This window comes from Dama dama, chromosome X (genome assembly GCF_033118175.1).
Source record: "Dama dama isolate Ldn47 chromosome X, ASM3311817v1, whole genome shotgun sequence".
NCBI lineage: Eukaryota > Metazoa > Chordata > Mammalia > Artiodactyla > Cervidae > Dama > Dama dama.
Window position 1 is genome coordinate 146,444,730 of NC_083714.1, and position 72,089 is coordinate 146,516,818.

Sequence of the window (72,089 nt, forward strand, 5' to 3'; positions counted from 1 at the left end):
AAGGACTTGTAGCACTCCAGGCTTTCCTGAACATCACCAACTCCTGGAGCTTCCTGAAACTCATGTCCAATAGTCAGTGATGCCATCTAACCACCTCATCGCCTGTCATCTTTCCCCTTGTACCTTTGATCTTTCCCAGCATCAGGGTCTTTCCCAATGAGTCATTTCTTCACGTCAGGTGGTCAGACATTGGAGTTTCAGCTTCAGCTTCAGTCCTTCCATTGAATAGTCAGGACTGATATCCTTTAGGTTTGACTGATTTGATCTCCTTATAGTCCGAGGGACTCTCAAGAGTCTTCTCCAACAACACAGTTGAAAAGCATCAATTCTTCAGCACTCACCTTTCTTTATAGTCCAACTCTCATGTCTATACATGACCAATGGAAAAAACATAGCTTTGACTAGACGGACCTTCATCAGCAAAGTAATGTTTCTGCTTTTAAATATGCTGTCAAGGTTACTCATAGCTTTTCTTCCAAGGAGCAAGAGTCTTTTAATTTCATGGCTGCAGTCACCATCTCTAGTGATTTTGGAGCACCCCCCAAATAAAGTCTGTCACTGTTTCCAGCATTTCCCCATCTATTTGCTATGAAGTGATGGGACCAGATGCCATGATCTTAGTTTTTGGAATGCTGACTTTTAAGCCAACTTTTTCACTCGCCTCTTTCTCTTTTATCAAGAGGCATTTCAGTTCTTCTTTGCTTTCTGCCATAAGGGGAGTGTCATCAGCGTATCTGAGGCTGTTGATGTGTCTCCTTAATATCTTGATTGTAGCTTGTGCTTCATCCAGCCTGGAATTTCGCATGATGTACTCTGCATATAACTTAAATAAGCAGGATGACAATATATAGCGTTGACACACTCCGTTTCCAATTCGGAACCAAACAGTATGAAAAGGCAAAAAAGATGTGACATTGAAAAATGAACTCCCCGGGTCAGTAGGTGCCCAATATGCTACTGGAGAAGAGTGGAGAAATAGCTCCAGAAAGAATAAGGAGACAGAGCCAAAGAAATATATAACTGATGTTGGAAGGAAAATCTGATGCTATGAAGAACAACATTGCATAGGAACTTGGAATCTTAGGTCCATGAATCAGGTAGTTTGGAAGTGGTCAAATAGGTGATGGCAAGTGTGACCATTGACATTATAGGAATCAGTGAACTAAAATGGACTTGATTGGGTGGATTAATTCAGATGACCAATATATCTACTACTATGGGCAAGAATCCTTTAGAAGAAATGGCATAGCCCTCATAATCAACAAAAGAGTCCGAAATGCAGTATTTGGGTGCAATCTCAAAAACGACAGAAAGATCTCTGCACGTTTCCAAGGCAAACCATTCAATATCACAGTAATCCAAGTCTATGCCCCAACCAGCAATGCTGAAGAAGCTGAAGTTGAATGGTTCTAGGAAGACCTACAAGACCTTTTAGAACTAACACCAAAAAAGATGTCTTTTACATCATAGGGGAATAGAATGTTAAAGTAGGAAATCAAGAGATGCCTGGAGAAAAAGGCAACATTGGGCCTGGGAGTACAAAAGGAAGCAGGGCAAAGCCTAACAGAGTATTGCCAAGAGAATGCACTGGTCATAGCATACACCCTTTGCCAACAACACAAGAGAAGACTCTACACATGGACATCACTAGTTGGTCAATACCAAAATCAGATTGATTATATTGTTTGCAGCCAAAGATGGAGAAGCTCTATACAGTCAGCAAAAAGAAGACCAAGAGCTGACTGTGGCTCAGATCGTGAACTCCTTACTGCAAAATTCAGACTTAAATTGAAGAAAGTAGGGGAAACCACCAAGCCATTCAGGTATGATCTATATGAAATCCCTTATGATTATACAGTGGAAGTGACAAATAGATTCAAGGGATTAGATCTGATAGACAAAGTGCCTGAAGAACTATGGATGGAGGTTCATGACATTGTTCAGGAGGCAGTGATCAAGACCATCCCCAAGAAAAAGAAATGCAAAAAGGCAAAATGGTTTTCTGAGGAGGCCTTTCAAATAGCTGAGCATTGAAGAAAAGCTAAAGGCAAAGGAGAAAAGGAAAGCTATAGCCATTTGAGTACAGAGTGCCAAAGAATTAGCACAGAGAGATAAGAAAGCCTTCCTCAGTGATCAATGCAAAGAAATACAGGAAAGCGACAGAATGGAAAAGACTAGAGATCTCTTCAAGAAAATTAGGGATACAAAGGGAACATTTCATGCAAAGATGGGCACAATAAAGGGCAGAAGTGGTTTGGACCTAACAGAAGCAGAAGATATTAAGGAGAAGTGGCAAGAACACAGAAGGTCTATAAAAAAAAATGATCATTATGAACCAGATACCCACGATAGTCTGATCACTCTCCTAGAGCCAGACACTCTGAAATGCAAAGTCAAGTGAGCCTTGGGAAGCATCACTACCAACAAAGCTAGTAGAACTGATGGAATTCCAATTGAGCTATTTCAAATCCTCAAAGATTCTGCTGTGAAAGTGCTGCACTCAATATGCCAGCACATTTGGAAAACTCAGCAGTAGCCACAGGACTGGAAAAGGTCAGTTTTCATTCCAACCCCAAAGGCCATGACAAAGAACGTTCAAATGACCACACAGTTGTGCTCATGTCACACACTAGGAAAGTAATGCTCAAAATTCTGGAAATCAGGCTTGAACAGTTTGTGAACCATGAATTTCCAGATGTTCAGGCTAGATTAAGAAAATGCAGAGGAACCAGAGAGATCAAATTGCCAACATCGGTTGGAACATCAAAAAAGCAAGAGAGTTCCCAGAAAACATCTACTTCTGCTTTAATGACTACCCCAATGCCTTTCTTGTGGATCACAGCAAAATGTGGAAAATTCTTAAAGAGGTGGGAATAGCAGACAACCTTACCTGCCTCATGAGAAATCTGTGTGCAGGTGAAGAAGCACCAGTTAGGACTGGACGTGGAACAAAAGGACATGGAGCTGACTTAGAGCATCCTTTTCTCAGCGTGCACCTCTCAAGATCATTCCTTCCCAATGCCGTGCTCGTCGCAGGGCCAGCACGCCCTCTCCGGGGCTGACACCTTCTGAGCGAGGTTCCCCTGCTCTTCCTAACTCTGTACTTTTCTGTTTGCAACTGTTTTCCTTTTCACCCAATTGCTATCTTCCTGTAGCAGGAAAAGGCCAAATCAATGCCTGGTCCCCCAAAAGGTCAAAGAGAATGTGACAGGCCTCTCACTCTGATACTGTGCCGTGAAGAAGGTGCACATGGATCCAGAGGGGCTCTGCCAAAACGAAGCAGTGAACCCACAGCTGAAATGGTAAGCTGGCCTCCCTTCCTGTCGGCTCTACAGGTTACTACTACCAACAGACAGAGAGCCCCACACGAAAGGCACCCTGGCATGTCTGCCCGCCCTATGCCCACAGCTCTCCTCTCCCTTGTACAGGAAGCAGCATTCCTCTCCTAAATGCACCAAGAGGGGTTGATTCCACCAGGCCTCACTGACTTGCTCAATGGCAAGGCTCTCTTTCTGCTGCCTTCGCTAGCCTGTGGTAGGTCTGCCTACAACTCAGGCATTCCCTAACTCTTCTACACAGTGTGGGCCACCGAAATCAGGTAATGGTTGGGCTGGGGGACATCCAAGACACTCACTTAGAATCCAGGGTCCCTGTGAGAGTCACGTGGTGCAGGTCTCCTTCAGGAACTCCATGAAGAAAGCAGAGGTTGTGCTCCTGTGAGGCTTTCAGGACTCTCCTTCAGGTGCAGACTGACACCTTTAACTCTTTGCCCTCCATGGCCAAGGAGGAAACTGCCAAGAAAGAAGGAAATTAATGTCAAAACTTCTGGAGCAAGCAATGGGGCCTCTTTTGCAGGACTGCTATGCACGAACCCCTGGAGCCTGAAAACCAGCAGGCTCTGAACTGCCAACTGTCTCTCACTGCCCCAGGGTCCCTGCATACAAACGGCCCACCAACCATGCTTCATCGCTGTTCTCTCTCTCACAGACACACACCAGCACAGGGGCACACACATGCACCCCACACCATTGCTTTTCTCACCTTTCTGCATGGCCATTTAGGCTGGAAGTTCTTGGATGGATTCCATACCCATACCATGTCTCTCCTGGGATGCATGGGCTTGCGAACCGAGCGCTTACCTTAGCCCGTCATTTGTCTCACATGGTGCCAATGTGTGCCACCCTGGGAACGGGAGGGTGCTGGCTGACAGGCTGATGCTAGGCAGCACTAGCCCAGGACCTTCACCTATCTCCTTCTCACATGTGTGGCAGAAGTTAAGTCTCCAGTGAAGCAGGCTCTCTTTCCTTGCCTCCTCCTCCCAGTCTCTACCCTTTCCTCAAGGACCTTGGTGTCTTCACAATCCTGGGTCCTGCAGCAGCCATACCTACCGTTCCCATGGCAGCCAATGCCCCACAGACGGAGGGGTCCACAGGCAGTGGTTTTAAAGCCCCACACCACTTGATCTACTCTGGGTGACTCCTCAAACCCTCTACCCCTGCTTAACAACACACACAGACAAAACAACACAGCAGAAATTGTGAGCTTGTTTATGTCTCTTTCTCTAATTGCAGAGTTGTGGACTCACTGTCAGGAGCTGTCCCTGGCCATCCTTCTTTCGTTGCTGTCCTGGGCATGGGCACCACACAGATGCGTGGACCAGTCTCCCCTAGGCTGTGGATGCCTTGGGCCTCCTCTTCTGGTTGTTCCATGTCTCATGTTCTGTCACCCTCATCTCTGCGTCTGCAGTGGGCCAGAACCACGCACCATCCACATACACAGGCGACACGAACACACACCTGTACACACACACGTGTGAGGCACAGGGGCAGAACCGTAACAGAGAACACATGTTTCAGTGCCTGAGAACCAGTGGTTCACACGAAATACAGAGATTTCCATAGTTCTTATGGGAAATTCCCCATTCTGATCTTCAAATGTGAGATACAGAGAAGCCCAACTTTATGAAAGAGTATTAGCACCCAGATTTTTATAGAAGAGATACAGAGTATTCCATATCTCATGGTGGAAAACTGCCTTGGTATATGTGTGAGAAATACAAAGAATTCCATATTTCATGAAGAAACAGTGATGCCCATGTTGGTCATGGCGACCTCATTCAAAAGGACTTATGGTAGGACTGTTACAGTCAGTGCTCCTGAAGCCATGGCAGGCCACTGTCCACACACGGCTCCACCAGAGACTCCTGAACACTCACTGGCCTCTCTCGTGGCCTCACTGCTCCTTGCTCCTGGGTCCTGGTGCACACAAGGTTGTGTCTGTGCCTTCCAAGTGTCTGTTTCCCTTGTCCTGTGGAAGCTCCGTAACCAAACACACTGGACTCCAGAATCAAATACGCTGGGAGTTCTCAGTCCCTCTGCTGGATCCACAGGGTGGGACATCTGTTTTGGGTCCTAGAACTTTCATAACAGTGAGAGGACTTCTTTGGGATAATTGCTCTCTAGTTTATGGGCTGTCTGCTTCCAAAACCTACGGGAATCAGTAAAAGCAGTGCTACGAGGGAAGTTGATAGCAATACAAGCCTACCTCAACAAACAAGAAAAACGTCAAATAGACAGCCTAAATCTACACCTAAAGCAGCTTGAAAATAAGTTAAAAAATCCAAGCCCTAAGTCAGTAGAAGGAAAGAAATCATAAAAATCTGAGCCAAAATAAATGAAAAAGAAATGAATGCAGCAATAGTAAAGATTTACAAAACAAAAAGTTGGTTCTTTGAGAAGATAAACAAAATTGACAAATAATTAGCCAGACTTATCAAGAAAACAAAGGAGAAAAATCACATGAAGAAAATTAGGAATGAAAAAGGGGAGTTTACCACAGACAACACAGACATACAAAGGATCATAAGAGACTATTATGAGCAACTGTATGGTAATAAAATGGACAACCACAGGATACGGACAGATTCTTAGAAAACTTCAACCTTCCACGACTGAACCTGGAAGAAATAGAAATTATGAACAGGACTATTACAAAAACTGAAATCAAAACTGTGATCAAAACCACCTAAAAACACACAGCTCAGGGACAGATGGCTTCACAGGTAAATTCTATCAAACATTTAGAGAAAAGCTAATACCTATCCTTCTGAAACTCTTCCCAAAATATGCAGTGGAAGGAACACTTCCAAACTCCTTCTATGACAGCACAACCACCCTGATACCAAAGCCAGACAAAGATATCACAAAAGAAGAAAATAACAGGCCAATGACACGGATGAACATAGATGCAAAAATCACCAACAAAATTCTAGGAAACAGAATGCAACATCACAATAAAAAGATCACAAGTATGATTAAGTCAGATGAATTCCAGGGATGCAAGTATTCTTCAATAGATGCAAACTGATCAATGTGATACACTATATTAACAAACTGAAAGACAAAATCCAAGGGATAATCTCAATAGATGCAGAAAAAGCTTTTGACAAATTTCTGCACCCATTTATGATAAAAACTCTTCAAAAATAAGTATAGACGTAACCTGACTCAACATAGTAAAGGTCATACATGATAAACCCACAGCAAACATCATTCTAAATAGTGAGAAAATGAAAGCACTCCCTATAAGATCAGGAACAAGAGAAGGGTCCCCACGCTAGCCACTATTATTCAAATACTTTTGGAAGTGCTAGCTACAGCAATCAGAGAAAAGAAAGAAATAAAAGGAATCCAGATTAGAAAGGAAGAGGTGAAACTCACACTATTTGCCGATGACATGATACTGTACATAGAAAACCCTAAAGATAACATCAGAAAATAACTAGAACCAATCAATGAATTTAGTAGTTGCAGGATACAAAATCAATACACACAAATCACATGCATTCCTATATATTAACAATGAAAAAACAGAAGGAGAAATTAAGGAATCAATCCCATTTACCATTGCAACTAAAAGAATAAAATACCTAGAGATAATCCTACCAAAAGAGACAATAACACTGTATACAGAAAAGTATAAGACACTGATGAAAGATATCAAAGATGATATAAACAGACAGAAGGATATTCCATGCTCCTGGGTTGCAAGAATCAATATTGTGAAAATGACTGTACTACCAACTGCAATCTACAGATTCAATGCAATCCCTATCAAATTACCAATGGCATTTTTCATGGAGCTAGAATAAAAAAAATTTCACAGTTCGTATGGAAACACAAAAGACCCTGAATAGGTAAAGTAACCTTGAGAAAGAAGAATGGAACTGGAGGAATCAACTTACCTGATCTCAGAGTATACTACAAAGCTACAGTCATCAAGACAGTATGTCACTGACACAAAAAGAAAAGTATTGGCCAGTGGAACAAGAGAGAAAGCCCAGAGAAAAACCCACACACATATTGGCAACTTATCTCTGACAAAGGAGACAAGAATACGCAATGGGAACAAGACGGCATCTTCAAGAAGTCGTGCTGAAAGAACTAGACAAGTAAGTGCAAAAGAATGAAATTGGAAAACTTCCTAAAACCATACACAAAGGTAAACTCAAAATGGACTAGAGACCTAAATGTAAGACCAGAAACTATAAAACTCGGAAGAAAACACAGGCAGAACACTGAAAGACATAAATCATAGCAACATCCTCTATGACAAACCTCCTAGAATAAAGGAAATAGAAACAAAAATAAATAAGTGAGAGCTAATTAAATTTAAAAGATTTGCATAGCAAAGGATACTATAAACAAGATGAAAAATCACCCATGGAATGGGAGAAAATAACAGCAAAGGCAACAACTGACAAAGTATTAATTTCCAAAACATACAAGCAGCTCATACACGTCACTACCAGAGAAACAAACAGCCCAGTCGAAAAGGGGGCAAAAGTCCTAAACAGATATTTCTCCAAAGAAGACATATGGATGGCTAATAAACACATGAAGAGATGCTTGACATCACTCATTATTAATGAGTGTTAGTCGCTCAGTCGTGTCCGACTCCTTGCAACCCCATGGGCTGTAGCCTGTCAGGTTCTTCTGTCCAAGGAATTTTCCAGGCAAGAATACTGGAGTGGGTTGCCATTTCCTTCACCAGGGGATCTTCCCAACCAAGGGACTGAACCCGGGTCCCCCACACTGCAGGCAGACTCTCCACCCCCTAAGGCATCAGGGAAGCTCATTATTAGAGAAATGCAAAGCAAAACTACAGTGTGGTATCACCTCACACCAGACAGAATGGGCATAATCAAAAAATCCAAACAACAAGTGCTGGAGAGGGTGTGGAGAAAAGGGAAGCCCCGTGCACTGCTGGTTGGAATGTAAACTGATAGAGCCACTATGGAAGACAGTATGGCAATTCCTCAAAAAAACTAGGAATAAAACCACCTTTTGACCCATCAATCCCACTATTAGTCATACATCCTTCAAAATCCAAAGCTAAAAAGACACATGCACCCCAGTGTTCATTGCAGCACTATTGACAAAAACCAAGACATGAAAGTAAACTAGATGTCCATTGACAGAGGAATGGAGAAAGAAGCTTTGGTGTATATATACAATGAAATACTACTCAGCCATAGAAAAACAGGAATGCATCTGAGTCAGTTCTAAGAAGGTGGATGAACCCAGAGCCTATTATACAGAGTGAAGTAAGTCAGAACGAGAAAAACAAATATACATTAACACACATATGTGGAATCTATGGAAGGATGGCACTGATAAATCTGCTTGCAGAGCAACAGTGGAGATGCAGACTTAGAGAACAGACTTAGGCACAAATGTGGGGGAGCAGAGGGAGTGGGTGAGATCAATGGAAAGAGAGTAGCATGGATGCATATACACTAACATATGTAAATAGAGAGCCAATGGGAATCTGCTGGATGACTCAGGGAACTCAAATGGGGGCTCTGTAATAACCTAGAGGGGTGGGAATGAGCGGGAAGTGGGAGGGATTCAAGAGGGAGGGGACATATGGACACCTACACCTATGGTTAATTCAGGTTGATGTATGACAGAAATCAAACCAATACTGTAAATAAGAATCAATCAATGAAAAAATATTTTTTCAAAAGCTAAAAAATCATTATTTGGAAATTACTTAGAATGTCACAGTTGAGAGAAAAAAATAAAACTTAGTAAGTGGTCTATTGCCTTCCAGGTTCTGTTCTCTTCATTTTAAAAAAGTATGAGATAGAGGAGTTAATGTCTTCATGATACTGTCTCTGCTGTTCTGTTTATCATTATACAATGGTTATGCCACTTTCCATAATAATGAGGGTGCTCCACTAATGTTCGTCACAGGAAACACATGTTGAGGCCTTCATTTGGACCAGGAACTCTTCTCTGTGATGTGTGCAGGTTGACATGAAACCCCATGATCTTTCATTCAGTTAGGAGACACTGTGTTCAATCCATACACAGATTCATACACAGTAAAGTTTCCTGCAGATGGACATGTTGACCTGTCTTTTGATCCAGAGGACACTAGACATGGCACTGTATTCCAGATTGGGGGTCAGATACAACACGTCTCTGTTTCTCTCTGGCCTGGGCACCGATCTGATTCAGCTCTTGCCAGGAAGGAGACTTTGGGCAAATTCATTGACTCGTTAACCGCTATGTGTTTCTGCTTCCCCAGCTGCTGAAAAGGATGGTAGCAGTAAAAGTGCTTAACCTCATAGTGTTGCTCTGAGTACTCAAAGATTTTATTATACGTGTACACATGGAGAGCTAACCACGGTTCAGAAGGGTGAGCTTATCTCCTTGCCTCTCTTCACTTTCGTTTCTGCTTGTACTCACATTCACTTGTCCCTGCCCCACCCTTTCCCCCTCCCAGCCAAACTCCACTCTCTCTCACCTGTGCCCCATCCTCAGACTCTACATCCAAAAACATGGCTGTAAATCTCCTGATTTACCTCAGAAAATATCCATACCATCACCCTTGGATTAAAAAAAGTCATGAATATTAGCGGAAGAAATCAGAAACACACTAAACTGGCAGTGTGAAAACTACACAAGAAATAAAGCATTATTAGTGAAAGTTTGAATATGAACATTTTCATATCTTCAGATTCATATTTTCAGAATTCAATACAAGAGATTTATACTTGATAGAAATAATGGCAAAAAATAAAAATAAAAACGATGTTATGAGGTTTCTTGGCCTTTAAATATCCCTCTACAAGGTTTTTAAAACTTTATATACTCATGTTCTATTATTGTCCCATGACCACTTATTTCCTATCATTATACAGATCATGTGAAGGGGTCATTAGACCTGTAACTTCATAGAGAATATGCACTAAATGTTTCCATACGAGCACACAATGAAACCTCAGTGTTGCATTTAGGCTTCACAATATCCCCATAAGAAGAGGCGAATACTCATTATGCTGAAAAAGAAAAATCCTTCCCCCGTCCCCCATGCCTAATACACTCTGTTCTTGAGGCCCTGAAGGGCTGAATTGACAGTGCTAGGTCCATGCGGTGAGTCAAAGGCGCTGCTGACACTGCGTCCATGGAACAGGGAAATGTGGAACAGCAATAATATTAACAACAGTAATGACAGCAGCTAGAATTGACTGGAACGTACCATATGTCAAATATTGTTCTGATGATTTCCCATGTCTTAACATGGTCAGTGTTCTATACTGCCCCATGAAGTAGTTAACTTTACTCCAAGCTAGTGTTTCCATGCGGCTAATGGAGGAATGAGGCACAGAGACGCTAAGTAACTAGCTCAGTGTCACCCAGCAGTAAGGGAGCCACTGTTTTGGACGCGTTGTGGAACATTGTTTGCTTCTATTTATTCAGTCAAGGGTAAGATCCAATGGCTATGGCAAAATATGCAGAATAACAGCTACCACATAACACAAATATTTATCACATTATGGAAAGACACACTAAATAGAAATCTGATTTCTTCAGAAATCTTTCAGATACAGGCTTGGCAAGACTGGAATCAGAATGTTTTGTAGAAACGATGGTCTGAGAGCCTCCTGAGAACAGCAGACAGAATGGCAGTGAGTCTGCTAGACTGGAGGTCTTGGGTTTGTGTGTGAGAGAAGGCAGTAAACCCCTGTCACCTACACAAGCTCCCAATGGAGACAGAGCATGGAAGTAGGCAACATAAGACCATTCCTCTGCTCTGGTAGTGCCCAGACAAGTTGTCCTTGTCAATCAGAACTGAGGGATTCTAAAAAAAAAAGAAAGAAAGAAAAAACTGCAGATTTCACGACCTTCACTCAGAGAATCTCACAGCTACAAGAGTGCCCTAGAATCTGTGAGTTTTCACTCAGCTTGGGAAACTCTCAGGGACTTTATTAAACCCCTTTAGTACCGAGACTGTCAGCAAAATAAGGGAAATAGTGATCAGAAGAGATATTAGATAAAAAATAGAGATTATCGACAAAACCCAAAGTTGGCTCTGTCAAAAATTCAATACAAATTCATAATCTTCTACTCATATACACCAAAAAAGGCAAGAAAGCTAAAGACAACACTTATAAATATTGGGAGTAAAATAGGTTTCAGATCCCACAGAGATTACAAGGATTCTACGACTGATTCTACATAACTACATCAGGCAATTTTGGTGAAAGGAACTAACTAACTACGTTGAGCAAAAAAGAAATTGATAATCTGTTTAAAAACCGAGCTTGTAGTTGAAAAATTTGCAGAAATCTCCAGGCCCATGTGGTACCCCTGGCACAAAAGAGAAAGGGACGGAAAAAGTGGGTAGGGACAGAGAAAAGGTGAATATATTCTAATACAATCAGTCACTCAAGGTATTTGAGCCAAATCCAAGCAATGTGATGAAGCCATTGGCTTTTATTTTCTCATTGTCCTCCAGCTTCCCCATCCTGCCTCCCTCCTTTGCCCCAGTTGCTTTTGCCTTCTTAAGTCCTGCCCTCCATCAAGAGTAGCATGATTATGAGGCATGATTCCCACATTAAAACTGATATCCACTGGCTGACTGACATTCAGCATGGATGCTATCATCCCCTGCAGCTGGTATACTCAAGCTCTCTGTCTCTCATCATACCAGAAGGTTTCACTCCTAATTTCAGGTATAGCTAGGAGAGACTGGGCAGAGCACATGTTGGAGCCTTGAGTCCTTCATCTGTGAAATTTGGATGACCACAAATTGTGGGAGAAACAAAAGATAGCAGCACCAGACCCCTTTCAATGAGTCCTAAGGCCACTGAAACATGCCAAACCCAGAGTATCACAGGACTCCTTGACATTCAGAAGCATGTCAGGTGGATTTCCCTGCCAGGACTGTGGCATTTATTGTTCCTTCTGCTTGGAATGCTCTTCCCTTAGGTACCAATACGGCCTGCTCCCTCACTTCCTCCTGATCTCTGCTTAATTGCCATCTTTCAGGGAGACTTTCCCTCATTATCTTGAGTAAAATAATGATATCATACCTACACACACCCTTTCCGTGATCTAGCAACTCATGTCCATTGAGTCTGTGATGCCATCCAACCATCTCATCCTCTGTTGTCCCCTTCTACCCTGTCTTTGATGTACATTTCTCTAATAATTAGTGATGTTGAACATTTTTTCATGTGTTTTTTGGCCACTTGTATGTCTTCTTTGGAGAAATGTGTGCTTAGATCTGCCCATTTTTGATTGAGTTTTTTTTTTTTTTTTGATACTGGCCTACAGAATCCTTTTGTATAATTTGGAGAATAATGCCTTGACAACTAATGAGGTTTGGGACATTACACAGGAGGCAGTGATCAAGACCATACCCATGAAAAACAAATGCAAAAAGGCAAAATGGTTCTCTGGGGAGGCCTTACAAATAGTTGAGAAAAGAAAAGAAGCTAAAGTCAAAGGAGAAAAGGAAAGGTATACCCATTTGAATGCAGAATTCCAAAGAATAGCAGGGAGAGATAAGAAGCCCTTCCTCAGCGATCAATGCAAAGAAATAGAGGGAAAAAATAGAATGGGAAATACTAGAGATCTCTTCAAGAAAATTCGAGATACCACGGGAACATTTCATGCAAAGATGGACACAATAAAAGACAGAAAGAGGATGGACTAACAGAAGCAGAAGACATTAAGAAGAGGCGGCAAGAATACACAGAAGAGCTACACAAGAAAGAACCTCATGACCCAGATAAACAAAATGGTGTGATCAAAATCAAAGGATCAAACCCAGAATATATATTCGTACCCAACATAGGAGAAGCTCAATATTCGTAATGCAAATGCTAAAAAAGAGGAAAGGAGAAATTAACAGTAACACAATAAGAATAGAAGACTTTAATACACCATTCACACCTATGGATAGATCAACCAAACAGAAAATTAGCAAAGAAACACAAATTTAAATGATACAATGGACCAGTTAGACCTAATTGATATAGGACATTTCACCCCAGAACAATGAAATTCACCTTTCTCTCAAGTGCACATGGAACATTCTCCAGAATAGATCACATTCTGGGCCATGAATCTAGCCTTGGTAAATTCAAAATAATCGAAATCATTCTGAGCATCTTTTCTGATCACAATGAGGTAGGATCAGATGTCAACATCAGGAAAAAAAAACTATTAAAAATAAAAACATATGGAGGCTAAACAACGTGCTTCTGAATAACCAACAAGTTACAGAAGAAATAAAAAAGAAATCAAAATATGCATAGAAACAAATGAAAATTAAAACACGAGAACCCAAATCTATGCCATTCAGTAAAGCAGTGCTAAGGGGAAAGTTGATAGCAATAAGAGCTTACCTCAAGAAACAAGAGAAACATCAAATAAATGACCTAACTTTACACCTAAAGCAACTAGAAAAAGAAGCAGTGAAGAACCCCAGGGTTAGCAGAAGGAAAGACAAGATAAAAATCAGGGCAGAAAGAAGTGGCGAAAAAAAAAAAAAGAGACTATAGCAAAACTCAACAAAACTAAAAGCCGGTTCTCTGAGAAGATAAATAAAATAGACAAACCACTAGCCAGACCCATCAGGAAAAAAAGGGAGAAGAATCAAGCCAGTCAACAAAATTAGAAATGGAAATGGAGAAATCACAACAGACAACACAGAAATACAAAGGATCACAAGAGACTACTATCAGCAGCAGGAAGAAATGGACGAATTCTTAGAAAGTATAACCTTCCAAAACTGAACCAGGAAGAAAGAGAAAATTTTACCAGACCCATCAAAAGCATGGAAATTGAAACTGCAATGAAAAATCTTTGGACAAACAAAAGCCCAGGACCAGTTGGCTTCACAGGTGAATTCCTCCAAACAATTAAAGAGCTAACACCTATCCTACTCAAACTCTTCTAAATTATTGCACAACGTAAACCCCCAAACTCATTTTATGAGGTCCCCATCACCCTAATCCCAAACCCAGACAAAGATGCCACAAAAAAAGAAAACTACAGGCCAATATCACTGATGAACATACAGGAAAAATCTTCAACAAATTCTAGCAAACAGAATCCAACAACATATCCCAAAGGTCAGACATCATGACCAAGTGGGTTTATTCCAGGGATGCAAGGATTCTTCAATATTTGCAAATCAGTCAATGTGATAAATTGCATTAACAAACTGAAAGATGAAAACCATATGATTATCTCCATAGATGCAGAGAAAGCCTCTGACAAAATTCATGCATTTATGATAGAAACACTCCAGAAAGCAGGCACAGAAAGAACACGAATCAACATAATAAAAGACATATATGATAAAATCATAGCAAACTTTATCCTCAAAGGCGAAAAATTGAAAGCATGTCCCCTAAAGTCAGGAACAAGACAAGAGTGCCCACTCTCACCACTACTATTCAACATAGTTTTGGAAGCTTAACCATAGCAATGAGAGAAGAAAAAAATTAAAGGGTATCCAGATTGGAAAAGAAGAAATGAAACTCTCTTTGCAGATAACATGATCCTCTACACAGAAAGCCCTAAAGACACTACCAGAAAATGACTAGAGCTAATCAATGAATATAGAAAAGTTGCAGGATATAACGTTAATACACATAAATCCTTTGCATTTCAATATACTAACAATGAGAAAACAGAAAGTGAAATGAAGAAGCAATCCCTTTCAGCATTGCGGTGAAAAGAATGACATACTTAGGAATAAAACTACCTAAAGAAACGAAAGACCTATATATAGAAAACGTTAAGACACTGATGAAAGAAATCAAAGATGACAGAAATAGATGGTGAAATATACCTTGTTCATGGATCTGAAGAGTCAACATAGTGATAATGAATATACTACCCAAGGCACTCGTAGATTGAATGCAATCCCTATCAAGCTATCACTGGTATTTTTCACAGAACAAGAACACATAATTTCACAATGTGGATTGAAATAAGGAAAACCTCGAAGAGCCAAAGCAATCTTGAGAAAGAAGAATGGAAGAGGAGGAATCAATCTGCCTGACTTCAGACTATACTACAAAGCTACAGCCATCAGGACAGTATGGTACTGGCACAAAGACAGAAATATAGATCAATGGAACAGAAGAGAAAGCTCAGAGATAAACCCATGCACCCATAGACACCGTATCTTTAACAAAGGATGCAAAAATAAACAATGGAGAAAAGACAATCTCTTTAACAAGTGGTGATGGGAAAACTGGTCTACCAAATGTAAAAGAAGGAAACTAGAACGCTTTCTAACACCATACACAAAAATAAACTCAAAATGGATGAAAGAATCAAATGCAATACGAGAACGTGTAAAACTGGAGCCTATTATACAGAGTGAAGTATGTCAGAAGGAGAAACACCCATAGAGTATATTAACACATATCTATGGAAACTTGAAATATAATAATGATGACTGCATACACGAGGCAGCAATAGAGACACAGATATAAAGAAGAGACTTTTGGACTCTGTGGGAGAAGGCCAGGGTGAGATGATTTGAGTGACTAGCATCAAAACATGTATGTTATGATATGTGAAATAGATCACCCGTCCAACTTTGATGCATGACACAGGGCACTCAAAGCCACTGTACTGGGGAAACCTTGAGGGATGGGATGGGGAGAGAAGTGGTAGGGGTTTCAGAATGGGCAAGACATGTACTCCCATGGCTGATTCAACTCCTTATATGGCAAAAACCACCACAATACTGCAAAGTAAGGAGCCTCCAATTAAGATAAATACATTAATTTCAAAGAAAAAGACCCATGTGCATGTTGTCTATAAGAAACCCACTTCAGACCTAAAGACACATACAGACTGACAGTGACAGGATGGAAACATATATGCCATGCAAATGGGAATCAAAAGAAAGATGGAATAGCAATCCTCATATCAGACCTTAAACGAAAGAAGATTACAATAGATAAGGAAGGACACTACATAGTGATGAAGGGATCAATACAAGATGAAGACATAGCAATTGTAAACATCTATGCCCCCAACAAAGGAGCACCTCAATACATAAGACAAACATTAACAGACATTAAAAGAGAAATTGACAGGAAAACAATCATAGTCAACTTTAACACCCCACTCACACCAATGGACAGATCATCAAAACAGAAAATTAATGCAGAAACACATGTCTTAAATGATACATGAGATGAGATGAATCTCATGGATATCTTCAGGACATGCCATCCAAATGGAGAAGAATACACCTTCTTCTCATGTGCACAGGGAGCATTTTCCAGGAGAGACCACAACTTGGGTCCCAATTCAAATCTCAGTAAAATGAACAAAATTGAAATTGTATCAAGCATCTTCTCTGACCACAACACTGAGACTAGATATCAATTAGGAGAAAAAAGAAAACTGTAAGAAACACAAACACATGGAGATGAAACAACACATTTCTAAATAACCAACAGGTTGCTGAAGAAGTCAAAACGGAAATCGAAAATTTTCTAGAAAACAAGGACAAAGAAAACACGGCAACTCACAATCTATGGGATGCAGGAAAAGAAGTTCTAAGAGGGAAGTTTGTAGCAATACAATCCTAACTCAAGAAACAAGAAAAGCATCAAATAGACAACCTCAATTGACTCCTAAAACAACTGATAACGAAGAACAACAACAACAGCAAGAAAAAAACAGCCAAAATTAGTACATGGAAAAAAATCATAAAGATCTGAGCTGAAATAAATGAAAAATAATTGAAAGAAACAAAAGCAAAGATTAATTAGCTAAAAGCTGGTTCTTTGAGAAGATAATATTGACAAACCTTTAGCCAGATTCATCGAGAAAAATAGAAGAATGAAATCAACAAACTTAGAAATGAAAAAGGAGAGGTTACAACAGAAAATGCAGAAACACAAAGGCTTGTAAGAGACTATTATGAACAACTCTATGGCAATAAAATGGATAACCTGGAAGAAATGGACAGATGCTTAGAAAAGCTCAATCTTCCAAGACTTAAACAGGAAGAAATAGAAATTATGAACCACTCAATTACAAGCTCCAAATCGAAGCTGTGATCAACAAATTCCCAAAAGGAAAAAGCTCAGGACCAGATGGCTTCACAGGCGAATTCCATCAAACATTCAGAGATGAGCAAATGCCTATCCTTCTAAAACTCTCTCAAAAAAACTGCAGAGAAAGGAACACTTACAAACTCATTCTACAAGACTACCATCACCCTGATACCAAAACCAGACAAAGACAAGACCAAATAAGAAAACTACAGGCCAATATCACTGATGAACATAGATGCAAAAAATCCTCAGCAAAATTTTAGCACACAGAATTCAACAACACATCAAAAACCATGATCAAGTTGGCTTTATTCCAGGGATGCAAGGATTCTTCAATATTCGCAAATCAATCAATGTGACACACCATATTAACCACAGGAAAGCTAAAAATCATATGATAACCTAAATAGATGCAGAAAAAGCCATTAAATTTTAAAATTTTCAATTATTAAATTAAAAATAAATAAACTTTAAAAAGAAATAAACTAAAAAAAGGAAAAAACGTTGAAATAACTCAAATGTCCATCAACAAGAATAAATAAAACAGGCAATACAAAATTATTTGGCCATCAAAAGAATGGAGTTCTTATAAAAGCTATAACATGCTAGAGCTCTGAAAAGATAATGTTAATTAAAAGAAGCCAGGAACAAAAGGCTGTGTATTGCATATTCTGTTCGTGTGAGCACGTGTGTCTCAGATTAGGTAATTCTCTAAAGACTGAAAATAGAGGAGTGAATGCAAGGGCCCAGATGAAGGGGGAAATGGAAAATGACTGCCAACTGGAGAGTGTTTCCCATTGGAGTGATGAAAATATTCTAGAATGAGGCTGTGGTTATGGTTATTCAACCTATGAATAAGTTACAAATCAATGAATTATACACCTTAACTAGTAAATTCATGGTACAGGTACATCATGTCAATGAATCAAACTTTTTTTTTTTTAACTACTGAAATTAACTTCTGTCCAGGAATATTATCCTTCAAAAACAAAGGAGAAGGAGATATTCTCACAGGAACACAAAATTGGGGAATTCATTTTCAGCAGTTACCTTGTCCGTAAGAAATGTTAAAAGAAGTTATTTACACAGAATAAGATGATATTTAAGAGAAACTATGAGTTAAGAAAGAGTGTTATGTTGAAGTTTGACAGAAAACAACAAAATTCTGGAAAGTAATTATCCTTCAATGGAAATTTAATTGAAAAAAATAAACAAAGGCAAATTGAGATGAAGGTTTTCTTCTTATTATTAATTGGTTAAAGATAAATGCTTCTTTGGGTTTCTCTGTTTTTCACTGATTATGAATCTTCATAGTTAAAGTGGGTTTCACATATAAAAGATCCAGTTTCACTCAGTGGTAAAGAATCCGCCTGCAATGCAGGAGCTGTGGCAGATGCGAATTCCATCTCTGGGTCAGGAAGATCCCCTGCAGGAGAGCATGGAAACCCACCCCAGCATTCTTGCCTGGAGAATCTCCGTGAACAGAAGAGACTGGTGGGTTTACAGTCCATGGGGTGGCAAAGGGTTGGACACGACGGTGCAAGTAAACAACAGCAGACACACATTCCTAATAGAAACTCTGAAGATACTAAAAATAGATGAGAAAATTCTCAGCCTAAACAAAGGAAAACAAACAAACAAAAATCCTAGATTGTAAAGCTGAGTTAGAAAAGGTTTTAGGCAATAAAATATCTCCCAACACTAGTGTAAACAGTGTGTTCCACACAAGGGAGAGGAGTCATTTTTAATACTCACTCAATAGAAAAACATTCTAGTTACATTCATAAATTAAAGGAAATGAAAATGTCCAGAAAACATTGTATAAAATCTACTCATCATTTTGTATCTAATTTTAGCGTCCAACTAATAAAAATAAATAAAAAAAAACAAACATTAAGGGAATTTTTAAGAAAAAACGTCTGTGAAAATTTAAGCAGCCTCCAAGGAAAAGAGTTGGACACGACTGAGTGACTGAACTGAACTGAAGCAGTCCCAATGAATGTAAATTTATTTTCTTTTCTCCATAGGCTCAAAGTAATTGACAATTAAGAATGAATTTCACTTTAACACATATTTTTCAATTTCACCAGGATGTTTTATATACAAATATAAGATTTTTCAAGCTAAAAAGGTTTGTACCTTGCAGTGACTATTTTGTTTCACTGACTTAGACATAAAGACACATTGTGTGTCTCTATCTTGACCATTTTTGTGGTATCACTATGCATTTAGAATCAACTGTTTGAATGTGGGTCTGTGAAGTTCTCAGGTCACATACTGTTGAAGCCTAGCTTGAAGGATCTTGAGCATTATCTTGCTAGCATGTAAAATGAGTGCAGTCATGTGGTAGTTTGAACATTGTTTGGCATTGCCCTTCTTTGGGATTGAAATGAAAACTGACCTTTCTCAGTCCTGAAGCCACTGCCAAGTTTTCCAAACTGGCTGGCCTATTGAGTGCACCACTTTAACAGCACCATCTTTTAGGATTTGAAAGCTCTCAGCTGGAATTTCATCACCTCCACTAGCTTTGTTCATACTGCTGCTTCCTAAGGCCCACTTGACTTTGCCCTCCTGGATGTCTGGCTCTAGGTGAGTCATCACACCATCGTGGTTATCCAGGATAATAAGATCTTTTTTTTAAATTTACAGTTCTTCTGTGTATTCCTGCTACCTCTTCTTAATCTCTTCTGTTTTAGTTAGGCCCATAACGTTTCTGTGCTTTATTGTGCCTGTCTTTGCCTGAAATGTTCCCTTGGCATGTCTAATTTTCCTGAAGAGATCTCTAGTCTTTCCCATTCTACTGTGTTCCTGTGGTTCTTTGCTTTATTCAAATCCCTTGTGAGTATACTCTGGAAGGGACAAATAGACTCAAGGGTTAGGCCTGGCACACACGGCACCAGAAGACCTATGGATGGAGGTTCCCAACATTGTGCAGGAGATGGTGATCAAAAGCATCCACAAGAAAAAGAATTGCAAAGAGGCAAAGTGATTGTCTGAGGAGGCCTTACAAATAGATAAGAAGAGAAGAGAAACGTAAAGCACACATGGAAAGATATAGCCACTGCCATACTGCCTCCCCCACCTCCCGATCTGGGGGTCACCGTCTGCTGCTCTCGGTGCCAGGGGGAGGGGACAACCCAGACTCTCCTATGGGGAAGCCATGGACCAGGTGTGTCTCCCTGAGGATGTGATTGTATAAATCATGCACTCACCTTTAATCATCACCTCACACCCTGCATTCGCCAAGAGACACATGGAGGACCGAGGAGACCATGGACCCTGCTATCTGGCCACACCTCTGCAGTCTCCAACGTTCAGTGGACGGGCGGACGGATGACCAGCCCCGCAGGACAAGGCTGAGAATAGCCTCCACAATACCCAGCTCCTAAACCTGCCATTCATCAGCCCCAAGGCGGCTTCCGGTTTAGGCTGGTGACGGCACACGACATGACTGAGACGCAGCCCCCATGATGCCCAGCTCCACCCACACACCGTCCGGCGGCCTCGACGCACCTTCCAGTTCAGCAAGGTGACGTCACAGGATTTGAACAAGGAGTGGCCTCCACAATGCCCATCCCCTCAGTGCGCCGTCCTTCAGCCCCGAGGCGGCTTCCAGTTCAGGCTGGTCACATCACAGAACGTGACTGAGACGCAGCCTCAGCACTGCCAAGCTCCAGATGCGCCAGTCCGTTAGCCCCGGAGCAGCTTCCAGTTCAACTTGATGACATCGCCAACAAGCCCGACAGCCCAGATGAAGTCGCCTGCGATGGTGTTGGTATAGCCAGCAGCTGACCCCGGGCACTGGCCCCGCACCCATGCACAAAGGTAGTGGAGCCAGGGACCAGGCCGGGTGGATGAGGACAAGCTGCAGGTTCTCTGTGAGGTTGATGCCGGCCATGAACAAAAGAGGGGCTGCAGTTCATGGTGCGAGATGTGGGGTCCGGTGCCCACGTGTGCAGTCACTAACCCATGGAGTCATGTGGCCAACCAAACCGTGTGGTCACCGGCTCACATGATTGGTCACCCACCCATGGGGTCACTAACCTGCGAGGTCATGTGGTCACCTGTCCACATGATTACCCCCTCACGCCATCGCCCACCCACGTGGTCACCCACTCACTGGGTCAGCAACTCACATGGTAACCCACCCTGCAGGCAGGATCTCAAACCGGTCACCCACCCACACACTTACCCACCCACACGGTCACCAACCCACACATCTCCTGCCCATGTGAACAGTAACCCATGGGTCACCTGCCCACGCAGTCACCAAGCTGTGCCATCACCCACCCAGACTCTGCCCTCCTCTGTGGTCAGAGATTCAGATGTCCGACAGAGACCCAAGTTCAGACAGCAGGGACTCACAGGGGTGTTGACTGATGAATTTCTCCTGTTACAGAGGGCAGGCGGGCTGGACAGTGACCCCAGAGATGTCCACGTCCTGACCTCGTGTGGTGGACACAAAAATGTCCGCACGGATGTTCACGTCCTGTCTACATCCTGACCCCCTGTGGTAGACACAGTAACATCCCCAAGGATGTCCATGCCATGGTCCCCAGGTGGTGAACAGAATAACGTCCCCCAGTAAGTCCTGTTCCATTTCTCCTCTTGAACCCAAACCCAGCCCCATGTGCTAGGATATGCGTGTGACCAGGTGTCCTGGTATGAAGGCGGCACTCACCTGGGTGGCTGCAGCTCTTCATGTGCTCCAGGTAGTGGACGAGGTCTAGGTGCTTCACCTGGTTCCCCCACCAGTAGGGGATACCAGGCCACAGTTCTGCATGCTGACTCATGGATGCCTCGTCCTTGTATGACAGGATGACCTGCTGGCCCCGGGACCACGGCTGGCACAGAGTTGGCACCTCCTGTGGGGAGAATCATCCAGGTGCCCATGAGACGTGTGCACAGGGGTTATTGGGGTGCCTTGTGACATGATGTGTCAGGTATTGGGGGTGTCCCAGAAGCTACAGCAGTGTGTGGATTATTGGGGTGTCTATGAGCAGTGATGGACTGGTTATTGGGTTCTCTGTGAGAAGAGACAGTCATGGGTGGAATAATGGCATGTCTGGGTAGAGACACTAGTGGGTAGATTACTGGGGTGTCTGAGTGGAGAAGGTGGTGGGTGGGTTATTGGGGTGTCTTGAGCAGTGATTGGTAGATTTTTGGGGTGTTTGAGTGGAGACAGTGGTGGGTAGATTACTTGGGTGTCTTGAGCAGTGATGGGTCAATTATTGGGGTACATACCTGAGTGGAAACAGAGGTGGGTGGATTATTGGGATTTCTGATAGGAAACGGCGGTGGATTACTGGGGCTCTTGAGGCGTGATTGATGGATTTTGGGAGTGCCTGAATAGAGACCGGGCAGGGTGCATTATTGGGCATGCCTGTGACCAGTGATGGGCTGGTTACTGGGGTGTTTGAGTGGAGACAGTGGTGGGTGGATTACTTGGGTTCTGTGAGCGGCGTCACCTGGTATCTGAATCAGCCTCATGCAGCGAGCAGATAGTTGGATTACAGTGAAACCAAGTGCTCCCGCTGCCAGGAGCATGGGGAGCCTGTGGCCCCTGCACACCCCACGGAAACACAGCATGTACCCAAAGATGTTCTTGATGCAGCCCATCAGGTACTCATGCAGGTCCTCCATCATGCCCTCGGAGTTCCTACATGACAGGATGACCTCCTGGGGATGGTTCTCCAGCCACTCTGAGATCTCCGTGAGGGCGTTCTGGATGGGGGTGGAGGAGAGGGGCCTTGTAGTGAGAGACAGAGGGGCGTGGGTGGGGACTTCTCCCCGCACAGCCCCTCTACAGATGGGTTGGGGGTCTTCACACACAAAGACATAAAGCATGGTGCCTGCTCCCAAGGGACCCAGCCTCTTCTGAGTGGCAGTGGGGAGCTGTGGCATTGCTCTGGGGTATGTGTGTGTGTGTGTGTGTGTGTGTGTGTGTGTGTGTGTGTGTGTGTGTTTCTGTGTGTGTATGTAGATGCTCTGGTAGGTACAGGTGCACACGCATGTGTGCATGTGTTCAGGGTCTGTGTGTGCACAGATATGCATGTGTGTGTGTGTCTGTGTGCACAGCAGCAGAGAGCAGTGCTTATTATACTGTGTGAAGTCAGTACTCCAGGGAGCGTGGGAGGCCAGCGGCCAGAGTGAAACATTAAGTGACTTGTCCAGCAGCCGAGAGAATGGACTGGACACCCCAAAACTGGTAGACACAGGAAAAGATGTGTCAGGGACCTGGTTTAGCCAAATTCTGGGAGACACCCCAGAGTCCTGGGGTACAGCTGTGGGTTCAGAAGTGCATGTTGGTCAGGAATTCTGAGTGCCTGATGCCAGAGGTCAGCCCTTTCCTGCCAGAAGTGGACGTCTGTCTGTACCCTTAGAGATCAGTGTCTTCTAACGGGAGTGGACCTGTGTTGTCCCCTTAAAGGTCAGCCTCTCCTGCCTGAAGTGACCATGTGTCCATCTGAGTGGATGTGTGTCCATTCCCTTAGAGGTCAGCATCTCCTAACTGGAGTGGACCTGTGTTGTCCCCTTAGAGGTCTGCCTCTCCTGCCTGGAGTGACCAGATGTCCATCTGAGTGGACGTGTGCCCATCCCCTCCGAGGCCCTCCATGTCCTGCCTGGACCAGACGTGGGTGTCCCTGGCTGGCGGACCCCCATCCATACCCTCTGCCCCCGCCCCCACCTCCACGAGGGCCGTCGTGTACACCATGTGGCCAGGGTGCAGGTTCCCCTCGGTGCCCTCCTCTGTGTGCACCATCTGCAGGTCCTCACGCCCAGCATCCAGCTGCTTTGTGATGCTCAGCACCTGCACACAGAGGTCGGTCACCTGTGCTGGGCACAGAGGGCAGCCCCCCCTCAGGGGCTGGGCATGCACTGAGGATGCCCAATGAGGGCCACATCGTCCACTGAAATCAACAGTGTTGGTGCTGCCCTGCTTCTGGGAACAGGGTTGAGGCCCTGCTTCTGGGAACAGGGTCTCCAGGGTCACTGGTCACATGGAGCACACAGCCCAGGTCCAGATTGTGGTCTTGGGGGCAGTGTTCTTGCAGAGTCCAGCCTCACCCTCCTCTCAGGCAGTCCCTGGGTGGAAGCGCCCTGTGGGTTCAACAGCCCAGTCTCCAAACACCCAAGCTGGACCCTTGGACATGAGGACACACAAGACCCATGGTATCAGAGTCATCCTATTATAACTTTCCCCCCTCCACAGTAATAGTCCCCCACTACAGTAAGGGTCCTCCTTGATTATGAATCCCCTGTCCACAGTAAGGCTTCCCTGGTGGCTCAGCTGGTAAAGATTCTGCCTGCATTGTGGGAGACGTGGGTTCAGTCCCTGGGTTGGGAAGATCCACTGGAGAAGGGAAAGGTTATGCACTCCAGTATTCTGGCCTAGAGAATTCCATGGCCTGTCTAGAGTCAGACATGACTGATCAACTTTCACTTTCTCCACAGTGACATCCCCCCTACATGGTCATAGCCCTATTTATTGTTGTATCTCCCCTCTATCATATTAGTCAGCTCTCTACAGTAATGTTGCCCCTTGTACAAATAAAGTCCTACCTCTATGTAATCACCCCCTCTCTAGAATAATAGTCCTTCTCCCTGAAGAGCTCATCCTCCTGTAATACTCCCCTTTCCTCGTCACAATAACCTTTCAGAATAAAAGTCTCTTCTCTAATCCGAATAGTCAACGAGATGCAAGTAGAACACACAGCAAAACAGTATGTCAGAACCCCAAGCACCGCACCGTGGGGAGCCCCAGTGGATGTGTGTGCCCCACCACATAGGGCTCCTTTGGTGTGTCTGTGTCACCATCCTGGGGACACCTGAGGGTGTGTGTCTGTCTTCCCCTCACAGAGGAGACCTCCCCATAATACAGGTCACCTGCCTCCTGGGTGTCCTTTCCACAACTCTCCACCTAGCACAGGTCACCTGCCCACTCCCGAGTCGTCCTGTCTCCACATCCCTGGACCTCTGTTCCATCATAATCCGGGTCAGGGTGTCACAAGCGCTTCATCTTCCCATTTGCACTGGCCTGAGATGGTGGTGGGTTCACTGGGATGGGAGGAATAATGTCCCATCGCCTGTGGACACCAATCCTGTACTTGCAAGACACTCTCCCATCTCCCAGGCACATAGGTGTGGGTCACCTGTCCTCTCTTCCTTTTCTCTGAACCCCAGCTGTCTGGTTTCCCAGTGCAGATTCAGGAGTGCTCAGCAGTAGTGCCACCCAGCCGCGAGGCCTCGGACAGCACCCCAGGGAGCAAGCCGGGTGCCCCTGCACACCCTGATGGCGCTTCCTCCTGTGAGTCAGCCGCCCCCTCTGAGTTCTCAGCCCACTCAGGTGAGCAGGTGGGGCGCGTGCCGGTGAGGTCAGGTTCTGCCCCCGCCGGCCCACAGTGAGACACTGGAGGAGGCCCCGTGTGACCTCATGCGGTAGACTGAGGTAGAGAACCCACCTGGGCCCAGGTTCCCCCAGGAGCAGGGGCTCACCTGGAGGGGACAGATGGCTGTCAAGCACAGCTCTTGCCTTGTGTAATTGCTTCCTCCTTGGAGATCCCTGGCTGCTGGAATCCTTCTCAGGGGATCTGATGGGCAGAGAGCCAGGGCTGGAATATGGGCAAACCTCATTCCTGCTTGCATCAGGTGCCTGCAGCCTGGCCTTAAGAGCTCACACCCAGAGGAGGGAGTGAGCAGTAGGGCGTCCACCAGAACCTGGGAGTCCTGCAGGACTGGGGTCCCTCTGCTCTGAGGGTCCCTTGGTGCCAGGGTCTCTCTGTTCTATGTCCCTCCAGGGCAGGGTCCCTCCATCCTGGGGGGCCTCAGTGCCGTGGTCTCAAGTGGTATGGTTGCCAAGGAGAAGTGGGCTGTGTGCGGGGTGGGGGACACGGGTGGTGGTCTTTCAAGGGGTGTTGAAGGTCATTTGCTGCAGCAGCACCTAATTTAATCCTTGTAGAGGTGGATGGCAAGTGCCTGTGTGTAGCTGACAATATTCATATGAGTCTTTGCTTTTTCTTTTAATTTGGATTGGGTGGGGGCACTGTGACTTCCTTTCCCATTTTTTCCCCATGTTTTATCCTCATATTTTTTTTGTCCGTCATGACTCTCTACAGAGAACACAGTACCATTTTCTGCTACTAGTTTATGTTAATATTAGTTTTTTGCTTTTTCTTTTATTTTGGATGGAGAGAATCTATTATTTTCTTTCCTTTTTGTTATCCTTATGTTTTCTTGTTTTTCCATTATGACTCCTTGTAGAGGACACAGTACATTTTCTGCTACAAATTTATATTAGGGCTTCCTTGTGGCTCAGTTGGTAAAGAATCTGCTTGCAATGCTGGTGACATGGGTTCGATTCCTGGGTTGGGAAGATCTCCTGGAGAAGGGAATGGCAACCCACTCCAGTAATCTTGCCTGGATAATTCCATGGACAGAGGGGTCTGGTGGGCTACAGTCCACTGGATAGAAAAGAGTTGGAAACAACTGAACAACTTTCACTTTTCAATTTATGTTAGTTATTTTTTGCTTTTTCCTGTCTTATTTGTGTGGCAGACAGATGTTTCTTCCTTTCGTTCTCCCCGCTTGATTCCTTCTTGCCTTTCCTAGTACTGTTTCTGGGGGTGGGCACAGACCTTTGTGGGTCTTGTGTGTCCTCATGTTCAAGGGTCCAGCTTGGGTGTTTGGAGCCTGGGCTGTTGAACCCACAGGGCGCTTCCACCCAGGGACTGCCTGAGAAGAGGGTGAGGCTGGACTCTGCAGGAACACTGCCCCCAAGACCACAATTTGGACCCGGGCTGTGTGCTCCATGTGACCAGTGACCCTGGAGACCCTGTTCCCAGAAGCAGGGCCTCAATCCTGGCAGCACCAACACTGTTGATTTCACAGTGGACGATGTGGCCCTCATTGGGCATCCTCAGTGCATGCCCAGCCCCTGAGGGGGGGCTGCCCTCTGTGCCCAGCACAGGTGACCGACCTCTGTGTGCAGGTGCTGAGCATCACGAATCAGCTGGATGCTGGGCGTGAGGACCTGCGGATGGCACACACAGAGGAGGGCACCAAGGGGAACCTACACTCTACCACAGGGTGTACACGATGGCCCTCGTGGAGGTAAGGGTGGGGGCAGGGGGTACGGACGGGGGTCTGCCAGCCAGGGACACCCACGTCTGGTCCAGGCAGGACGTGGAAGGCCTCTGAGGGGATGGGCACACGTCCACTCAGATGGACATCTGGTCACTCCAGGCAGGAGAGGCAGACCTCTAAGGGGAAAAGACAGGTCCACTCCAGTTAGAAGATGCTGACCTCTAAGGGAATGAACACACATCCACTCAGATGGACACACGTCCACTCAGATGGACACACGGTCACTCCAGGCAGGAGAGGCTGACCTTTAAGCGGACAACACAGGTCCACTCCCGTTAGAAGACATTGATCTCTAAGGGGATGGATACACTCCTCCTGGCAGGAGAGGGCTGACCTCTGGCATCAGGCACTCAGAATTCCTGACCAACATGCATTTCTGAACTCACACCTCTAGCCCTGGCCTCTGGGGTGTCTCCCAGAATTTGGCTAAACCAGGTTCCTGACACGTCTTTTCCTGTGTCCCATTTTGGGGTGTCCAGTCCATTCTCTCGGCTGCTGGACAAGTCACTTAATGTTTCACTCTGGCCTCGGCCCCCAGTGCCCCCACCACAGAACCTAATGACCCTTGGAGGTTCCGGCCTGGGCCTCACTGTGAATGTACCCTGCTGGCCTCCCATGCTCCCTGGAGTACAAACTTCTCACAGTATTATAAGCACTGCTCTCTGTTGCTGTGCACACACACACACACATGCATATCTGTGCACACACAGACCCTGAACACATGCACACATGTGTGTGCACCTGTACCTACAGGAGCGTGTACATACACATACAGAAACACACACACACAGACACCCCAGAGCAATGCCACAGTTCCCCACTGCCACTCAGAAGAGGCTGGGTCCCTTGGGAGCAGGCGCCATGCTTTATGTCTTTGTGAGTCAGGACTCCCCAACCAGTCTGTAGTTGGCTGTGCTGGGGGAAGTCCCCATCCACGCCCCTCTGTCTCTCAATACAAGGCCCCTTTCCTCCACCCCCTCCAAGAACGCCCTCCTGGAGATCTCGGAGTGGCTGGAGAACAACCCCCAGGAGGTGGTTATCCTGGCATGCAGGAACTTCGAGGGCATGATGGAGGACCTGCATGAGAACCTGATGGGCTGCATCAAGAATATCTTTGGGAACATCCTGTGTCCCCGTGGGGTGAGCAGGGGCCACAGGCTCCCCATGCTCTTGTCAGCGGGAGCACTAGGCTTCACTGTAATCCAACTATCTGCTCGCTGCGTGAAGCTGATTCAGACTCCAGGTGATGCTGCTCACAGAACTCCAGTAATCCACCCACCACTGTCTCCACTCAAACACCCCAGTAACCAGCCCATCACTGGTCACAGGCATGCCCAATAATCCACCCTGCCCGGTCTCTATTCAGGCACTCCCGAAATCCATCAATCACGCCTCAAGTTGCCCCAGTAATCCACCTGCCATTTCCTATCAGAAATCCCAATAATCCACCCACCTCTGTTTCCACTCAGGTATGTACCCCAATAATTGACCCATCACTGCTCAAGACACCCAAGTAATCTACCCACCACTGTCTCCACTCAAACACCCCAAAAATCTACCAATCACTGCTCAAGACACCCCAATAACCCACCCACCACCTTCTCCACTCAGACACCCCAGTAATCTACCCACTAGTGTCTCTACTCAGACATGCCATTATTCCACCCATGACTGTCTCTTCTCACAGAGAACCCAATAACCATTCCATCACTTCTCATAGACACCCCAATAAACCACACACTGCTGTAGCTTCTGGGACACCCCCAATACCTGACACATCGTGTCACAAGGCACCCCAATAACCCCTGTGCACACGTCTCATGGGCACCTGGATGATTCTCCCCACAGGAGGTGCCAACTCTGTGCCAGCCGTGGTCCCGGGGCCAGCAGGTCATCCTGTCATACAAGGACGAGGCATCCATGAGTCAGCATGCAGAACTGTGGCCTGGTATCCCCTACTGGTGGGGGAACCAGGTGAAGCACCTAGACCTCGTCCACTACCTGGAGCACATGAAGAGCTGCAGCCACCCAGGTGAGTGCCACCTTCATACCAGGACACCTGATCACATGCATGTCCTAGTGCAAGGGGCTGGGTTTGGGTTCAAGTGGATAAATGGAACAGTACATATTAGGGGACGTTATTCTGTTCAACACATGGCGAACAGGGCATGGACATCCTTGGGGATGTTACTGTGTCTACCACAGGGGGTCAGGATGTAGACAGGATGTGAACATCCGTGCAGACATTATTGTGTCCACTACACGGGGTCAGGACGTGGACATCTCTGGGGTCACTGTCCAGCCCGCCTGCCCTCTGTAACAGGAGCAATTCATCAATCAACTCCCCTGTGAGTCCCTGCTGTCTGAACTTGGGTCTCTGTCGGACATCTGAATCTCTGACCACTGCAGAGGCCAGAGTCTGGGGGGTGATGGCACAGCTTGGTGACTGCATGGGCTGGTGACCCCATGGGTTATTTGTCACATGGGCAGGAGATGTGTGGCTTGGTGACCCTGTGGGTGGGTGACCATGTGGGTGGGTGACTGGTTTGAACTCCTGACAGCAAGGTGGGTTACCATGTGAGTTGCTGACCTGGTGAGTGGGTGACTGCGTGGGTGGGTGATGGTGTGAGGGGGTAATCATGTGGACAGGTGACCACATGACCTCGCAGGTTAGTGACCCCATGGGTGGGTGACCACATGGGTTGGTGGCCACTTAGAGGGATCACCACATTATGAAGTGACCCCGTGGGTGGGTGACCGACCATGTGAGTCGGTGACCACATGGTCTGGTTTGTCACATGACTCTGTGGGTTAGTGACTTCACATGTAGGCGGCTGACCCCACAGCTGGCACCATGAACTGCAGCCCCTCTCTTGTCCCAGGCAGGCTGTTCATGGCCGGCATCAACCTCACAGAGAACCTGCAGCTTGTCCTCATCCACCCGGCCTGGTCCCTGGCTCCACTACCTTTGCGCATGGGTGCGGGGCCAGTGCCCGGGGTCAGCTGCCAGCTATACCAACACCATCGCAGGCGACTTCATCTGGGCCGTCGGGTTTGTTGGCGATGTCATCAGGTTGAATCAGAAGCTGCTTCAGGGCTGACAAATGGCACGTGTCTGGAGCTGGGCATCGCGGAGGCTGCGTCTCAGTCATGTTCGTGTTACCAGCATGAAACGGAAACCGCCTCGGGGCTGACGGACGACGCACTGAGGGGATGGGCATTGCGAGGCCACTCCTGGTTCACATCCTGTGACGTCACTGGGTTGAACCGGAAGCTGCGTCGAGGCCGCCGGAAGGCGCGTGGGTGGAGCTGGGTATCACGGAGGCTGCGTCTCAGTCACGTCCTGTGCCGTCACCGGTCGAAACCGGTAGCCGCCTTGGTGCTGATGGACGGCATGTTTAGGAGCTGGGCATTGCAGAGGCTATTCTCAGCCCTGTCCTGCGGGGCTGGTCATCCGTCCGCCCGTCCACTGAACGATGGTGACTGCAGAGGTGTGGCCAGGTGGCAGGGTCCATGGTCTCCTCGGTCCTCCGTGTGTCTCTTGGTGAATGCAGGGTGTGAGGTGATGATTAAAGGTGAGTGCATGATTTATACAATCACATCCTCAGGGAGACACACCCGGTCCATGGCTTCCCCATAGGAGAGTCTGGGTTGTCCCCTCCCCCTGGCACCGAGAGCAGCAGACGGTGACCCCCAGATCGGGAGGTGGGGGAGGCAGTATGGCAGTGGCTATATCTTTCCGTGTGTGCTTTACGTTTCTCTTCTCTTCTTATCTATTTGTAAGGCCTCCTCAGACAATCACTTTGCCTCTTTGCAATTCTTTTTCTTGTGGATGCTTTTGATCACCATCTCCTGCACAATGTTGGGAACCTCCATCCATAGGTCTTCTGGTGCCATGTGTGCCAGGCCTAAACCTTGAGTCTATTTGTCCCTTCCAGAGTATACTCACAAGGGATTTGAATAAAGCAAAGAACCACAGGAACACAGTAGAATGGGAAAGACTAGAGATCTCTTCAGGAAAATTAGACATGCCAAGGGAACATTTCATGCAAAGACAGGCACAATAAAGCCCAGAAACGTTATGGGCCTAACTAAAACAGAAGAGATGAAGAGGTAGCAAGAATACACAGAAGAACTGTAAATTTAAAAAAAAGATCTTATTATCCTGGATAACCACGATGGTGTGATGACTCACCTAGAGCCAGACATCCAGGAGTGCAAAGTCAAGTGGGCCTTAGGAAGCAGCAGTACGAACAAAGCTAGTGGAGATGATGAAATTCCAGCTGAGAGCTTTCAAATCCTAAAAGACAGTGCTGTTAAAGTGGTGCACTCAATAGGCCAGCCAGTTTGGAAAACTTGGCAGTGGCCTCAGGACTGAGAAAGGTCAGTTTTCATTTCAATCCCAAAGAAGGGCAATGCCAAACAATGTTCAAACTACCACACGACTGCACTCATTTTACATACTAGCAAGATAATGCTCAAGATCCTTCAAGCTAGGCTTCAACAGTATGTGACCCGAGAACTTCACAGACCCCACATTCAAACAGTTGATTCTTAATGCACAGTGATACCACAAAGATGGTCAAGATAAAGACACATGATATGATTTTATGTATGTTTAAGTCAGTGAAACAAAATATTCACTGCAAGGTACATACTTTTTTGGCTTGAAAAATCTTATATTTGAATGTAAAATATCCTGCTGAAATTGAAAAATATGTGTTAAAGTGAAATTCATTCTTGTCAATTATTTTGAGCCTATGGAGAAAAGAAAATAAATTTACATTCATTGGGACTGCTTCAGTTCAGTTCAGTCACTCAGTCATGTCCAACACTTTTCATTGGGTGCTGCTTAAATTTTCACAGACTTTTTTTCTTAAAAATTCCCTTACAGTTTTAACATCTTAATTAGATATAAAATGATCAGTAGATTTTATACTATGTTTTCTGGACATTTTCATTTCCTTTTATTTATGAATGTAACTAGAATGTTTTTCTATTGAGTGAGTATTAAAAATGACTCCTCTCTCTTGTGTGGAACACAATGTTTACACTAGTGTTGGGAGATACTTTATTGCCTAAAACCTTTTCTAATTCAGCTCTACAATCTAGGATTTTTGTTTGTTTGTTTTCCTTTGTTTAGGCTGAGAATTTTCTCATCTATATTTAGTATCTTCAGAGTTTCTGTTAGAAATGTGTGTCTGCTGTTGCTTACTTGCACCATCGTGTCCAACTCTTTGCCACCCCATGGACTGTGAGCCCACCAGTCTCTTCTGTTCACGGGGATTCTCCAGGCAAGAATGCTGGGGTGGGTTTCCATGCTCTCCTGCAGGGGATCTTCCTGACCCAGAGATGGAATTCGCATCTGCCACAGCTCCTGCATTGCAGGCGGATTCTTTACCACTGAGTGAAACTGGATCTTGTATACGTGAAACCCACTTTAATTACGAAGATTCATAATCAGTGAAAAACAAAGATACAGAAGCCCAAAAAAGCATTTATCTTTAACCAATTAATAATAAGAATAAAAACCTTCATTTCAATTTGCATTCGTTTATTTTTTCAATTAAATTTTCATTGAAGGATAATTACTTTCCAGAATTTTGTTGTTTTCTGTCAAACTTGAACATAACAGTCTTTCTTAACTCATAGTTTCTCTTAAATATCATCTTATTCTGTGTAAATAACTTCTTTTAACATTTCTTACAGACAAGGTATCTGCTGAGAATGAATTCCCCAATGTTTTGTTCATATGAAAATATCTCCTTCTCCTTTGCTTTTGAAGGATAATATTCCTGGATGTAGAAGTTAATTTCAGTAGTTTAAAAGAAAAAAAAATACATTTGATTTATTGAAATGTTGTACCTGTAGCATGAATATACTAGTTAAGCTGTATAATTCATTGATTTATAACTTATTCATAGGTTGAAGAACCACAACCACAGCCTCATTCTAGAATATTTTCATCATTCCAATTGGGAAACACTCTTTTGCTGGCAGACATTTTCCATTTCCCCCTTCATCTGGGCCCTTGCATTCACTCCTCTATTTCCAGTCTTCAGAGAATTACCTAATCTAAGACAAACGTGTTCACACGAACAGAATAATGCAATACACAGCCTTTTGTTCCCAGCTTCTTTTAATTAACATGATCATTTCAGAGCTCTAACATGTTATAGCTTATATAAGAACTCCATTCATTTGATGGCCAAATAATTTTGTATTGCATGTTTTATTTATTTGATCACCAGTTGATGGTCATTTGAGTTATTTCAATGTTGTTTTCCTTTTTTAAGTTTATTTCTTTTTAAAAATTTTTAGTTTAATAATTGTAAAATTTTAAATTTAATGGCCTTTTCTGCATCTATTTAGGTTATCATATGATTTTTACCTTTCCTGTGGTTAATATGGTGTGTCACATTAATTGATTTACGAATATTGAAGAATCCTTGCATCCCTGGAATAAAGCCAACCTGATCATGGTTTTTGATATTTTGTTGAATTCTGTGTGCTAAAATTTTGCTGAGGATTTTTTGCATCTATATTCTTCAGTGATATTGGCCTGTAGTTTTCTTATTTGGTCTTGTCTTTGTCTGGTTTTGGTATCAGGGTGATGGTAGTCCTGTAGAATGAGTTTGGAAGTGTTCCTTCCTCTGAAATATTTTTGAGAGAGTTTTAGAAGGATAGGCATTTGCTCATCTCTGAATGTTTGATGGAATTCACCTGTGAAGCCATCTGGTCCTGGGATTTTGTCTTTTGGGAATTTCTTGGTCACAGCTTCGATTTGGAGCTTGTAATTGGGTGGTTCATAATTTCTATTTCTTCCTGTTTAAGTCTTGGAAGATTGAGCTTTTCTAAGCATCTGTCCATTTCTACCAGGTTATCTATTTTATTGCCATAGAGTTGTTCATAATAGTCTCTTATAATCCTTTGTGTTTCTGCATTTTCTGTTGTAATTCTTCGTTTTCATTTCTAAGTTTGTTGATTTCATTCTTCTCTCTCTGTTTCTTGATGAGTCTGGCTAAAGGTTTGTCAATTTTGTTTATCTTCTCACAGAACCAGCTTTTAGTTTGTTGACCTTTGCTATTGTTTCTTTCATGTATTTTTCATTTATTTCAACTCAGATCTTTATGATTTCTTTCCATGTACTAATTTTGGCTATTTTTTTGTTTTGTTTTTCTTTATCAGTTGTTTTAGGAGTCAATTGAGCTTGTCTATTCAATGATTTTCTTGTTTCTTGAGTTAGGATTGTATTGCTACAAACTTCCCTCTTAGAACTTCTTTTCCTGCATCCCATAGATTTTGAGTTGTTGTTTTTTCATTGTCATTTTTTTCTAGAAAATTTTCGATTTCCATTTTGACTTCTTCAGCAACCTGTTGGTTATTTAGAAATGTGTTGTTTCATCTCCCTGTGTTTGTGTTTCTTACAGTTTTCTTTTTTTCTCCTAATTGATATCTAGTCTCATAGTGTTCTGGTAAGAAAAGATGCTTGATACAATTTCAATTTTGTTCATTTTACTGAGATTTGATTTGGGACCCAAGATGTGGTCTCCCCTGGAAAATGCTCCCTGTGCACTTGAGAAGAAGATGTATTCTTCTCCATTTGGATGGCATGTCCTGAAGATATCCATGAGATTCATCTCATCTCATGTATCATTTAAGACATGTGTTTCTGCATTAATTTTCTGTTTTGATGATCTGTCCATTGGTGTGAGTGGGGTGTTAAAGTTGACTATGATTGTTTTCCTGTCAATTTCTCTTTTAATGTCTGTTAATGTTTGTCTTATGTATTGAGGTGCTCCTTTGTTGGGGGCATAGATGTTTACAATTGCTATGTCTTCATCTTGTATTGATCCCTTCATCACTATGTAGTGTCCTTCCTTATCTATTGTAATCTTCTTTCGTTTAAGGTCTGATATGAAGATTGCTATTCCATCTTTCTTTTGATTCCCATTTGCATGGCATATATGTTTCCATCCTGTCACTTTCAGTCTGTATATGTCTTTAGGTCTGAAGTGGGGTTCTTATAGACAGCAGGTACATGGGTCTTTTTCTTTTAAATTAATGTATTTATTTTAATTGGAGGCTCCTTACTTTGCAGTATTGTGGTGGTTTTTGGATATATTGAGCTGAATCAGCCATGGGCATACATGTCTTCCCCATCCTGAAACCCTTACCGCTTCTCTCGCCATCCCACCCCTCAGGGTTTCCCCAGTACAGCGGCTTTCAGTGCCCTGTGTCATGCATCAAAGTTGGGACAGGTGATCTATTTCACATATCGTAATATACATGTTTCGCTGCTAGTCTCTCAAATCATCTCACCCTGGCCTTCTCCAACAGTGTCCAAAAGTCTCTTCATTATATCTGTGTCTCTTTTACTGCCTTGCATATGTGGTCATCATTACCATCTTTCTAATTTCTATATATATGTGTTAATATACTTTATGGGTCTTTTTCCTTCTAACATACTTCACTCTTTATAATAGGCTCCAGTTTCATCCACCTCATTAGAAGTGATTCCGATACGTTCTTTTTAATAGCTGAGTCATGTGTATCATGGTTTTCTTTTCCATTTGTATGTTGAAGGACATCTAGGTTGCTTCCATATCCAAGCTATTGTAAACAGTGCTGCCATGAGCATTAGGGTACTCATGTCTTTTTCAGTGCTGGTTTCCTCAGTGTGTATGCCCAGCAGTGGGATTTCTGGGCTGTTTGGCAATTCTGTTTCCAGTTTTTTAAGGAATCCCCACACTGTTCTCCATAGGGCCATTCTACTTTGCATTCCCACCAACGGTGTAAGAGGGTTCCCTTACTCTGCACCCTCTGCAGCATTTATTGTTTGTAGACTTCCTGATAGCAGCCATCTTGACCAGCGAGAGATGATCCCTCATGTGGTTATGATTTGCATTTCTCTGATAATGAGTGATGCTGAGCATCTTTTCATGTGTTTGTTAGCCATTTGTATATCTTCTTTGGAGAAAAGTTTCTTCAGTTCTTTGTCCCGTTTTTTTGATTGGGTCATTTATTTTTCTGGTGTGGAGCTGCTTGTATATTTTTGAGATTAATTATTTGTCAGTTGCTTCATTTGCTATTATTTTCTCCCATTCTGAAGGCTGTCTTTTCACCTTTCTCATACTTTCCTTCCTTGTACCCAAGCTTTTAAGTTTAATCAGGTCCAGATTTAATTTTGCTTGTATTTCCATTACTCTGAGAGGTGTGTCATAGACGATCCTACAGTGATTTATGTAAGGGAGTGTTTTGAATATGTTCTCCTCTAGGAATTTTATAGTGTCTAGTACTGCATCTTTCGTCAATTTTGAGTTTGTTTTTGTGTACAGTGTTAGAAAATGTTCTAGTTCCCTTCTTTTACATTTGGTAGACCAGTTTTCCCATCACCACTTGTTAAAGAGATTGTTTTTTCTCCATTGTTTATTTTTGCATCCTTTGTTAAAGATACGGTGTCTATGGGTGCATGGGTTTATCTCTGAGCTTTCTCTTCTGTTCCATTGATCTATATTTCTGTCTTTGTGCCAGTACCATACTGTCCTGATGGCTGTAGCTTTGTAGTATAGTCTGAAGTCAGGCAGATTGATTCCTCCTCTTCCATTCTTTCTCAAGATTGCTTTGGCTCTTCGAGGTTTTCTGTATTTCAGTCCACATTGTGAAATTATGTGTTCTTGTTCTGTGAAAAATACCAGTGATAGCTTGATAGGGATTGCATTCAACCTACGAGTGCCTTGGGTAGTATATTCATTATCACTATGTTGACTCTTCAGATCCATGAACAAGGTATATTTCACCATCTATTTCTGTCATCTTTGATTTCTTTCATCAGTGTCTTAACGTTTTCTATGTATAGGTCTTTTGTTTCTTTAGGTAGTTTTATTCTTTTCACCGCAATGCTGAAAGGGATTGCTTCTTCATTTCACTTTCTGTTTTCTCATTGTTAGTGTATCAAAATGCAAAGGATTTATGTGTATTAATTTTATATCCTGCAACTTTTCTATATTCATTGATTAGCTCTAGTCATTTTCTGGTGGTGTCTTTAGGGCTTTCTGTGTAGAGGATCATGTTATCTGCAAACAGTGAGAGTTTCATTTCTTCTTTTCTAATCTGGATACCCTTTAATTTTTTTCTTCTCTCATTGCCATGGCGAAAGCTTCCAAAACTATGTTGAATAGTAGTGGTGAGAGTGGGCACTCTTGTCTTGTTCCTGACTTTAGGGGACATGCTTTCAATTTTTCGCCTTTGAGGATAGAGTTTGCTATGATTTTATCATATATGTCTTTTATTATGTTGATTCGTGTTCTTTCTGTGCCTGCTTTCTGGAGTGTTTCTATCATAAATGCATGAATTTTGTCAGAGGCTTTCTCTGCATCTATGGAGATAACCATATGGTTTTCATCTTTCAGTTTGTTAATGCAATTTATCACATTGACTGATTTGCAAATATTGAAGAATCCTTGCATCCCTGGAATAAACCCACTTGGTCATGATGTCTGACCTTTGGGATATGTTGTTGGATTCTCTTTGCTAGAATTTGTTGAAGATTTTTCCTGTATGTTCATCAGTGATATTGGCCTGTAGTTTTCTTTTTTTGTGGCATCTTTGTCTGGGTTTGGGATTAGGGTGATGGGGACCTCATAAAATGAGTTTGGGGGTTTACGTTGTGCAATAATTTAGAAGAGTTTGAGTAGGATAGGTGTTAGCTCTTTAATTGTTTGGAGGAATTCACCTGTGAAGCCAACTGGTCCTGGGCTTTTGTTTGTCCGAAGATTTTTCATTGCAGTTTCAATTTCCATGCTTTTGATGGGTCTGGTAAAATTTTCTCTTTCTTCCTGGTTCAGTTTTGGAAGGTTATACTTTCTAAGAATTCGTCCATTTCTTCCTGCTGCTGATAGTAGTCTCTTGTGATCCTTTGTATTTCTGTGTTGTCTGTTGTGATTTCTCCATTTCCATTTCTAATTTTGTTGACTGGCTTGATTCTTCTCCCTTTTTTTCCTGATGGGTCTGGCTAGTGGTTTGTCTATTTTATTTATCTTCTCAGAGAACCGGCTTTTAGTTTTGTTGAGTTTTGCTATAGTCTCCTTTTTTTTTTTTCCACTTCTTTCTGCCCTGATTTTTATCTTGTCTTTCCTTCTGCTAACCCTGGGGTTCTTCACTGCTTCTTTTTCTAGTTGCTTTAGGTGTAAAGTTAGGTCATTTATTTGATGTTTCTCTTGTTTCTTGAGGTAAGCTCTTATTGCTATCAACTTTCCCCTTAGCACTGCTTTACTGAATGGCATAGATTTGGGTTCTCGTGTTTTAATTTTCATTTGTTTCTATGCATATTTTGATTTCTTTTTTATTTCTTCTGTAACTTGTTGGTTATTCAGAAGCACGTTGTTTAGCCTCCATATGTTTTTATTTTTAATAGTTTTTTTTTCCTGATGTTGACATCTGATCCTACCTCACTGTGATCAGAAAAGATGCTCAGAATGATTTCGATTATTTTGAATTTACCAAGGCTAGATTCATGGCCCAGAATGTGATCTATTCTGGAGAATGTTCCATGTGCACTTGAGAGAAAGGTGAATTTCATTGTTCTGGGGTGAAATGTCCTATATCAATTAGGTCTAACTGGTCCATTGTATCATTTAAATTTGTGTTTCTTTGCTAATTTTCTGTTTGGTTGATCTATCCATAGGTGTGAATGGTGTATTAAAGTCTTCTATTCTTATTGTGTTACTGTTAATTTCTCCTTTCCTCTTTGTTAGCATTTGCATTATGAATATTGAGCTTCTCCTATGTTGGGTACGTATATATATTCTGGGTTTGATCCTTTGATTCTTATGTAGTGTCCTTTGTCTCTTTACACAGCCTTTCTTTCAAAGTCTATTTTATCTGATATGAGTATTGATACTCCTGCTTTCTTTTGGTCTCCATTTGCATGACATACCTTTTTACAAACGTTTATGTTCACTCTGTATGTGTCCCTTGGTATGAGGTGTGTCCCTTGTAGACAGCATGTGTAGGGGTCTGCTTTTGTAACGATTTACAATACTTCCTTTGTCATGTAGCTATCCATTTGCCGATGCCTCTGTCCAGTCATCAGTTGACCTTTTTCCTTGGTGCATTTTCTGGTAAATTGCAGACATCAGTGTGTCTCTCTGTAAGTATTTCAGCAAGCCTGCCATTTAGTAGTGAGCTGTGTTTGTTTACAGCAATTTTCTTTGGATATAAACTTTATATGCAATGAAATGTCCCAATCTTTTTTTTTTCCAGTCATGCTGCTTTTTAATTGAAGTATAGTTGATTTACAATGTTGTGTTCAGCTCAGTTCAGTTCAGTTGCTCACTCGTGACTGACTCTTTGTGGCCCAGTGAACCGCAGCATGCTAGGCCTCCCTGTCTATCACCAACTCCCAGAGTTTACCCAAACTCAGGTCCATTGAGTTGGTGATGCCTTCTAACCATCTCATACTGTGTCGTCCGCTTCTCCTCCTGAACTCAATCTTTCCGAGCATCAGTGTCTCTACAAAGGAGTGAGCTCTTTGCATTAGGTGGCCAAAGTGGTGGCGTTTCAGTTTCAACATCAGTCCTTCCAATGAACACCCAGGACTGATCTCCCTTAGGATGGACTGGTTGGATCTCCTTGCAGTCCAAGGGACTCTCAAGAGTCTTCTCCAACACCACAGTTTAAAAGCACCAATTCTTCAGGGCTCACCTTTCTTTATAGTCCAAATCTAACATCCATACGTGACTACTGGAAAAACCATAGCCTTGACTAGATGAACCTTTGTTGACAATGTAATGTCTCCGCTTTTTAATATGCTGTCAAGGTTGGTCATAACCTTTCTTCCAAGGAGTAAGCGTCTTTTAATGTCATGGCTGTAGTTACCCTCTGCAGTGATTTTGGAGCCCCCAAAAATAAAGTCAGCCACTGTTTCCCCATCTATTTTCCATGAAGTGATGGGATCGGATGCCTTGATCTTAGTTTTCTGAATGTTGAACTTTAAGCCAACTTTTCACTCACTCCTCTTTCAGTTTCATCAAGAGGCTCTTTAGTTCTTCTTCACGTTCTGCCATAAGGGTGGTGTCATCTGCATATGTGGGTTTATTGACATTTCTCCCGGCAGTCTTGATTCCAGATTGTGCTCATTCCAGCCTAGCGTTTCTCCTGATGTACTCTGCATATAAATTAAAAAAGCACGGTGACAATATACAGCCTTAACGTACTCTTTTCCCTATTTGGAACCAGTCTGTTGTTCCATGTCCAGTTCTACCTGTTGCTTCCTGACATGCATACAGGTTTCTCAAGAGGCAGGTCAGGTGGTCTGGTATTCCCATCTCTTTCAGAATTTTCCACACTTTATTGACATCCACATAGTCAAAGGCCTTGCCATAGTCAGTAAAGCAGAAATAGATGTTTTTCTGGAACTCTGTTGATTTTTCGAGGATCCAGTGGGTATTTGCAATTTGATCTCTGGTTCCTCTGCCTTTTCTAAAACCAGCTTGGACATATGGAATTTCACAGTTCAAGTATTGCTGAATCCTGACTTGGAGAATTTTGAGCATTACTTTACTAGTGTGTGAGATGAGTGCAATTGTGTGGTAGTTTAAGCATTCTTTGGCATTGCCTTTCTTTGGGATTGGAATGAAAACTGGCCTTTTCCAGTCCTATGGCCACTGCTGAGTTTTCTCAATTTGCTGACATATTGAGTGCAACAGTTTCACAGCATCATCTTTTAGCATTTGAAATAGCTCAACTGGAATTCCATCGCCTCCTCTAACTTTGCTCATATTGCTGCTTCCGAAGGCCCACTCAATTTTAGATTCCAGGATGCCTGGCTCTAGGTGAGTGATCACACCATTGTGATTATCTGGGTTGTGAAGATCTTTTTTGTAGAGTCCTTCTGTGTACTCTTGCCATCTCTTCTTAATATTTTCTGCTTCTTTTAGGTCTATACCATTTCTGTCCTTTATTGACCCCAATTTGCATGAAATATTCCTTTGGTATCTCTCATTTTCTTGACAAGATCTCTAGTCTTTCCCATTCTATTGTTTTCTTCTATTTCTTGGCATTGACTGCTGAGGAAGGCTTTGTTATTGCTCTTTGCTATTCTTTGGAACTCTGAATTCAAATGGATATATCTTTCCTTTTCTCCTTTGCTTTTAGCCTCTCTTCTTTTCACAGCTATTTGTAAGGCCTCCTCAGACAGCCCTTTTGCTTTTTTGCAAATCTTTTTCTTGGGGATGGTCTTGCTCCCTGTCTCCTATACAATGTCATGAACCTCCGTCAATAGTTCATCAGGCACTCTGTCTATCAGATCTAGTCCCTTAAATCTATTTCTCATTTCCACTGTATAATCATAAAGGATTTGATTTAGGTCATACCTGAATGGTCTAGTGGTTTTCCCCACTTTCTTCAATTTAAGTCTGAATTTGGCAGTAAGGAGTTCATTATTGTTCATCACATTATTGGCTGTGATCTGGTCATGTTTTTGCTGATTGTATAGATCTTCTCCATCTTTGGCTGCAAAGAACACAATCAGTCTGATTTCGGTGTTGAACATATGGTGATGTCCTTGAGTAGAGTCTTCTCTTGTGTTGTTGGAAGAGGGTGTTTGCATGACCAATGCGTTCTCTTGGCAAAATTCTATTAGCATTTGCCCTGCTTCATGCTGTACTCCAAGGCCAAATTTGCCTGTTACTCCAGGTGTTTCTTGATGTCCTACTGTTGCATTCCAGTCCCCTATCATGAAAAGGACATCTCTTTGGGGTGTTAGTTCTAAAAGGTCTTGCAGGTCTTCATAGTACCATTCAACTTCAGCTTCTTCAGTGTTACTTGTCGGGGCATAGACTTGGATTACTGTGATGTTGAATGGTTTGCCTTGAAAACGAAGAGAGATCATTCTGTCATTTTTGAGATTGCATCCAAGTACTGAATTTCAGAGTCTTTTGTTGCCTACGATGTCTACTTCATTTCTTCTAAGGGATTCTTGCCCACAGTGGTAGATTTAATGGTCACCTGAGTTAAATTCATCCATTCCAGTCCATCTGTGTTCACTCTTGCCATTTCATTTGACCATTTCCAATTTGCCTTGATTCATGGACCTAACATACCAGGTTCCTATGCAATATTTCTGTTTGCAGCATCAAACCTTGCTTCTATCACCAGTCCCATCCACACCTGTGTGTTGTTTTTGCTTTGGCTACATCCGTTCATTCTTTCTGGAGTTATTTCTCCACTGATCTCCAGTAGTATATTGGGCACCTGCCGACCTGGGGAGTTCATCTTTCAGTGTCCTATATTTTTGCCTTTTCATACTGTTTCTGGGATTCTCAATGCAAGAATACTGAAGTGGTTTGCCATTTCCCTTCTTCTTTATAGCACAGTGATTCAGTTAAACACATATATTGTATATATACATTGTGTATATGTATATATATATATGTATGTATGCATTCTTTTGTTTCATCTTTAATTTTTGTTTTTCTTTTGACTACACTTTAACCATGTGGGTTTAGTTCCCTGACCAGGAATTGAACATGCATGCCCTGCAGTGGAAGTGTGGAGTCGTAACCACTGAACTGCCAGGGATGTCCCATATATATTCTTTTCCATCATGATTTATCATAGGATACTGAATATAGTTCTCTGTCCTCTACAGTAGGAACTTGTCAATCCATTCCGTATACTCTAGTCTATATCTCTTAACCCCAATCTCATACTCCATTGCTCCCCCAATTCTCTCAGCCTTGGAAGCCACACGTCTGTTCTCTATGTCCACGAGTGTGTTTCTGTTTCATACATGTGCTCATTTGTGTTATGTCTCTTTTTTTGGTTTATTTTTATTAGTTGGGGGCTAAATACTTCACAATATTGTAGCAGTTTTTGCCATACACTGACATGAATCAGCCATGGGTTTACATGTGTTTCCCATCCTGAACATCCCTCCTACCTCCCTCCCCATCCCATCCCTCCGGGTCATCCCAGTGCACCAGCCCTGAGCACTTGTCTCATGCATCCAACCTGGACTGGCGATCTGTTTCACACTTGATAATATACATGCTTCAATGCTATTCTCTCAGATCATCCCACCCTCGCCTTCTCTCATAGAGTCCAAAAGTCTGTTCTATACATCTGTGTCTCTTTTTCTGTCTTGCATATAGGGTTATCGTTACCATCTTTCTAAATTCCATACATATGCGTTAGTATACTGTATTGGTGTTTATCTTTCTGGCTTCCTTCACTCTGTGTTATATCTTAGATTCCACATTTAAGCGGTATCATTTGTTGTTTGTCTTTCTCTGTGTGCCTCACTTCAGCTAGTATGATCATCTCTCGGTCCGTGCGTGTTGACTCAAATGGCCTTATTGTTGTAGCTGTACAGATTCTTGTACCCTTTTAACCACACATAGAGGTATTCATCTATGGTTATTTTCCCGGATATATTATGAAAACTTGTGTAGTACACCACTCGTGGAATAGCACGTCCATTTTGAAGCTGTATTAGCATTTTATACGTTTTTGTCAGTCAGTTCAGTTCAGTCGGTCAGTCGTGTCTGACTCTTTGCGAGCACATGCACTGTAGGACACCAGGCTTCCCTATCCATGACCAACTCCTGGGGCCTGCTCAAACTCATGTCCATCGAGGGGTGATGCCATCCAAACCTCTCATCCCCTGGTGTGCCCCTCACCTTCTGCCTTCAATCTTTCCCAGCATTAGGGAGTTTTCAAATGAGTCAGTTCTTCCCATCAGTTGGCCAAATTATTGGAGTTTCAGCTCAGCATCAGTCCTTCCAATGAATATTCAGGACTGATTTCCTTTAGGATTGACTTGTTTGATTTCCTTACAGCCCAAGGGAGTCCCCAGAGCATATGTGGGTATGAATAAACATTTACTGTGCTTATGCTGGCCTCTCGTGGAGAAAGAGAAGATTGCTTATGAATGTAATTTATAAAATCCAGATGTGTTCTCTCAAATGTATATGTGAGTCCAGTTCAGTCGGTCAGTGTGTCTGACTCTTTGTGACCCCATGGACTGCAGCATGCCAGGCTTCCTTGTCCATCACCTCTCCTGGAGCTTACTGAAACTCATGTCCATTAAGTCGGTTATGACACCCAACCATCCCATTCTCTGTCGTCCACTTCACCTCCTGCCTTCAGTCTTTCCCAACATCAGGGACTTTTGCAATGAGTCAGCTCTTCACATCAGCTGGCCAAAGTATGTGGGTGTGAATAATTATTTACTGTACCTTTGCTGCCCTGTCGTGGAGAAATAGAAGAATGGTTATGAATGCAGTTCATAAAATCCGGATGTTCTCACATATGTATATGTGGGTATGAATAAATATTTACTGTGCATATGATGCCCTCTCGAGGATAAACAAAAATGCTAATGAATGTAATTTACAAAATCCAAGGTATTCACTCATATGTATATGTGTGTATGAATGCATATTTTCTGTGCTTATGCTGACATCTCATGGAGTAATAGAAGAATGCTTTGGAATGTAATGTATAAAATCCAGATGTATTCTCTCATAAGTACATGTGGGTATGAATAAACATATACTGTGCTTATTCTGCCCTCTCGTGGAGAAATAGAAGAGTGCTTATGAATGCAATTTATATTTTTATTTTATTTTTTTTCTCCTTTATTTATTTATTTATTTATTTTTTTCAGTGGGTTTTGTCATACATTGATATGAATCAGCCATAGATTTACACGTATTCCCCATCCCGATCCCCCCTCTCACCTCCCTCTCCACCCGATTCCTCTGGGTCTTCCCAGTGCACCAGGCCTGAGCAATTTATAAAAACCAGATGTTTTCTTTACATGTTGGAAATGATACTGTATAACATTTAAAAAAATTAATACATGCTCATAACAGAAAATGTGAAGTTGCTAGAAAAATACAAAGACAGAAAAAAATCACCCATGATTTCATATAGCATTGCCTCAGAATTCTGAGTTCCTGGGAAGGGGAGATAAAAAGATGAGAGTGCACTAGTTCTTTTAGTATAAATTCATCTTTTCTGCTATTTGAATGCTAACGTAGAACTTGGTTCTGATACATGATTCTTGCTTTGTTTACTTATCTTTAAGCTTCTATTTTTACAAATGCCTAGTAATTTGACCCCCTGTTTAGAGACTCTTTGTTGCAAGGAGGTTTTTGTGTGTGTGTGTGTGTGTGTGTGTGTGTGTGTGTGTGTGTGCGTGTGTGTGAGTGTGACTTATTGCTATGACTAAAAAATGTTGCAAGTCGTGGGTATGGAAAATAATGTTGCGATGAACATTGGGGTGCATGTACCTTTTGGAAATAAGGTTTTCTTCAGGAATATGCACAAGAGAGGGGTTGCTAGGTCATATGGTAATTCCGTTTAACTTTGAAAGGAGCTGCCATACTGTTCACCATATTCGCTGTGCCAATTTACATGCCCACTGACAGTGCAAGAGGGTTCCCTTTTCTCCCCACTCTCCCTAGATTTATTCTTTGTAGAATTTTTGATGATAGCTATTCAGACTGGTGTCTGAATAGCTCATTGTAGTTTTGATTTGCATTTCTCTAATAATTACTGATGTTGAGCCTCTTTTCATGTGTTTTATCTCAATCTGAATGTCTTCTTTGGAGAAATGTCTGTTTAGATCTGCTTGTTTTTTGAGTGTTTTTTTTTTTTTTTTATACTTGGGTACATGAGCTGTTTTTATGTTTTGGAGAATACTGCCTTGATAACTAATGGGAACTACCTCTGTAGCACAGGTAAGTGTCCTCAATGATCTGTGGTGACCTAAATGCAAAGGAAATTCAAAAAATAGGGCATATATACACACACAAACACACAGCTGATTTAGGTTGCTGTCCAGCAGAAAGTAACAGGACATTGTAAAGCACCTGCATGTGTACATACTGTGGGCTCCACTTATAGGAAGTTCTAGATGAGGCAAAAGCAATCTCTACTAATGGAACTGAGAAGAGGGGTTTCATGTGGGAAGGGCAGTGTGGGCAAGGGTACCAAAGAGCTTTTCTAGGATGCTGAGAAAAAATTGCACTGAGCATCATATAATCTTGGTGAAATTGCATAAATATTTCTGCAGTGTAAATTCCAAACAGGGTCTTGCTAAGTGGCTCCATGTATTTATAAATTTACTAGATAGTGTCAAAGTATCCACATCACACTATGTTTTCACAACACTGCATGAGCACTCATTTTCCAATCCCTCATCCTCAATTTGGAGGAAACATTTGGGACCTTTCAACTTTCTCATTGAACTTTGGCAAATTGCATGGTTAGAAATCACATTCCATTATTGTTTTGGCTTGTCTTTCTTTTATTTCTAATTAGTTTCAACATTTCCTCCTGTTTTTTGGTAATTTTTCTTTTTTTTCTTTTGAGTAATTTGTATTTGTTTGTACTGAATGTTTACTTCCTGGTTGTCTCCTATTGGATTTTTCATCTTCTTTTCTTATTTTGACTTTTTAACTCTGCATAAATTAGGTAAATGAGCCCTCTGTCCAATATCTTCCAAATATTTCTCAATTCTCTTTTTATAATTCCTTGTTTATTATTTATTTACAGGAATTTTACTACACAGTGTAAATTTTCCCTTTTTAGCTTCTGGACAAAGATCACTTAAATTAAGAAACTTAAATAACTGAGAGAACTCCAGGGTGCTAGAGGGTGTACACTAAAAGAATTATGGGGTGGCGGGCAACTCACTCTGAGTTCACCTGTGTGCCTTTCCACATGTACTTTTCAATAAACTATTTACTTTGCACTGAAATATACATATATATATATATAGAAAACAGTAAGTGAAGGCGGGTAGTGCCATGATGGGCCAAGATGAAGCCAGGACGGGTGGTGCTGCACCTGGGACTCCAAACAGATGAGTCAGCCATAGGCTTGGTCAGCCCTGCGAAGCCAAAAGGGACGCGTCTCTCGAGCTGTGATTGGAGGACTCAGGAGCCCCAGCATGTGCTCAGAGCCAAGGTCACGAGGAGGGAAGCACAAGCAGGGTGATGATGCTGCCCAGTTAGCCTGTCTCCCTTGGGCCAGTGGGAAGGTGATGCTTCTTTTATTATGGAAAATGTAGTCTGTGGCTATTGGGAAAAGAACTTGGTCAGTGCACGGAGTGTGAAAAAGTAAGCAGAAACCATGATTCCTTTCACCACAGTGCACATTCTACCCCATTTCCTCCCCATCATGGTTCAGCCCATATTTTTAAAGTTGGAATTACACTTCATGTGCATTTTGGTTTTCATTGTTCTTTGCTCTGTACTTTCCTGAATATTTTATTATAAAATCTTCCAAACATTCCACAAAGTTGAAAATTTTTTCTAGCTAAGACACAGACTTCCCACCTTGATTCTACTGTAACCATTTTAAGGTACTTCCTTTGTCATGTAATTATCCATGTGTCCATCCCTCTATCCATCCGTGAATCCCTCTTATTCCCTGGTGCATTTTGTGATAAATTGCAGACATCAGTATGCATCTCCATAAGTATTTTAGCAAGCCTGCCATTCAGTAGTGAGCTATGTTTGTTTACAGTAGTTTTCTTTGAAATATAAGCTTTATGTACAATGAAATACACCCATCTTTTTTCCCCAGTCTTGTTATTTTTTATTTGAAGTATAGTTTCTTTGCAGTGTTGTGTGAATTATTGCTTTACAACAAAGTGATGCATTTATTTACATATATGTCTTAACATATATTGTGTGTATACACACACACACACATATATATACATATATATTCATTTATTTAATTTTTTTTAATGGCTACAATGTGCAGCATGTGGGATTAGTTCCCTGACCAGGAATTGAACCTGCATCCCCTGCAGTGGAAGTGTGGGGTCTTAGCCACTGGACCACCAGGGACGTCCTATATATATTCTTTTCCTTTATGATTTATCATTGGATACTGAATATAGTTCTCTATTCCCTACAGTAGGAACTAATCTGTCCATTCCATATACTCTAGTTTATATGTATAGTCCCCAATCTCTTACTCTCCCTCCACCAGTTCTCTCTGCCTTGGAAGCCACAAGTCTGTTCTCTATGTCCATGAGTGTTTTTTTTTTTTTTTCCTGTTTCATACATATGTTCATTTATATCGCATCTTAGATTCCATATTTAAGTGATATCATTTGGTATTTGTATTTCTCTGTGTGCCTCAGTTCACTTCATATAATCATCTTTCGCCCCATGCATAGTGACACAAATGGCCTTATTGTAATTGTACACATTCATGTATCCTTTTAACCATATATAGAGGTATTCATCTGAGGTTATTTTCATGAATATACTATAAGTTAAATAAGCAGGGTGACAATATACAGCCTTGAGGTACTCCTTTCCCAAGTTGGAACCAGTCTGTTGTTCCATGTCCAGTTCTAAGTGTTGCTTTTTGACCTGCATACAGATTGTTGTGATCCATACAGTCAAAGGCTTTGGTGTTGTCAATAAACAAACATAGATGTTTTCCTGGAACTCTTGCTTTTTCCATGGTACAGCAGTTGTTGGCAATTTGATCTCTGGTTCCTCTGCCTTTTCCATATCAAGCTTGAACATCTGGAAGTTCATAGTTCAGGTACTGTTGAAGCATGTCTTGGAGACTTTTGAGCATTACTTTGCTAGCATGTGAGATGAGTGCAATTGTGTGGTAGCTTGAACAGTCTTTGGCATTGCCTTTCTTTGGGATTGGAATAAAAGCTGACATTTTCCCCACCTGTGGGCACTGCTGAGTTTCCCAGATTTGCTGGCATATTGAGGGCAACATTTTCACAGCATCATCTTTTAGGATTTGAAAGAGCTCAACTGGAATTCCATCACCTCCACTAACTCTGTTCGTAGTGATGCATCCTAAGGCCCACTTGACTTCACAGTCCAGGATATCTGCCTCTAGGAGCGTGATCACACCATTGTGTTTATCTGGGTCATGAAGATCTTTCTTCTGTAGTTCTTCTGTGTATTCTTGCCACCTCTTCTTAATATCTTCTGCTTCTGTTAGTCCATCCCTTTTCTGGTTTTTATTGTGCTCATCTTTGCATGAAATGCTCCCTTGGTATCTCAAATTTTCTTGAAAAGATCTCTAGTCTTTCCCATTCTATTGTTTTCCTCTATTTCTTTGCACTGATCACCGAGTAAGGCTTTTTCATCTCTCCCTGCTATTCTTTGGAATTCTGCATTCAAATGGGTATACCTTTCCTTTTCTCCGTTGACTTTAGCTTCTTTTCTTTTCTCAACTATTTGTAAGGCCTCCCCAGAGAACCATTTTGCCTTTTTGCATTTGTTTTTCTTGGGTATGGTCTTGATCACTGCCTCCTGTGTAACGTCCCAAACCTCATTAGTGGTCAAGGCATTATTCTCCAAAATATACAAAGAGCTTAGGTAGGCCAGTATCCAAAAAAACAAAAAACAAAATAAAAACTCAATCAAAAATGGGCAGATCTAAACAGACATTTCTCCAAAGAAGACATACAAATGGCCAAAAAAAACACATGAAAAGATGCTCAACATCACTAATTATTAGAGAGATGCACATCAAAGAGGGGGGAGAAGGGGACGACAGAGGATGAGATGGATGGCATCACAGACTCGATGGACATGAGTTGCTAGATCACGGAAAGGGTGTGTGTAGGTATGATATCATTATTTTACTCAAGATAATGAGGGAAAGTCTCCCTGAAAGATGGCAATTAAGCAGAGATCTGGAGGAAGTGAGGGAGCAGGCCGTATTGGTACCTAAGGGAAGAGCATTCCAAGCAGAAGGAACAATAAATGCCACAGTCCTGGCAGGGAAATCCACCTGACATGCTTCTGAATGTCAAGGAGTCCTGTGATACTCTGGGTTTGGCATGTTTCAGTGGCCTTAGGACTCATTGAAAGGGGTCTGGTGCTGCTATCTCTGTTTCTTCCACAATTTGTGGCCATCCAAATTTCACAGATGAAGGACTCAAGGCTCCAACATGTGCTCTGCCCAGTCTCTCCTAGCTATACCTGAAATTAGGAGTGAAACCTTCTGGTATGATGAGAGACAGAGAGCTTGAGTATACCAGCTGCAGGGGATGATAGCATCCATGCTGAATGTCAGTCAGCCAGTGGATATCAGTTTTAATGTGGGAATCATGCCTCATAATCATGCTACTCTTGATGGAGGGCAGGACTTAAGAAGGCGAAAGCAACTGGGGCAAAGGAGGGAGGCAGGACGGGGAAGCTGGAGAACAATGAGAAAATAAAAGCCAATGGCTTCATCACATTGCTTGGATTTGGCTCAAATACCTTGAGTGACTGATTGTATTAGAATATATTCACCTTTTCTCTGTCCCTACCCACTTTTTCCCTCCCTTTCTTTTTTGCCAAGGGTACCACATGGGCCTGGAGATTTCTGCAAATTTTTCAACTACAAGCTCGGTTTTTAAACAGATTATCAATTTCTTTTTTGCTCAACGTAGTTAGTTAGTTCCTTTCACCAAAATTGCCTGATGTAGTTATGTAGAATCAGTCGTAGAATCCTTGTAATCTCTGTGGGATCTGAAACCTATTTTACTCCCAATATTTGTAAGTGTTGCCTTTAGCTTTCTTGCCTTTTTTGGTGTATATGAGTAGAAGATTATGAATTTGTATTGAACTTTTGACAGAGCCAAATTTGGGTTTTGTTGATAATCTCTATTTTTTTTCTAATATCTGTTCTGATCACTATTTCTCTTATTTTGCTGACAGTCTCGGTACTAAAGGGGTTTAATAAAGTCCCTGAGAGTTTCCCAAGCAGAGTGAAAACTCACAGATTCTAGGGCACTCTTGTAGCTGTGAGATTCTCTGAGTGAAGGTTGTGAAATCTGCAGTTTTTTCTTTCTTTCTTTTTTTAGAATCCCTCAGTTCTGATTGACAAGGACAACTTGTCTGGGCACTACCAGAGCAGAGGAATGGTCTTATGTTGCCTACTTCCATGCTCTGTCTCCATTGGGAGCTTGTGTAGGTGACAGGGGTTTACTGCCTTCTCTCACACACAAACCCAAGACCTCCAGTCTAGCAGACTCACTGCCATTCTGTCTGCTGTTCTCAGGAGGCTCTCAGACCATCGTTTCTACAAAACATCCTGATTCCAGTCTTGCCAAGCCTGTATCTGAAAGATTTCTGAAGAAATCAGATTTCTATTTAGTGTGTCTTTCCATAATGTGAAATAAATTTGTGTTATGTGGTAGCTGTTATTCTGCATATTTTGCCATAGCCATTGGATCTTACCCTTGACTGAATAAATACAAGCACACAATGTTCCCCAACGCGTCCAGAACAATGGCTCCCTTACTGCTGGGTGACACTGAGCAAGTGACTTAGCGTCTCTGTGCCTCATTCCTCCATTAGCCCCATTAGCTTGGAGTAAATTTAACTACTTCATGGGGCAGTATAGAACACTGACCATGTTAAGACATGGGAAATCATCAGAACAATATTTGACATATGGTACGTTCCAGTCAATTCTAGCTGCTGTCATTACTGTTGTTAATATTATTGCTGTTCCACATTTCCCTGTCCCATGGACGCAGTGTCAGCAGCGCCTTTGACTCACCGCATGGACCTAGCACTGTCAATTCAGCCCTTCAGGGCCTCAAGAACCGAGTGTATTAGGCATGGGGGGACGGGGGAAGGATTTTTCTTTTTCAGCATAATGAGTATTCGCCTCTTCTTATGGGGATATTGTGAAGCCTAAATGCAACACTGAGGTTTCATTGTGTGCTCGTATGGAAACGTTTAGTGCATATTCTCTATGAAGTTACAGGTCTAATGACCCCTTCACATGATATGTATAATGATAGGAAATAAGCAGGCATGGGACAGTAATAGAACATGAGTATATAAAGTTTTAAAAACCTTGTAGAGGGATATTTAAAGGCCAAGAAACCTCATAAAATGGTTTTTTTATTTTATTTTTTGCCATTATTTCTCTCAAGTATAATTCTCCTGTATTGAATTCTGAAAATCTGAATCTGATGAAGGTATGAAAATGTTCATAGTCAAACTTTCACCAATAATGCTTTATTTCTTGTGTAGTTTTCACACAACCAGTTTTCGCGAGTTTCTGATTTCTTCCGCTAATATTCATGATTTTTTTTAATCCAAGGGTGATGGTATGGATATTTTCTGAGGTAAATCATGAGATTTTCAGCCATGTTTTTGGATGTAGAGTCTGAGGATGGGGCACAGGTGAGAGAGAGTGGAGTTGGCTGGGAGGGGGAAAGGCTCGGGCAGGGACAAGGGAATGTGAGTACAAGCAGAAACGGAAGTGAAGAGAGGCAAGGAGATAAGCTCACCCTTCTGAACTGTGGTTAGCTCTCCATGTGTACACGTATAATAAAATCTTTTGAGTAGTCAGAGCAACACTATGAGGTTAAGCATTTTTACTGCTACCATCCTTTTCAGCAGCTGGGGAAGCAGAAACACATAGCGGTTAACGAGTGAATGAATTTGCCCAAAGTCACCTTCCTGGCAAGAGCTGAATCAGATCGGTGCCCAGGCCAGAGAGAAACAGAGACATGTTGTATCTGACCCCCAATCTGGAATACAGTGCCGTGTCTAGTGTCCTCTGGATCAAAAGACAGATCAACATGTCCATCTGCAGGAAACATTACTGTGTATGAATCTGTATTTGGATTGAACACAGTGTCTCCTAAGTGCATGAAAGACCTTGGGGTTTCATGTCAACCTGCACACATCACAGAGGAGTTCCTGGTCCAAATGAAGGCCTCAACATGTGTTTCCTGTGACCAACATTAGTGGAGCACGCTCATTATTATGGAAAGTGGCATAACCATTGTATAATGATAAACAGAACAGCAGAAACAGTATCATGAAGACATTAACTCCTCTATCTCATACTTTTTTAAAATGAAGAGAACAGAACCTGGAAGGCAATAGACCACTTACTAAGTTTTATTTTTTTCTCTCAACTGTGACATTCTAAATAATTTCCAAATAATGATTTTTTAGCTTTTGAAAAAGTATTTTTTCATTGATTGATTCTTATTTACAGTATTGGTTTGATTTCTGTCATACATCAACCTGAATTAACCATAGGTGTAGGTGTCCATATGTCCCCTCCCTCTTGAATCCCTCCCACTTCCCGCTCATTCCCACCCCTCTAGGTTATTACAGAGCCCCCATTTGAGTTCCCTGAGTCATCTAGCAGATTCCCATTGGCTCTCTATTTACATATGTTAGTGTATATGCATCCATGCTACTCTCTTTCCATTGATCTCACCCACTCCCTCTGCTCCCCCACATTTGTGCCTAAGTCTGTTCTCTATATCTGCATCTGCATTGTTGGTCTGCAAACAGGTTAATCAGTGCCATCCTTCCATAGATTCCACATATGTGTGTTAATGTATATTTGTTTTTCTCGTTCTGACATACTTCACTCTGTATAATAGGCTCTGGGTTCATCCACCTTCTTAGAACTGACTCAGATGCATTCCTGTTTTTCTATGGCTGAGTAGTATTTCATTGTATATGTACACCAAAGCTTCTTTCTCCATTTTTCTGTCAATGGACATCTAGCTTACTTCCATGTCTTGGCTGCTGTGAATAGTGCTGCAGTGAACACTGGGGTGCGTGTGTCTTTTTAGCTTTGGATTTTGAAGGATGTATGACTAATAGTGGGATTGATGGGTCATATGGTGGTTTTATTCCTAGTTTTTTGAGGAATTGCCATACTGCCTTCCATTGTGGCTCTATCAATTTACATTCTGACCAGCAGTGCACGGGGCTTCCCTTTTCTCCACACCCTCTCCAGCACTTGTTGTTTGGATTTTTTGATTATGCCCATTCTGTCCGGTGTGAGTTGATACCACATTCTGGTATTGCTTTGTGTTTCTCTAATAATGAGCTTCCCTGATGCCTTAGTGGGTGGAGAGTCTGCCTGCAGTGTGGGGGACCCGGGTTCAGTCCCTTGGTTGGAAAGATACCCTGGAGAAGGAAATGGCAACCCACTCCAGTATTCTTGCCTGGAAAATTCCTGACAGGTTACAGTCCATGGGGTTGCAAGGAGTCGGACACGACTGAGCGACTAACACTCATTAATAATGAGTGATGTCAAGCATCTCTTCATGTGTTTATTAGCCATCCATATGTCTTCTTTGGAGAAATATCTGTTTAGGACTTTTGCCCCCTTTTCGACTGGGCTGTTTGTTTCTCTGGTAGTGACGTGTATGAGCTGCTTGTATGTTTTGGAAATTAATACTTTGTCAGTTGTTGCCTTTGCTGTTATTTTCTCCCATTCCATGGGTGATTTTTCATCTTGTTTATAGTATCCTTTGCTATGCAAATCTTTTAAATTTAATTAGCTCTCACTTATTTATTTTTGTTTCTATTTCCTTTATTCTAGGAGGTTTGTCATAGAGGATGTTGCTATGATTTATGTCTTTCAGTGTTCTGCCTGTGTTTTCTTCCGAGTTTTATAGTTTCTGGTCTTACATTTAGGTCTCTAGTCCATTTTGAGTTTACCTTTGTGTATGGTTTTAGGAAGTTTTCCAATTTCATTCTTTTGCACTTACTTGTCTAGTTCTTCCAGCACGACTTCTTGAAGATGCCGTCTTGTTCCCATTGCGTATTCTTGTCTCCTTTGTCAGAGATAAGTTGCCAATATGTGTGTGGGTTTTTCTCTGGGCTTTCTCTCTTGTTCCACTGGCCAATACTTTTCTTTTTGTGTCAGTGACATACTGTCTTGATGACTGTAGCTTTGTAGTATACTCTGAGATCAGGTAAGTTGATTCCTCCAGTTCCATTCTTCTTTCTCAAGGTTACCTTACCTATTCAGGGTCTTTTGTGTTTCCTTATGAACTGTGAAATTTTTTTTATTCTAGCTCCATGAAAAATGCCATTGGTAATTTGATAGGGATTGCATTGAATCTGTAGATTGCAGTTGGTAGTACAGTCATTTTCACAATATTGATTCTTGCAACCCAGGAGCATGGAATATCCTTCTGTCTGTTTATATCATCTTTGATATCTTTCATCAGTGTCTTATACTTTTCTGTATACAGTGTTATTGTCTCTTTTGGTAGGATTATCTCTAGGTATTTTATTCTTTTAGTTGCAATGGTAAATGGGATTGATTCCTTAATTTCTCCTTCTGTTTTTTCATTGTTAATATATAGGAATGCATGTGATTTGTGTGTATTGATTTTGTATCCTGCAACTACTAAATTCATTGATTGGTTCTAGTTATTTTCTGATGTTATCTTTAGGGTTTTCTATGTACAGTATCATGTCATCGGCAAATAGTGTGAGTTTCACCTCTTCCTTTCTAATCTGGATTCCTTTTATTTCTTTCTTTTCTCTGATTGCTGTAGCTAGCACTTCCAAAAGTATTTGAATAATAGTGGCTAGCGTGGGGACCCTTCTCTTGTTCCTGATCTTATAGGGAGTGCTTTCATTTTCTCACTATTTAGAATAATGTTTGCTGTGGGTTTATCATGTATGACCTTTACTATGTTGAGTCAGGTTACGTCTATACTTATTTTTGAAGAGTTTTTATCATAAATGGGTGCAGAAATTTGTCAAAAGCTTTTTCTGCATCTATTGAGATTATCCCTTGGATTTTGTCTTTCAGTTTGTTAATATAGTGTATCACATTGATCAGTTTGCATCTATTGAAGAATACTTGCATCCCTGGAATTCATCTGACTTAATCATACTTGTGATCTTTTTATTGTGATGTTGCATTCTGTTTCCTAGAATTTTGTTGGTGATTTTTGCATCTATGTTCATCCGTGTCATTGGCCTGTTATTTTCTTCTTTTGTGATATCTTTGTCTGGCTTTGGTATCAGGGTGGTTGTGCTGTCATAGAAGGAGTTTGGAAGTGTTCCTTCCACTGCATATTTTGGGAAGAGTTTCAGAAGGATAGGTATTAGCTTTTCTCTAAATGTTTGATAGAATTTACCTGTGAAGCCATCTGTCCCTGAGCTGTGTGTTTTTAGGTGGTTTTGATCACAGTTTTGATTTCAGTTTTTGTAATAGTCCTGTTCATAATTTCTATTTCTTCCAGGTTCAGTCGTGGAAGGTTGAAGTTTTCTAAGAATCTGTCCGTATCCTGTGGTTGTCCATTTTATTACCATACAGTTGCTCATAATAGTCTCTTATGATCCTTTGTATGTCTGTGTTGTCTGTGGTAAACTCCCCTTTTTCATTCCTAATTTTCTTCATGTGATTTTTCTCCTTTGTTTTCTTGATAAGTCTGGCTAATTATTTGTCAATTTTGTTTATCTTCTCAAAGAACCAACTTTTTGTTTTGTAAATCTTTACTATTGCTGCATTCATTTCTTTTTCATTTATTTTGGCTCAGATTTTTATGATTTCTTTCCTTCTACTGACTTAGGGCTTGGATTTTTTAACTTATTTTCAAGCTGCTTTAGGTGTAGATTTAGGCTGTCTATTTGACGTTTTTCTTGTTTGTTGAGGTAGGCTTGTATTGCTATCAACTTCCCTCGTAGCACTGCTTTTACTGATTCCCGTAGGTTTTGGAAGCAGACAGCCCATAAACTAGAGAGCAATTATCCCAAAGAAGTCCTCTCACTGTTATGAAAGTTCTAGGACCCAAAACAGATTTCCCACCCTGTGGATCCAGCAGAGGGACTGAGAACTCCCAGCGTATTTGATTCTGGAGTCCAGTGTGTTTGGTTACGGAGCTTCCACAGGACAAGGGAAACAGACACTTGGAAGGCACAGACACAACCTTGTGTGCACCAGGACCCAGGAGCAAGGAGCAGTGAGGCCACGAGAGAGGCCAGTGAGTGTTCAGGAGTCTCTGGTGGAGCCGTGTGTGGACAGTGGCCTGCCATGGCTTCAGGAGCACTGACTGTAACAGTCCTACCATAAGTCCTTTTGAATGAGGTCGCCATGACCAACATGGGCATCACTGTTTCTTCATGAAATATGGAATTCTTTGTATTTCTCACACATATACCAAGGCAGTTTTCCACCATGAGATATGGAATACTCTGTATCTCTTCTATAAAAATCTGGGTGCTAATACTCTTTCATAAAGTTGGGCTTCTCTGTATCTCACATTTGAAGATCAGAATGGGGGATTTCCCATAAGAACTATGGAAATCTCTGTATTTCGTGTGAACCACTGGTTCTCAGGCACTGAAACATGTGTTCTCTGTTACGGTTCTGCCCCTGTGCCTCACACGTGTGTGTGTACAGGTGTGTGTTCGTGTCGCCTGTGTATGTGGATGGTGCGTGGTTCTGGCCCACTGCAGACGCAGAGATGAGGGTGACAGAACATGAGACGTGGAACAACCAGAAGAGGAGGCCCAAGGCATCCACAGCCTAGGGGAGACTGGTCCACGCATCTGTGTGGTGCCCATGCCCAGGACAGCAACGAAAGAAGGATGGCCAGGGACAGCTCCTGACAGTGAGTCCACAACTCTGCAATTAGAGAAAGAGACATAAACAAGCTCACAATTTCTGCTGTGTTGTTTTGTCTGTGTGTGTTGTTAAGCAGGGGTAGAGGGTTTGAGGAGTCACCCAGAGTAGATCAAGTGGTGTGGGGCTTTAAAACCACTGCCTGTGGACCCCTCCGTCTGTGGGGCATTGGCTGCCATGGGAACGGTAGGTATGGCTGCTGCAGGACCCAGGATTGTGAAGACACCAAGGTCCTTGAGGAAAGGGTAGAGACTGGGAGGAGGAGGCAAGGAAAGAGAGCCTGCTTCACTGGAGACTTAACTTCTGCCACACATGTGAGAAGGAGATAGGTGAAGGTCCTGGGCTAGTGCTGCCTAGCATCAGCCTGTCAGCCAGCACCCTCCCGTTCCCAGGGTGGCACACATTGGCACCATGTGAGACAAATGACGGGCTAAGGTAAGCGCTCGGTTCGCAAGCCCATGCATCCCAGGAGAGACATGGTATGGGTATGGAATCCATCCAAGAACTTCCAGCCTAAATGGCCATGCAGAAAGGTGAGAAAAGCAATGGTGTGGGGTGCATGTGTGTGCCCCTGTGCTGGTGTGTGTCTGTGAGAGAGAGAACAGCGATGAAGCATGGTTGGTGGGCCGTTTGTATGCAGGGACCCTGGGGCAGTGAGAGACAGTTGGCAGTTCAGAGCCTGCTGGTTTTCAGGCTCCAGGGGTTCGTGCATAGCAGTCCTGCAAAAGAGGCCCCATTGCTTGCTCCAGAAGTTTTGACATTAATTTCCTTCTTTCTTGGCAGTTTCCTCCTTGGCCATGGAGGGCAAAGAGTTAAAGGTGTCAGTCTGCACCTGAAGGAGAGTCCTGAAAGCCTCACAGGAGCACAACCTCTGCTTTCTTCATGGAGTTCCTGAAGGAGACCTGCACCACGTGACTCTCACAGGGACCCTGGATTCTAAGTGAGTGTCTTGGATGTCCCCCAGCCCAACCATTACCTGATTTCGGTGGCCCACACTGTGTAGAAGAGTTAGGGAATGCCTGAGTTGTAGGCAGACCTACCACAGGCTAGCGAAGGCAGCAGAAAGAGAGCCTTGCCATTGAGCAAGTCAGTGAGGCCTGGTGGAATCAACCCCTCTTGGTGCATTTAGGAGAGGAATGCTGCTTCCTGTACAAGGGAGAGGAGAGCTGTGGGCATAGGGCGGGCAGACATGCCAGGGTGCCTTTCGTGTGGGGCTCTCTGTCTGTTGGTAGTAGTAACCTGTAGAGCCGACAGGAAGGGAGGCCAGCTTACCATTTCAGCTGTGGGTTCACTGCTTCGTTTTGGCAGAGCCCCTCTGGATCCATGTGCACCTTCTTCATGGCACTGTATCAGAGTGAGAGGCCTGTCACATTCTCTTTGACCTTTTGGGGGACCAGGCATTGATTTGGCCTTTTCCTGCTACAGGAAGATAGCAATTGGGTGAAAAGGAAAACAGTTGCAAACAGAAAAGTACAGAGTTAGGAAGAGCAGGGGAACCTCGCTCAGGTGTCAGCCCTGGGGAGGGCGTGCTGGCCTGCGACGAGCACGGCATTGGGAAGGAATGATCTTGAGAGGTGCACGGTGAGAACAGGATGCTCTAAGTCAGCTCGATGTCCGTTGTTCCACGTCCGGTCCTAACTGGTGCTTCTTCACCTGCACACAGATTTCTCATGAGGCAGGTAAGGTTGTCTGCTATTCCCACCTCTATAAGAATTTCCCACATTTTGCTGTGATCCACAAGAAAGGCATTGGGGTAGTCATTAAAGCAGAAGTAGATGTTTTCTGGGAACTCTCTTGCTTTTTTGATGTTCCAACCGATGTTGGCAATTTGATCTCTCTGGTTCATCTGCATTTTCTAAATCTAGCCTGAACATCTGGAAGTTCACGGTTCACAAGCTGTTGAAGCCTGACTTGGAGAATTTTGAGCATTACTTTCCTAGAGTGTGACATGAGCGCAACTGTGTGGTCATTTGAACGTTCTGTGGCATGGCCTATGGGATCGGAATGAAAACTGACCTTTTCCAGTCCTGTGGCTACTGCTGAGTTTTCCAAATGTGCTGGCATATTGAGTGCAGCACTTTCACAGCAGAATCTTTGAGGATTTGAAATAGCTCAATTGGAATTCCATCAGTTCTACTAGCTTTGTTGGTAGTGATGCTTCCCAAGGCTCACTTGACTTTGCATTCCAGGATGTCTGGCTCTAGGAGAGTGATCACACTATCGTGGGTATCTGGGTCATGATGATCATTTTTTTTATAGACCTTCTGTGTTCTTGCCACTTCTCCTTAATATCTTCTGCTTCTGTTAGGTCCAAACCACTTCTGCCCTTTATTGTGCCCATCTTTGCATGAAATGTTCCCTTGGTATCCCTAATTTTCTTGAAGAGATCTCTAGTCTTTTCCATTCTGTCGCTTTCCTGTATTTCTTTGCATTGATCACTGAGGAAGGCTTTCTTATCTCTCTGTGCTAATTCTTTGGCACTCTGTACTCAAATGGCTATAGCTTTCCTTTTCTCCTTTGCCTTTAGCTTTTCTTCAATGCTCAGCTATTTGAAAGGCCTCCTCAGAAAACCATTTTGCCTTTTTGCATTTCTTTTTCTTGGGGATGGTCTTGATCACTGCCTCCTGAACAATGTCATGAACCTCCATCCATAGTTCTTCAGGCACTTTGTCTATCAGATCTAATCCCTTGAATCTATTTGTCACTTCCACAGTATAATCATAAGGGATTTCATATAGATCATACCTGAATGGCTTGGTGGTTTCCCCTACTTTCTTCAATTTAAGTCTGAATTTTGCAGTAAGGAGTTCACGATCTGAGCCACAGTCAGCTCTTGGTCTTCTTTTTGCTGACTCTATAGAGCTTCTCCATCTTTGGCTGCAAACAATATAATCAATCTGATTTTGGTATTGACCAACTAGTGATGTCCATGTGTAGAGTCTTCTCTTGTGTTGTTGGCAAAGGGTGTATGCTATGACCAGTGCGTTCTCTTGGCAATACTCTGTTAGGCTTTGCCCTGCTTCCTTTTGTACTCCCAGGCCCAATGTTGCCTTTTTCTCCAGGCATCTCTTGATTTCCTACTTTAACATTCTATTCCCCTATGATGTAAAAGACATCTTTTTTGGTGTTAGTTCTAAAAGGTCTTGTAGGTCTTCCTAGAACCATTCAACTTCAGCTTCTTCAGCATTGCTGGTTGGGGCATAGACTTGGATTACTGTGATATTGAATGGTTTGCCTTGGAAACGTGCAGAGATCTTTCTGTCGTTTTTGAGATTGCACCCAAATACTGCATTTCAGACTCTTTTGTTGATTATGAGAGCTATGCCATTTGTTCTAAGGGATTCTTGCCCATAGTAGTAGATATATTGGTCATCTGAATTAATCCACCCAATCAAGGCCATTTTAGTTCACTGATTCCTATAATGTCAATGGTCACTCTTGCCATCACCTATTTGACCACTTCCAAACTACCTTGATTCATGGACCTAAGATTCCAAGTTCCTATGCAATGTTGTTCTTCATAGCATCAGATTTTCCTTCCAACATCAGTTATATATTTCTTTGGCTCTGTCTCCTTATTCTTTCTGGAGCTATTTCTCCACTCTTCTCCAGTAGCATATTGGGCACCTACTGACCCGGGAAGTTCATTTTTCAATGTCACATCTTTTATGCCTTTTCATACTGTTTGGTTCCGAATTGGAAACGGAGTGTGTCAACGCTATATATTGTCATCCTGCTTATTTAAGTTATATGCAGAGTACATCATGCGAAATTCCAGGCTGGATGAAGCACAAGCTACAATCAAGATATTAAGGAGACACATCAACAGCCTCAGATACGCTGATGACACTCCCCTTATGGCAGAAAGCAAAGAAGAACTGAAATGCCTCTTGATAAAAGAGAAAGAGGCGAGTGAAAAAGTTGGCTTAAAAGTCAGCATTCCAAAAACTAAGATCATGGCATCTGGTCCCATCACTTCATAGCAAATAGATGGGGAAATGCTGGAAACAGTGACAGACTTTATTTGGGGGGTGCTCCAAAATCACTAGAGATGGTGACTGCAGCCATGAAATTAAAAGACTCTTGCTCCTTGGAAGAAAAGCTATGAGTAACCTTGACAGCATATTTAAAAGCAGAAACATTACTTTGCTGATGAAGGTCCATCTAGTCAAAGCTATGTTTTTTCCATTAGTCATGTATAGACATGAGAGTTGGACTATAAAGAAAGGTGAGTGCTGAACAATTGATGCTTTTCAACTGTGTTGTTGGAGAAGACTCTTGAGAGTCCCTCGGACTATAAGGAGATCAAATCAGTCAAACCTAAAGGATATCAGTCCTGACTATTCAATTGAAGGACTGAAGCTGAAGCTGAAACTCCAATGTCTGACCACCTGATGTGAAGAACTGACTCATTGGGAAAGACCCTGATGCTGGGAAAGATCAAAGGTACAAGGGGAAAGATGACAGGTGATGAGGTGGTTAGATGGCATCACTGACTATTGGACATGAGTTTCAGGAAGCTCCAGGAGTTGGTGATGTTCAGGGAAGCCCGGAGTGCTACAAGTCCTTGGGGTCGCAAAGAGTGGGACACGACTGAGAGACTGAACTGAACTGAACTGAAGTCAGCCAAGTGCAAAACCCCTGGCCATCTCTGCGTGGTTCCTGGAAGGAAAGCCCAGGGAAAGGAAGCATGCCAAAATGATGGGCAGTGTCAACCTGTCCAACATGATGGGAGGACACAGAACACAGGCGCACATCACTCCGCTCTCCATGGGGAGAACTCCCAAAACCACCCACCTCTTTATAGGTCACTTCCCCTCACGAGCAAATCCAAGGACTGTATAACCTTCCAGGGTAAGTCATAGAGGTCGAAGAGGACATTGACTTGATTGAAGAGCGAATGAAGGAATGTGAACAGGAAAAAAAAGAGGGGTCCATATAAATTCCATTATTCTGGATAAGTAGACCTATAGTTCTGTATATGTGCAAGTCTCCTTTAAGGTTCCATTTGTGTGTGTCTCTGTATGAGCTATCAGAATGGGCTGGGCTGGGAGATGGAAGAATGGACACCAAAAACGTGAAAGAACTTGTGTAAAGTACACAGACCATGGGACAGCTGAAGCATGGAAGCCAGGGAAATGAGCCCAAGGATCTCACCAAGCAAGCAAGCTGTAATTGGAAACAAGCTGCTGCACCCTGGATCCCTGCCAGAAAGGAAAGGCTGGAAGAAAGCAACTGGGGGTGGTCAGGGAGAATGCACAGAATATGAAAAAGAGAATGGGGTAGATTCCCAGGCACAGACGAGGCAGGGCCTACAGCCCTTGGACGCCCAGCTACACAGACATTTCTGTCCTTCTCAAGTGTAGAAACATTCCCTGGCATGACCAGGCACATGAGCACACCTTGCCTTTTTTGTGAGCTTTGGGAGACAGACAGGCACTGCAGCATAAGCCGCTGCTACCTGCAGAGTTTGCCAGTTTGAAACATCACTCTTTGTATTCTTCGCAGAAGCATTGGGTATCAGGACTATGCAAAGCATGCATTAGGTTGATTCTCTCACTGCTCCCATCCCCACAGGGCTGGGGAGACAGTGTAGGCTGTGATGTGTTCTCATGTGGAGGCTGGATGAGAACAGAACAACTTGCAAAGGGCCTCTATATGGTAAATGGGCAGGCTTCAATTCCTCTAGTACCAAAGAATCATGGCCCTTAATGCAGTGCTGTCCTTAGTATCTCACTTACTGGCATTCCAACAGGGTTCTGGGAGTTCCTTCATGCCAGGAAGAGCATGCCCTGTTTCTGCCTCTCTCCAAAGTGTGGCCAAGTCGCCTTAGTCCTGTGCAGTGTTCATGTCTGTCATGCAAGGGATGGAAGAAAGCCTGTTCCCTGCCGTGGTTCAGCAGAGACTGCCTGTGTTGGCCTCTCAAGTTTGAGAAAGCATCGTCCGACTGTGTGGACTGACAAAGTCGGATCTCCCCTGGATGCACCTGACACATTGCCCCCCTGCCTTTCATTGGACACATTGGGAGAGCTCCCAATGGTTAAAGGTCCTCTGGGACACGGGAATGTGCTTTTTCGATATGGAAGCAAGGAACTCGTGGTTCGAATTTCCGGAGGCCAAGTAAATTGCCGTTGGCACCCGGGAGGTGTCAGATACAAGGCAAGGAAAGTATGTGGACAGGCACGTTGACTGGAGCAAAGGCAGCTACGTGTGGGCGCTGGAGCCCAGGACCCCCTGGAGCAATTCCCTCTGGGGTAGGGGCGTGTCCCTGGAAGGTGCCTCCCACTACCTTCTCTGTGATTGGTCGAGATTTTTGCCCAGTAACCTGGGCATGACTCACAGCTCCAGCAGCCTAGGGGGCCCGAGTGCCTGGGTGATTCAGGCTGGAATGTGCGCCGTGCCCCAGACCATTCCCCACCGTTTTCTTCAGTCTCAGAACACCCCCAGAAGAATCAAGCTATCTCCAGAGGGTGACAGCAGCCTGTGGACAGGCTGGGCATGCCACCTGCCCTGTTGTCATGTCCAGCCCCTTAACTGCTGCCCCTGCTCGGGGTCAAGGCCAGGGCCATGTGGAGAATGAGACAGCCAGAAGAAGGCCGGAGCTGTGGAAGACTGTGGAACTTTGTAGTTGTGATCCCGGGTTCAGGGGGCAGGGCCCCTGCAGCCTGCCAGCACCGTGGGGTCATCAGGGACGTTGCAGGCACCAGGACACGTTCCAGGCGAGGTGGTTGCTCTCTTCAGGTTGAAGGCGGTGTGGAAGTCGCGGACCTGGAGGGGGCAGAATTGGCGGGGGTCGTGCTACTGCTGGTTCCAGCTGCTGGTGGTAGACATTATGTAGGAGATGCAGGTGGTGGTTGACAAGGAGAAGGAGCAGGTGTCCTCGTAGGTATGTGAGGAGAAGCCAAAGGAGTAGAGCCAGGAACATTCAAGGCCAGGAGCCCCAAGTGACTGGCCTGCACTGGAGGGACTAGATTCAGTGGCAGCCCTCCAGGCAGAGATGAGCTCTCAGCATGAGAAAGACCACAGGACCTGCGCTCCTATCAGGAGGAAGAACGAACAGAGGAAGAAGGCTCACGTGGCTGGAAGAAATGCCATCATCCAGGGCATCCCTGGCTTCTGGGCCAAAGCCATATCCTGCCCTCTACTCCATGGGTTCGGCTTCTCAGGAGGAAGACATGGAGGGGTGGCAGGAGGAAGTTTTGGGAAGAGGGCACAGGCAAGGTGAGGGGGCTGAGGGAAGAGGGGCTGGTGGAGTGGCGGTCTCCAAAGGCACCTCGAGAGGAGAGCCTGGGCAGGGCCACCACAGCTGTGGGTGTCAGAGGCATGACTCTTGGTGCCTCTTTTACTCCTGCATCTGAAGAGCAGATGCACAGGAGTCTCCTGACGGGGACACTATGTCAGGAGTTAGCAGTGACAGTAGGCCAGAGGAACATTCCCAGAGAGCTTTCATCGCAACTGTGGATAATCCTGGAAAGTAGTAGAGACAGCAGAAGTCTCACAACCCATCCCAGTCAGTCAGAGCCCCTGACGGTTTCCCCACGAGTGCAGTGCAGAAGCACGGGGGTGTCCACCATTGTGGAGCTGGAAGGGACTGCTGTCCTTGTATGCTACAAGTGAAAGATGACTGCAGACACATCCTTGCCACCGCCCCCCTTTTTTTTTTTTCTTGCCACCCCTTTTGAAGACAGGTAGCAGACCAGAGACCCAGGGCTTTCTTGCTAAACAGACACAGAGACACACAATGATACCCACACACAACACACACACTTACCGCAGACAAGACGTGCCGCAGAGACTGCCCTTCCTGACATTCTAAACAGTGACATGGTGCTACCTAACAAACACAGGCCAGGCAGAAATCAGGAGCAGTCAGAAACACTCTCCCTAGGCGGATGCAGATAGCCTCAGATGCAGGAGACCACGGGGGACCGAGACTCATGAGCGTGCCTGATGGTATGGCAGGGGCTGGGGACCGCGGTGGGGTGGCTGGGCATGAAGGAGTGCCCAGAGTCCTTGCAGATGCCTGTGTCAGCGTCCTTGTTCTGCCCCAGACAAGCCCTGTTGCTCATGGCACTCCCTTGCCCAGCAGTTGACATGACTGGCTCCTTGACGTAAAGCAGCTTATAAACCACCCCCAGGTGTCCATCATTATCAGTAACCAACATGAAGACTTGGTTAACGACATGATGGATTTGTAGGTCTGTGAGGGAGACTCAGAGGACTGGTGGGTAGGGGAGCTGAGTGGGGAAGGATGAGGGGGAATCATGTTATGCCTGTGCATGTGGTGTGAGCATGTGGAGAGGAGTAGCAGAAGCTGTTGATGCCTGCCTGGCAGGCAAGCTGAGCCCCCTAGAAGCTTGCACCTTTTCCCTCTTCCTGGTCCTGAAATGTGCAGGAGCTGAGCCATCCCTGGTCTCGCTGCAAGCTGATATTTTCCTTTTGGAACAACCCCTACTTGTGGAAGACAGTGATCATTAAGGAATACCACCTTGACATTGCTGTCACAACTTAGCTCCCAGTGCAGTGTGAGTGGGTGGGGGAGGGAGTGCATGCCCCTCTGCATGATCCTACCCTGTCTCCCCTGTATTCCTCCAGGATACAGGATTCCTCCAGGGTGCGTCATTCGCCTCTAGGCCACTAACTCTGGGATTATGAAAGGGGAGCTCCCAGCCAATGGGCTGCACAGCAGCAGCCTTAACTTCCTCAACTGGCTGTCAGACCACAACTGCCCAGGATCAAACAGGATTGCTGAGGTGGAGTCTGTGTGGGCCTCTGTAGAATTGATGATTGCTATTAGAGTTCTTGGCTGCTCATGGGAGGGTTTGGGGCCTGGTCAGCCCAGTGCTGGCCTTGTTCGCGTTGCCAGCAGATAATCGACAAAGACTTGTTGATGGATCCCCTGCAGCACTACCCAGGTAGAAGGTTCTGAAACGAGAGGTAACTGGGAGAACATGGGTTGTGAGGGGATCAGCAGCTGGGCCCTGAAGGCACAGCCATGTAGAGGCCAGGACACTCGTTTCCCACATGGGGAATCTCGGGCTCATGCAGGCTGGATGTGGAGCCTGGATTCGTGTCATGCACATAGACTGGATGATTGAGGACCTCATCCTCAAGTCATGCTCAAGTCACTTCATCTCCAAGTCCTACACGAAGCAGCTGTGCTTACAGCATGAGAGTCCTATGTGGTTCTGAGAGAGGCTGGGTTAATCTAGCTCCTTGGTCAGAATCTTCCTTCCCTGGGTCCTGCCATCCACAGGCCTCCTGCTGCTCATTGAGTTTGAGATTCCTTTGGTCATTCACCCCCACCCCTTCTCCTGGGAAGCCCCACCATTTGCAATGGGCTTCTGTCTGCTGTCACATTGCACTTTTGTGCTGAATTTGAAGTCTTCTGTGAATTTCCACATCCACCGCTTGGCCTCTCACCACCAAGACACAGTCAAAGCTGGACATGGCTTAAGAGTGGCTGGTGATAATACTGAAGGGCTGGGGAAGAAATGGACAGGGATCCCAAAAGGGCAGGACATGGAGCCTCCTGACATCGTCTCCCACATTGCTGGAGATGGGCGTCTTCAGCTACTGAAACACCTGTCTTCTCTGTTTGTGTTTATGTCCCTGTATCTTGCACGAGTGTGTGTACACAGGCGTGGTTGTGTTGCCTGTCTTTGTGCATGTGTCTGGCCCGCTGAAGACACAGAGGTGAAGGCGACAGAACGTGAGACGTGGAGCAACCAGAAGAGGAGGCACGAGGCATCCACAGACTCGGGGAGAGTGGTCGTGGTATCTCCGCAGTGCCCATTTCCAGGACAGAAGTGAGGAAAGGATGGCCAGTGACAACAGTCCTGCAAGTGCCAGCCAATCGCACAAATAGTATCTCCTGAACTAGGCCATTGCACTGCAGTTGGTGTAGTCTGGTATTCTGCCCTCTCGTGGAGAAATAGAAGAATGCTTATGATTGTAATTTATAAAATCCAGATGTATTCTTCACATGTTGAAAAAGATATCGTATAATTTGGATGACCACAAATTGTGGGAGAAACAAAGACAGCATCACCAGACCCCTTTCAATGAGTGCTAAGCCCACTGAAACATGCCAAAACCAGAGTATGACAGGACTCCTTGACATTCAGAACCATGTCAGGTGGATTTCCCTGCCAGGACTGTGGCATTTATTGTTCCTTCTGCTTGGAATGCTCTTCCCTTAGGTACCAATAGGGCCTGCTCCCTCACTTCCTCCTGATCTCTGCTTAATTGCCATCTTTCAGGGAGACTTTCCCTCATTATCTTGAGTAAAAGAATAACATCATACCTACACACACCCTTTCCGTGATCTAGCAACTCATGTCCACTGAGTCTGTGATGCCATCCAACCGTCTCATCCTCTGTCATCCCTTTCCCCCCCCCCCCATCTTTGATGTGCATTTTTCTAATAATTACTGATGTTGAGCATTTTTTCATGTGTTTTTTTAGCCACTTGTATGTCTTCTTTGGAGAAATGTCTGTTTAGATCTGCCCATTTTTTTATTGAGTTCTTTTTCTTTTTTGGATACTGGCCTACCTAAGCCCTTTGTATGTTTTGGAGAATAATGACTTGACAACTAATTAGGTTTGTGGCATTACACAGGAGGCAGTGATCAAGACCATACCCAAGAAAAACAAATGCAAAAAGGCAAAATGGTTCCCTGGGGAGGCCTTACAAATAGCTGAGAAAAGAAAAGAAGCTAAAGTCAACGGAGAAAAGGAAAGGTATACCCATTTGAATGCAGAATTCCAAAGAATAGCAGGGGGAGATAAGAAACCCTTCCTCAGCGATCAATGCAAAGAAATAAAGGAAAACAGAATGGGAAAGACCTCTTCAAGAAAATTCGAGATGCCAAGGGAACATTTCATGCAAAGATGAGCACAAAAAAAGACAGAAAAGGGATGGATTTACAGAAGCAGAAGATATTAAGAAGAGGTGGCAAGAATACACAGAAGAACTCTACAAAAAAGATCTTCACGACCCAGATAATAATAATGGTGTGATCATTCACCTAGAGCCAGGCATCCTGGAATCTAAAATCGAGTGGGCCTTAGGAACCATCACTATGAACAAAGTTAGTGGAGGTGACGGAATTCCAGTTGAACTATTTCAAATCTTAAAAGATGATGCTGTGAAAGTGTTGCACTCAATATGTCAGCAATTTAGAAAACTCAGCAGTGGCCAGAGGACTCGAAAAGGCCAGTTTTCATTCCAATCCCAAAGAAAGGCAATGCCAAAGAATGCTTAAACTACCACACAATTGCACTCATCTCACATGCTCATAAAGTAATGCTCAAAGTTCTCCAAGTCAGGCTTCAGCAATACGTGAAGTGTGAACTTCCAGATGTCCAAGCTGGTTTTAGAAAAGGCAGAGAAACCAGAGATCAAATTGCCAATACCCACTGGATCCTCGAAAAAGCAAGAGAGTTCCAGAAAAACATCTATTTCTGCTTTATTGACTATACCAAGGGCTTTGACTCTGTGGATGACAATAAACTGTGGAAAATTCTGAAAGAGATGGGTACCAGACCACGAGACCTGCCTCTTGAGAAACCTGTATGCAGGTCAGGAAGCAACAGGTAGAACTGGACATGGAACAACAGACTGGTTCCAAATTGGGAAAAGAGTACGTCAAGATTGTATATTGTCACTCTGGTTATTTAACTTATATGCAGAGTACATCATGAGAAACGCTAGCCTGGAGTGAGCACAATCTGGAATCAAGATTGCTGGGAGAAATATCAATGAACTCAGATATGCAGATGACACCACCGTCATGGCAGAACATGAAGAAGAACTAAAGAGCCTCTTGATGAAACTGAAAGAGGAGAGTGAAAAGTTGGCTGAAAGCTCAACATTCAGAAAACTAAGATCATGGCATCTGGTCCCATCACGTCATGGCAAATAGATGGGGCAACAGTGACTAACTTTATTTTTGGGGGCTCCAAAATCACTGCATGTGGTCACTGCAGCCATGAAATTAAAAGACGCTTACTCCTTGGAAGAAAGGTTATGACCAACCTTGACAGCATATTAAAAAGCAGAAACATTACATTGTCAATAAAGTTCCATCTAGTCAAGGCTATGTTTTTACCAGTAGTCATGTATGGATGTGAGATTTGAACTATAAAGAAAGGCGAGCCCTGAAGAATTGGTGCTTTTGAACTGTGGTGTTGGAGAAGACTCTTGAGAGTCCCTTGGACTGCAAGGAGATCCAACCAGTCCATCATAAGGGAGATCAGTCCTAGGTGTTCATCAGAAGGACTGATGTTGAAACTGAAACTCCAGTGCTTTGGCCACCTGATATGTCGAGCTGACTCCTTTGTAAAGACACTGATGCTGGGAAAGATTGAGGGCAGGAGGAGAAGCGGACGACAGAGGATGAGATGGTTGGATGGCATCACCCACTCAGTGGACATGAGTTTGGGTAAACTCTGGGAGTTGGTGATGGACAGGGAGGCCTGGCATGCTGTGGTTCACAGCGTCGCAGAGACAGTCATGACTGAGTGACTGAACTGAACTGAACTGAACACAACATTGTAAATCAACTATACTTCAATTAAAAATTAGCATGACTGAAAAAAAAAGATTGGTATATTTCATTGTGTCCTCTGCATCAGCAGGCAGATTCTCATTCACTGTGCCACCATCTATTCCCTTTGGTTATTAAAACTAGTATAAGAGACATCAAAACCATAGGCTTTGACATGAAGAGAGATACTTCATAGGGAATACATGCCCCATGGTTCACCATACCTCTACAGAACTTTATTGACCTTCTTAACAATTTCTGAGTGTAGGGTACACTCTTGCTAACTACGTACACGTTGCTCTACAACAAATCTGTAGAAAATTTTCATCTTGCATGATTGAACCCCTGTACTCATTGAGCAACAATTCTCCAATCCTTCCTCCTCACAGACCTTGGCAACCAGAATTATATTTTCTGTTTCCATGGATTTGATTACTGTAGATACTTCATAAAAGTGTAATCATGCAATATTTGTCATTTTTGATGGGTTCATTTCACTTAGCATAATATCATCAAGGCCAATCCTTGATGTAACATATGACAAAATTCTTTTTTAGGGCTTCAAAACATTCCATTGTGTGCATGTGTATATAATATATATATAAGGTATATATAATCTTTATCTGTTTATCCACCAATGAACATTTAGACTGCTTTCACATCTTGCCAATTGGGAATAATGCTGCAATGGCCATAGATGTGCACACTATATATTCAATATCTCGCTTTCAATTTTTATGGAAATATACTCTAGAGTTGGATTGCTAGATCATACAGCAGTTCCAATTTTCTGAGGAAACTCCATACTGTTTTCTATAAAGGTTGCAACATTTTACATTTCCAACAAAAGTGTATAAGGGTTCCAATTTCTTCATATCCTTACCAAACTTGCTATTGTCTTTTTATTCATATTGGCCATCACAGAAGGTATGAGATAATTTATGGTGTGGTTTAAATTTGTATTTCCCTATTGATTAGTAATATTGAGCATATTTTCATATGTTTGTTGGCCATTTGTGTATCTTCTTTGGAGAAATGTCTGTTCAGTTCCTTCTCCCACTGGGTTAGTCAGCTCAGGCTGCCATAACAAAACAGACTGCATGGCTTAAACCACAGAATTTGTTTTCTTCCAATGCTGGAGCATGGAAGTTTGATATCAGGGTGCCATCGTGGTCAATCTGGTTCTTTTCCTGGCTTATAGGTAGTCTTCATGTTGGTGTATGCTTATCAACCCCTTATCAGATACATATTGTACAAATATTTTCTGCAGTCCTGTAGGTGGTCTGTTCACTCCTTTCCTTTGTTTCACTCTGTTCCTCTTGTTTCACTCTGTGTCTTTTGCTGCACAGAGGTTTTAAGGTTAATGAAGTCTCATTTGTCTATTTTTACTTTGTTACTACTTGTGCACTTGGTGTCAGATCTAAGGAATCGTTGCTGATTCAATGTCATGAAGCTTCACCTTTATTTTCTTCTAAGAGTCTTATCAAGTCTTACATTTAGGTCTTTAATCCAGTCTGAATTGATTTTTCTTCATGATGTAAAATCTTCATTATTTTGCATATGGATAGTTTGTTTCCCCAGGA

The 72,089-nt window shown here is 43.2% G+C and overlaps 2 pseudogenes; one reads left to right on the forward strand and one right to left on the reverse strand.

Annotated features, from left to right (window-relative positions):
• Positions 1-21,085: 21,085 nt before the first annotated feature.
• On the reverse strand, positions 21,086-25,384 carry LOC133052921 (PI-PLC X domain-containing protein 1-like; annotated as a pseudogene).
• An 86-nt stretch (positions 25,385-25,470) lies between these two features.
• LOC133052922 (PI-PLC X domain-containing protein 1-like) lies at positions 25,471-30,639 on the forward strand (annotated as a pseudogene).
• Positions 30,640-72,089: the final 41,450 nt, after the last annotated feature.